At 37.5% G+C, this 72,089-nt stretch overlaps 3 protein-coding genes across 3 annotated transcripts; 1 reads left to right on the top strand and 2 right to left on the bottom strand.

Annotated features, from left to right (window-relative positions):
• Window positions 1-4,146: 4,146 nt before the first annotated feature.
• Window positions 4,147-10,042, bottom strand: PRSS37 (serine protease 37). The gene is made up of 5 exons (XM_049783905.1): window positions 10,009-10,042; window positions 8,088-8,229; window positions 5,865-6,118; window positions 5,180-5,316; window positions 4,147-4,296 (listed from the first exon to the last, which is right to left on the bottom strand). Exons 1-5 carry the CDS (start codon window positions 10,040-10,042, stop codon window positions 4,147-4,149), a joined length of 717 nt encoding a protein of 238 aa, XP_049639862.1.
• A 25,766-nt stretch (window positions 10,043-35,808) lies between these two features.
• Window positions 35,809-36,753, top strand: LOC126011503 (olfactory receptor 9A1). Its single transcript, XM_049775288.1, has one exon. It carries the CDS (start codon window positions 35,809-35,811, stop codon window positions 36,751-36,753), a length of 945 nt encoding a protein of 314 aa, XP_049631245.1.
• A 9,830-nt stretch (window positions 36,754-46,583) lies between these two features.
• Window positions 46,584-57,210, bottom strand: CLEC5A (C-type lectin domain containing 5A). Its single transcript, XM_049784002.1, has 6 exons — window positions 57,132-57,210; window positions 56,331-56,390; window positions 54,492-54,551; window positions 54,066-54,202; window positions 47,396-47,502; window positions 46,584-46,752 (listed from the first exon to the last, which is right to left on the bottom strand). Exons 1-6 carry the CDS (start codon window positions 57,208-57,210, stop codon window positions 46,584-46,586), a joined length of 612 nt encoding a protein of 203 aa, XP_049639959.1.
• Between the last annotated feature and the right edge of the window lie 14,879 nt (window positions 57,211-72,089).

The following is a 72,089-nucleotide window of genomic DNA, read 5'->3' on the forward strand; positions in this document are numbered from 1 at the left end:
GAGCAGCTTCTGAGCGCATAGCCAGGAGTAACCCCTGAGCGTCACAGGGTGTGGCCCAAAAACCAAAAAAAAAAAAACGCAAGAAAAGATAGTTCAGAAATAATACCCAGATAATAAAAAGGCCTAGGAAGACTGGTCTATGGTAATTGCCACAAAGGGCAAGGGAGTGCAGTTAGGGCAGAGAAGGACCACTATGACAATGATAGTTATAAATGATCACTCTGGACAAGAACTGGGTGCTAAAAGTTGGTAAAGTGATATGCATGATATCCCTTCTTAACAATATTGTAAACCAAGCATCTAAAAGGGAAAAAAGGAAGGTGGAGAATATTAAACACAGAGACATCCAGGGGGAGGGCAGGGGCAAGGACAGGAGGGCAATTGGGGACATTGGTGATAGGAAATGTGCACTGGTGAAGGATTGAGTGTTGGATATTTAGGACTGAAACTAAATTATGAACAACTTTGTAAAAGTGTATCTCCTGGTGATTAAATTAAATGTTTATTAAAAATCATATTGAAAACATTAATAGTGTCAAAGTAGAATTCTCTGACGAGATAGAGATTTGACTTCTTTTTGTAGGAGTGACAAGATCATAATGAGCTTGAGCTTGTGGTATGGGAGATACTATCATTGAAAAATGTCTTCTGGGGCCGGGAAGGTGGCGCTAGAGGTAAGGTGTCTGCATTGCAAGTGCTAGCGTAGGATGGACTTCGGTTCGATCCCCCGGCGTCCCATATGGTCCCCCCAAGCCAGGGGCGATTTCTGAGCACGTAGCCAGGAGTAACCCCTGAGCGTCAAATGGGTGTGGCCTAAAAACCAAAAAAAGAAAAATGTCTTCTACATTTATTCTTTCCTTCTATTATTTTCTTTCCTTAATGTTTGTCTTATTTATTTTGTGCTCATTTAAGGTCTTAGATTCTATTATGAGCTTTTGCTCACTGATGATGGTAATTTTCAGATACTGGACATGTTTATTTGATGTAGATTGTTCTTTTTGACAGCCTTTCTTTTTGAAGAAGATATTCTAATAAAATTCACAGCCTACCTAGTCTATCAGCTTGGGAGTCTATGCAGAGACACAATTTTAATTGTGTACAGTTAGCTTTTGATTTTTTTCCTCTCTCCTTGTTATTACTTTCTAACAGCCACTCACTCCTGTTCTTTCCCTTAATACATCTTAATACATTCCTTAGTTTTTGAGACCTTCTTTTTTTTTTTTTTTTTGTTTTTGGGTCACACCCAGCAGCACTCAGGGGTTACTCCAGGCTCTATGCTCAGAAATTGCTCCTGGCAGGCTCAGAGGTCCCTGTGGGATGCCGGGATTCGAACCACCAACCTTCTGCATGCAAGGCAAACCCCTACCTCTATGCTATCTCTCCGGCCCCCTTCTGTTTTTTTTTTTTCTATTTGTTTCTTGACCTTGTTAACTAATGATATGTGGCTGAGTGCAATTTCTACCATCAGTTCTCAGCCTTCATGACCTCTTTAGTTTTGTGAAAACTTTGAGATTACAAGATTATATTATTATTGGAACTGGGCTTTTTAATCACCCCCCTCCCCCGGAATTGCCAGTTATCTTTTTTTTTTTTTTTTTTTTTTTTTGGTTTTTGGGCCACACCCGGTGACACTCAGGGGTTACTCCTGGCTATGCGCTCAGAAGTCACTCCTGGCTTGGGGGACCATATGGGATGCCGGGGGATCGAACCGTGGTCCGTCCTAGGCTAGCACTCTCAAGGCAGACACTTTACCTCTAGCGCCACCACGCCGGCCCCGCCAGTTATCTTTTTGACTTAATTTCTGATTAATGAATTTGTTTTAAAGTTCTCTTTTTTTGCTTTCTACCTAATAGCCCTCTCCTACCGTATTTATTCTAGTATAACACGCAAAATTTTCTATCAAAAAAAAAAAAAAAGAAATTGAAGTTTGGGTGCGCGTTATAAACGAGGGCTGGCGTGGAGTGGCAGTGGTGGCCGGTCCAATGAGGGCACAGGCGAATTGTGAGTTCGCACTGTGCCTTTTCCAGGTTGCACCACTCACTGTACTCAAGGGTGAATAAAAAAAAAACACTCAAGAAACCTGGCCTATCTCTCGTGACATCCTGGGTTCAAACATCATGGGAAGACATACCAAAAGAAATGATCATCAAGAGTTTTTTGAAGGCAGGTATCAGCAATCAAATGGACGGCACAGAAGACGACTGCTGTGGAATTCTGACTCAGAGGAAAGCGAAGAAACTGGAGAAACAGATGTTCCTGCCAACTGGGACACTGATGAAAAATTAACTTGAGCAGAATGCAAACAACTCTTTAGTGTATCTGATGATGAATCTGACTTTGAAGCATTTTAAAGAAATATTGTTATTGGTAATTTTATTTTGGTAGTGTTTATACCAGTTTACGGTGTCAATAAATGATTTTTATCATGGCTGTATGTGTTCAACAACTTTTTTGTCAATTACAATGTTTGGTGTGAAACAAAATTTTATACTGATTTTTAATAGAAAATTAGGGGTGCGCCACATCACAAAGAATGAGAACAATCAGTGCTGGCGGGGATGTGAAGAGAAAGGAACTCTTATCCACTGCTGGTGGGAATGCCATCTAGTCTAACCTCTATGGAAAGCGATATGGAGATTCCTCCAAAAACTGGAAATTGAGCTTCCATTCGACCCAGCTATTCCACTCCTAGGAATATACCCTAGGAACACAAGAATACAATACAAAAATCCCTTCCTCACACCTATATTTATTGCAGTACTATTCACAATAGCCAGGCTCTGGAAACAACCAAGATGCCCTTCAACAGGTGAATGGCTAAAGAAATTCTGGTACATATACACAATGGAATATTATGCAGTTGTCAGGAGAGATGAAGTCATGAAATTTTCCTATACATGGATGTACATGGACTCTATCATGCTGTCTGAAATAAATCAGAGGGAGAGAGATAGGTGCAGAAGAGTTTCACTCATCTATGGGTTTTAAGAAAAATAAAAGTCATTTTTGCAACAATCCTCAGAGACAATGAGTGGAGAGCTGTAACTTCCAGCTCACTTCATGAAGCTCACCACAAAGAGTGGTGAATGCAGCTATAGAAATAACTACACAGAGAACTACCATAATCATGTGAATGAATGAGGGAACTGGAAAGCCTGTCTGGAGTACAGGTGGGGTGGGGTGGGATGGAGGGATATTTGGGACATTGGTGCTGGGAATGTTGCACTGGTGAAGGGGGTGTTCTTTACACGACTGAAACCTAATCACAATCATATTTGTAATCAAAATGTTTAGAAAATTAGGGGTGCGCATTATACATGGGTGCATGTTATACTCGAATAAATATGGTAATAGCAGACTGGAACTAAATACAATAGTGAATTGAAGCATAGTCATTCTTAATAGATCTAATTTCAGTACCCACATTTTAGTTTTAAATGAAAATTTCAAGTCTCTTCAAATGTTAAAAAGAACTATTAAAGGGTCTAGAGAGATAGATGGATAAATAGATAAAGATAATGTACAAATGCAAGACACTTGACCTAGTTCAAAACATCTGTCCCCCAAGCACTACCAGGAATGATGCTTTAGCACAGAAATAGCAGTAAGCATGTAGCACCATCAGGTATGGTTCAAAACCAACAAGAATTTAGATAAAAAATAGGCAATGTTCTGTGATGACATGATCATGATATTCCCTAACAACATTGCTGCTGAGACATGGAATTAAGACTCATAGTAATACTTGACTCTTTTAATTCTAGGCTCTAATATCTATCTACCATTTATGGATTATGTATAAAGCAAGCTCTTTTAGTCTGTTTTGTCATATATGAAGTGGGCATAAGACATAATCTCAAAGGCCTGTTACAAGCATTAACAGATATGTGGGATGAGGATATTGCTCAGTGTGGGACACTTGCTTCACATAATAGGTGTGAACTCTACTTCTTTAAAAAATAAAAATAAATAAAATGGAAATAATGAATATATTTTTTACATCAGCATGAGAACAAATGGTAGATATGATGCATTCAAATATTTTTATTTGATTTTTATACATGGGATGCAGGCAAAGTAGCAATCAAGATGGTCAATGGTAGAGCAGACTGTTAGTCCAGTAGACTGCCTAAGGCCTTTTGTAGCTCAATTTGTTTTTCTCTCTCTAGTTACTTGGTCGATCCAGGACAAGTATTTGTAAACATTGGTATAGATGCCGACATCCCCTCCCATGAAGTGTCCAACCTCAATTCCCTGGAGTTTGTCTTTGCAGATGACAGTACCAACTGCCACCTCCTATTATACAGAGAGAAAAGAGAAAAAGGGTCAGATTTTGCAGGCAGCTTCTCTTTTTGAACCTAGCCCAACGATTGCATGTTGGACTGTGAATGAATTGGGACACAGAAAGTTTAGTTCCCTTTTCTAGCTTGCTATGACCTGTGTGATACTGACAAAGAAATGAGTCCTCTAAGAATTCACAGTATAAAATGTTGAAACCCCATTTATTTGTCCTAATTTTAAGTCAGCTCCAAATTGCTAAACTTTGAATACTTTTTAAAAAATACTTATTTTCACTTGGAACTATGAGAAATGAGGGCCAAGAGAGCTGACTCATAGTAGAAAGACTGCCACTAAGGAGCATGAAGAAATGTGGTTATGACAGAGAGGGACCATTCTAGCATTGGTAGTGGGAAATGATCACTCTGTAAGAACTAGGAGCTAAACATAGGTAAGTAATATGCATGATACCCTTTTGTATTGCAAACCACAGTGCCTAAAAAAAGGAAAGAAAAATTACTTGTCACAGAGGAGATTTTGGTGAAGGGAAGGAAACTGGGACACTGGTGGCAGGAAGTAGACATTGATGAATGACATTGAGTGACATTCAATAATGAACAACTTTGTATCTATGCATCTCATGGTATTCAATTAAAAATAAAGAAAATATCTTAGGAGAGAGAAAAATACCCAGTAGTAGTGTTATTATTTATAGGATACACTTTAATAAATTAAATCCCTAAGGAGAACTCATTTCTGGAGAAGCAAGGGCTTTGAAGGAGCCTTATCAACTTATCAACTATCAGAAAATAGGGATTTCCAATGAATTTTAAAATATAATAATTAAGGATTTAATTAGGTCATAAAAATAGATAAAATAGGAATGTAGATAAAATATTACCCCAAAAATTCGGTTAAACACTTTCGCAAATTTGACACATAATGAGTTCCTGTGAGTCCTTCCTTGTTCTGTGTCCTGGCATGCCTTTTCGGTCATCACGGGGCCTTCCAGGTTCTGCCTTAAATCAGGGTGTCTACCTGAGGAATGAAATAATTAAAGAACTTTCACCCACATTTGGTATTTAGTTTTTACAACCTCCACCCTCTATTTCAACATGCCTTTTTTTCCAATGAGAAAAAGAGAAGACATGATCTTATTCATGATCATGACAGTAAAGTCAAATCCAGAGGATTTTAAAAGAACCTCTATGAGTCCTTAAAGAGCCTGGTTTTCTTTTATCTCTGTGCTTAGTCTTGAAGAATAAGAAATGGCCAAAATGAAATATCAGAGGTGTCATTTTTGAATAAAATGGGCCTAAATGGGAAGAGGAAGAGAATCTATTTCTTATGAAGTGGGCTACTGATAATCAGAGAAGTTGATAGTCTGCTTGTTTCAGTTGTCAGAGTTCTGAAGACACAGTGGGACATCAGACTTGACAAGAAAATAAAAATAAAAAGGAACTTTATCTTCTGAGTGGAAATTCTTTCATCAGACCACTGAAATAGTATCTCCCTTTGGCCATAGACATGGGTACATGCTTCAGGGATAACGGCTGAATCATGTTGGCCATGGAAAATGTACTCACCATTGTTGCTTTGGCTCCAGTCCAAACCTGAGAGCACACATATAGTGCCTGGCTTAGGGTTGGTGTCGGCTATGGAAATGGGCTGAACTTTGGCATTGAGTTGAGCAGGATAAGCCAACTTAATGAGCATGATATCATCCTGGGGGTTGCTATCACTATAATTCCAGTAGCGGATAATATTGATGGGGCTGATGGTCTGCTCTGTTCCATCTCTGACTCTCACCTTGAAATTTCCCAACATTACTTTTAGATTTCTGGAAAGAGAAAGGGTTGGGAGTAATCTCTTATCACCATTATCTCATCTTCATTAAAGGTGATGTTGAGTATTACAATGTGTCAGGTACTATTGTCAGTGTGTTTAATTATAAATTACCTTACTGCCAACTCTTAGAAGAGATATTTTATAGTTGGTTATACAATAGGTTATGTAATGGGTGAATTCTAATTCTTAATCCTCAGTTAACAAGTAAAATAACGAATCCCATAAGAATATTTCACTTGGGCCCGGAGAGATAGCACAGTGGCGTTTGCCTTGCAAGCAGCCGATCCGGGACCAAAGGTGGTTGGTTCGAATCCCGGTGTCCCATATGGTCCCCTGTGCCTGCCAGGAGCTATTTCTGAGCAGACAGCCAGGAGTAACCCCTGAGCACCGCCGGGTGTGATCCAAAAACCAAAAAAAAAAAAAAAAAAAAAAGAATATTTCACTTGTGGTTATTGAGTAAGTGGTGGGGCTTTAACTAGTTTGTTTTTATTTCACTTTATAATTGTAATATAGAGGAAGATTAGATAGAAATGAACATATTCTCTCTTCTCCATGTGCTTTTATATTTTTGTGAGAGTGACCTGAGTCTTATATATTTCTTGTTTGCTTACTTAGAACTACTTTCAGCTCACTTCATCTTGTTCCGTTCCTTTACACTGTGATATATAGTGAAATGTTGTTTGGTACAACCCAAAGGCAAATCAGATTATCAAAATTTAGATCAAAGTCAATTTGTGATCATTTGGATTATCTATCATTTGTGTTATTCAAATAATTGAGGATTTTTGGGCCGATTGGTGCTAGTTGAGCCTTCTGTCCTATTGTTTAGACTCATTGAGCTTGGTGATCTTCAGTGAAACTTTTCTTCAGATTTACTGTGATCTTATTGGATCCCACTGACACCACTAAAATTTGAAGGTTTCCAGGAGCTACGGAGTTGGAACAATTTGATGAGTTTGCAGTGAGATGAGGTTTAGTTTAGTGTTGAGCCATTTCTATATTGAAGGGTGTTGGGTGTGGGTGTGGGCTGCTGTATCATCAGGAAGAAAGAGAAATTTGCTTATATTCATTCTGAGAAGCCCCAGAATTTTCTGCCTGGGCTATTCCACTTGGAAAGATTCAGCAACATTGTGTTCTTCCCATGATTAATTGTGGTGCTGGGCTCTCAAATCCTATGTTTTCAGTCACAAAACACAACCTGTGTTTCTATTCTTCTGGAGTTCAATATTTTCAACTCCCAGTTTCTCAAAACAAACAAAAAATCTGAGTGGTCACATATTTTAAAAATATGTAGTTTACCTAAATATTTTTCTAAATCAGTCTGAAGTAGAATCACAAATTTTTCTACTTAGTTACTTTCCATTGCTAATCAACTATTTGTATACCATATAAGCCACATCACTGCATGTCATTGTTTATTTAAAAATTCAATTTATTAAAGTTAATTACAGCATCAGTTATTATTCATGTTTAAATAAAAATATTTTTTTCTTTTTGATTTTTGGACCATACCGTGCAGCGCTCAGGGGTTATCTGAGTCTGGGACACTTGGCTCTGTGCTCAGATATTGCTCATGGCAGGCTCAGGGGACCATATGGGATGCCTGGAATTGAACCTAGATCTGTCGTGGGTCGGCCTCGTGTAAGGCAAATGCCCTACCACTGTGCTATCTCTTTGGCTCTAGTAAAAAAGAATCTTGAGAGATTTGATGGGAGATTAAGGAAGAATAAAATGTAAACCAAATTTTCTTAACTTTCACATTGGATTGGATAAATCTTTGCTGTGGGGGGCTTATCCTGCATATCACATGTTATTTTCAGACATCCTGTTCTGTCCTCTATTTACTATGCCAATAGTATATATTGTCCCTCCTCCCAACTTCATGGCAATCAAAACTTCTCCAGACTTTGCTAAAAGTGCTTTGAAGGTAAAGTCTCTGAGTACCACTGACCAATACTCACGGTAAGTAGCAGTGAGATGGGGCTAGTACCCAGTTAACTTTGATAAGGACACCCACACAAGGGGTGAAGTGAGATCTGAGGTATGCCAAATAGGGAGCATGGTCTTCTTTCTGTGCAACTGAGTCAGCGAAGTGTAATACCCCTGAGAAAATAATGAATACTCGGTATGTAAGACATTATTAAAAGAAGACAACTAAAAACTTCCTAGTTTCTTTTTTAAAGAGGCACTCAAAAATACAGTAAGTGTGAAATGACTTTTTTAAAGAAAAATATAAATTAAAATAAAATACCATTTAAAATACTTATGATTAGTTTAAATATAATACTGAAGACATTCACCCCTAATGAGATAAACCCTGATTAACTGCATATGGTGATATTAAGTAATTGATTCTATCTTCTTGAAAAACAATTTAGAAACAGAACAATGATTATGATTTATGACTTTTGATCCCAAGAAGTTATTCTAAAGAAATAATCAGTATAGATAAAGATTATGAATAAATGTGCTTCTTGATACTGTTGATAACAGTTAACCACCAAGAATATAAATGTATAATAGAGTAACAATGTTTGATATTGAAAATAAAAAGAATGTAACAAATCACCATGTATAAAATTACATTTATTAAGAGTATTTATTTTGAGAAGGAAACCTTGATGTTCTTACTTTCTGTTAAGATAACAAAAATTTAAGTTTAATCTATAATGTACACCTGCATAAAAACCACGTAACAAAACTATAAATGTAAATATAAATAATTTTAAAATTTTAATTTTTTAAATTAATTCAGTGAATTCAGTGAGTGAATTCAGAGGATTGACATGTGTCAAGTGAGAGGTAAAATTAATAATGTTCATTTCTTTCAACATTTCCAATGTGAACATGTCATTTTTATAAATAATTTTTTTAAACCAGGGACGGAAGGGCAGCGAGACAGATTCTAAGGATGAGCAACAAAATATTACTTTTGTCTTTGTTGCCCTCAGAACTTTTACTTCTCAAGCCTATGCCTATACTTTATTATACATTTTATGTATCAAAATTTATACTATCAAAATTCCCAAGTGGGGAAAAGGGTGTTGAGCATAGACAGGAAGAAACCATGACCACAATTTTTGATGTTGGCCTATAAAACTGATTAGCAGGCACTGAAAGGAGTGGGGGAGAATGGAAGTAGATTATAAGTAATAATGAGATTGGAGGACAGTATTTGGCATTTTGGTCATAGTGCTTAATTGTATACCAAGATCATAAACTTTATTATTATTATAACCTTGTTACCTTAAATACAGCAATAAACATGGGCATAACATTAATAAGGACAAAATTTTGAGCTCTTGTTTGAGAGTGCTTTACATGGGTTTTAGCTCACAATATCTCTTTTATGCAGTTAGTAATATCTCTATTTGGACTAAAAAAATTGAAGCATGAACACACTAGCTTGTCCAAACTAACAGTCTGATATTTGATAAAACTTGGGCCAGTGAGTGTGTTGGACTCTACCATAGCAGCAAATTTTGCTATCAGAAGAATTGAGGGAACCTAGACTCTGGAGGAGGCAAACCCTTGCATTCAAGCCTTTGTTCCCACTGATTCAGTTCCTTAAATTCTGTTTGTATAAACCTTATAAAAAAAAGCTTTTATACCAAAATAAGTTCTTGGGCTTTATAACTACATTAGACCTTGCCCAGAGAACAATAAGACTATTGTTTCAGAATTATCAACTAGAACATTTGTTTTGTTGACTCCTTGGGACAGGAGTGTACCATCAGTCAACCCAGAACTAAGCCCTGAAAGGGAGAGCTTACACACTCACAAGAGACTGCCTGTTTATCCTTTTGAACCCTTCAAATACTGTCGTTTGTCTTCAATCCTATATTGATCTGAGAGCCTTAGAGAACTGATGATGATACATACCAGCAAGGATACCCAAATAGAAGATAAGTTTCATAGCAGTTCAGACTCTGTGAGGTCTCTGAAGAGAAAGATCAGCAGAGTACATGAAACTCTGATGGAATCTTCTTCTTCGGAACACCTGGTAGAATCAGTGGGCTTTGTTAGATATATGGACAACCAATGGTACTGGAAGCAGTTCTGATAGTAAATAGTAAATGGGGTGGGAGGGTGAATATGGGAGATATTTCCTGATAGACTCCTGGAGGCTCTTTTGTTCTATAGTCTATGGACTAGGATAATACCTGCCTATCTGAGTCTTCTAGTAAAGGAATTTTAGTTTCATTTCTGGATCCAGTTTGTCTTATCTACTGTCCGCCAAAATCCATCTAAATCCATCTACCGATTAAAGTAGTTTGCTTCTCTGTGGACAGGAAGCTCCAGGCTCTGGGTTTACCTTTACAATGGAGTTTCTACAGCCAGGATGTGGGGTGTTGGGTTCTCCACATTAGCTTATGAAGACTCATATAAGTTTTGCTCTTAAGCCTCCCCAATACTTACTTTACACCCCTTGGCCCCTCCTGTCTTTGTTACACTACTTTCATCTTCACCTTAGTCACTATTTCATTATTCTGTCATCATCACTACATAGGTCTGGTTGTCACCAGATTTGTGTTGATCATGAAATGTGGAAATAAAAGTTTACATAGAACAAATATTTTGACAGTTACAGAATATATTCTAGAGTTCTTTAGATCCTGGAACTACTGTTTGTTGGTGACCATTCAAAAGATTGTATTGCTAAGATCCATTTTTTTTTTAAATCTTGTAAGGTTTCTGAACCAATGCAAAATTTTAATGTTAACCCTTGCATAACAAGAGCACACTCAAAAAGATAAGAAACAGCAATATGATATCTAACTTACTGAATCCAAGACACAGAGCTTTGTAGTGCTATTTATAGAAAGTTTCTATGTTATTAATTTTTATTTTAATTAATTATAAGAAATATTATCACCAAAACCAAGTTGTAATTATGTGGCATGCTAGAGGTTTTAGCTTAAACTAGAAGGATAATCATATTGCAATACAATATGTAAGTGTCCTAAGTCAAAATATAGTTTCCCTTAAACTTGGTGGGACCAAAAGTGGTGCTGTGGGCCAAATTTCTGTTCATTGTATGCAAATCAAGTTCCTTACATGCTGTACTATTGCAATGGCCTTGTGAATTTCTTTTTAAAGCTAAGTTGATTATTATCATTTTGGTTTTTGGGACACACCTAGTAATGCTCGGGGTTACTTCTAGTTATGCACTCAGAAATTGCTCCTGGCTTACGGGCCCATATGGGACACCGGGGATCAAACTCAGGTCTGTTCTGGGTCAGCCATGTGCAAGGCAAATGACCTACCGCTGTGCTATTGCTCCTATTCATAAAGCTAAGTTTATTATTGAGGTTTCTTAACAATTTCTCTTGGAAAAATATAACTTATGGATATAGGGATGTGTGTGATATTAAATATTTTCTTATATGTCTGTAAATTTTTGTTGAGTTCTTTATTTGTTAGTGTTGATATTTCATACATATCTAGAGATACATGAGTCCTCACATGCATGTGAGTACTACCTTGTTCTACAGAATATATCAAACTGATAGGACTAACCTTTCTAGTGTTTCATTCTTCTATATAACAGATTTTCTATTTAATATTTTATGTATATTTGATATCCAAAACAAAAGTCAATAAAGCCTCTTTAGGATTCAGCAATTCCATTTTGTTTATATATGTTTATATATATAAGCAATCCCATTTTTATATATATATACAAAGAAATAAAAATGGGATCTAAAATAATTATTTGCACTACCTTGTTTGCAGAATTATTTACAGTAGCCAAGATATGGTAGCAACCAAATGCCCATCAACAAATAAAGGATGAGAATGAAGTGATATATAATACATAGTAAGCACATAATATAAAAACAGATTATTATTTGGCTATGAGAATAGCTTATCATTTGCAAAATATACATACAACTCATGGAAATTTTGCTAAGTGAAATCAGATAGAAAAGACAAATACTGTATAAACTAACTTTATGTGTTACTTATAAAAGCAAAACATGAGTTTTGCTAGAATGAGGCTTACTAAAATGGCAATGTTAGGACTAGGAGGCAGAAGAATGGGGTTGGGGTTTGGAGATGGTTTATTAAAAGTTTTTAATTTCTAAAACAATCCTTGGGAAAAAGAAGGTGGGAGACATCACTTTCCCTAACTTTAAACTATACTGTAAAGCAGTGGTCATTAAGATAGCATGATATTGGGATAAAGGCAGACCCTCAGGTCAATGGAATAGAATTGAATATTCTGAGACTGACCTTCAGATATATGATCAATTAATATTTGGTAAAGGGGCAAGAAATACAAAGTGGAGCAAGGAAAGTTTCTTCAAATAAACGATGTTGGGAAAACTGGTCAACATTATGCAAAAAAGTTAAATCAGACTTCTCTTTAACGCTATGCAAGAGTCAAACAAAAATGGATAATGACTTTGATATCAGATCTGAAATCGTAAAGCACATAGAGGAAAATCTAGGAAGAACACTTCATGACATTGAATCTTAAAGCATCTTTTTGTTTGTTTTTGGACCATACCCACCTGAGCTCAGGGGTTACTCCTGGCTCTGCACTCATAAATTGCTTCTGACAGGCTCAGGGACTATATGTGATGCCGGGGATCGAACCCAGGTTTGTCCTGAGTTGGTTGCATGCAAGGCAAATGCCCTACTGCTGTTTTATCACTTCAGCCTAAGAAGCTAAAAGCATCTTTAAAGATGAAACAATGTTGATCAACCAAGTGGAAGCAAAGATAAACAAATGGGACTAATTAAATTGAGAAGCTTCTGCATCTTGAAGGAAACAGTGACTAGGACACAAAGACCATCAATGGAATCAAGAAACTAATCACCCAATACCCATCAGATAAGAGGTTAATATCTAAGATATAAAAGTCATTGATATAACTTAGAAAAAAATCTAACCCCATCCAAAATTGGGGAGAATAAGTGAACAAACATTTTTCAAAGAATACTGAAGAAATACAAAGAAAAACAATAATAAATGCTCTACATCACTAATCATCAGAGAGATGCAGATAAAAACAGCAATGAGGGCCAGAGAGATAGCACAGTGGTAAGGCATTTGCCTTGCAAGCAGCCAATACAGGACAAATGGTGGCTCCCCATGCCTTCCAGGAGTGATTTCTGAATGCAAAATCAGGAGTAACCCCTGAGCGCCACTCAGTGATCCAAAAACCAACCAACCAAATAAACCAAAAAACAAAACAAAACAAAACAAAGAAACCAACAATGAGATACCATCTCATACCACAAAAACTAGCAAATATTGCAAAGAATAAGAACAACCTGTGCTGGCATGGATGCAGAAAGAAAGGGATTTTCATTCATGGCTGGTAGAAATGTAGATTGGTCCAGCCTTTTTGGAAATCAATTTGATTATTTTTTTTAAACTTTATTTATTTATTGGTTCTTGTGCCACACCCATCTATGCTCAGGGGTTATTCCTGATTCTGCACTCAGAAATCACCTCTGGCAAGCTGGGGACCATATGGGATGCCAGGAATTGAACTGGGTCCCTCCCAGGTCAGCCTCATGCAAAGCAAATGCCCTACCACTGTGCTATCTCTCCGGCTCCAATATGATTATTAAAAAGAACAAACTCAAAATTGGGGCTGGAGAGATAGCACAGGAATAGGGCATTTGCCTTGCATGCAGCCTAGTTTGATTCCCAGCATCCCATATCGTCCCCTGAGCCTGCCAGGAGCGAAGAGCAGAGTCAGGAGTAACCCCTGAGTACTGCTGGATGTAGCCCCCAAACAAAACATAATATCACTAGAATCAAACTAGAATCACATAATTTGAACCATTCTGTTCGGCCTCACGAATTGGAGGAGAAATATGGAAGGTACCAAGACCAAACAGTCGTATGAACATAAAGTAAAAATACAAAATAATCAGACTTAAACACCAAATCCAAAGCTAACAACAACAGAATCAATACCCAATCTACAACAATCTAGACACTGAGGGGATCACTTATACTAGCAGTCTGGGGGATGGATATGGGATGCATGCTGGAAACAGGGGTGGAGGGAGGACCACATTGGTGGTGGAAATGGCCCTGATTCAATGTCACTATGTACCAAAATATTACTGTGAATAATTTTTTGGCCACACCTATTTGATGCTCAGGGGTTACTCCTGGCTAAGCACTCAGAAATCGCCCCTGGCTTGGGAGGACCATATGGGACGCCAGGGGATTGAACAGCGGTCCTTCCTTGGCTAGTGCTTGCAAGGCAGACACCTTACCTCTAGTGCCACCTCACCGGCCCCACTGTGAAAGATTTGTAATCCACTGTGGTTAACATAAAAATTATTTTAAAAATAAAACAAAACAAAAAAAACAACTAGAAATTGAGATTCCATGTAATCCAGAAAATACCACTCTTAGGAACATACTTTAGGAACCCCAAAACACCATGCAGGAAAGCCTTTTGCATTCCTATGTCTGTCACAACATTGTTTGAAATAGCCAGAATCTGGAATCAACCTAAGTGCCCAAGAACTGAGAAATGACTAAAGAAAATGTGGCATATCTACACAATGGGAAACTAGTAAGGTGTTAGGAAAAATGAAATCATGAAATTTGCTTATACATAAATGGATATAGAGATTATCATGCTGAGTGAAATGAGCCAGAGGGAGAGAGATAGACATAGAATAATCTCACTCATTGTGGGATATAAGAAAAATTAAAGATAGTTTACTAATGGTATTCAGAGATAATAGAGACGAAGGCCAGGAGGACCAGTCCCTGTCAGGAAGCTTATGACAAAGAGTCGGGATTGCAGGTAGGGTAGAGAAGGATCCACTTGATGATGATAATTGAAACTGATCACTCGACAAAATTGGGGTGCTGAAAGGGGATAAAATGATATGCATGATACACCTTTATTAACAATAGTGCAAACCACAGTGTCAAAAAGGTAACAGGAGAGAGAGAGAGAGAGAGAGAGAGAGAGAGAGAGAGAGAGAGAGAGAGAGAGAGAGAGAGAGAGAGAGAGAGAGAGAGAGAGAGAGAGAGAGAGAGAGAGAGAGATGAAATGTCAACCCAGACACAGACAGGGGAGGTGGGGAGGAAAACTGGGGACATTGGTGGCAAAAATTGTGCACTGGTGAAGGATGGTATGCATTGTTTGATGGAGTTCAATCATGAAACAAGGGCTGGAGCACTGGTGCAATCAAGTAGTCTGCCTTGCCTGTAGCTAGCCTAGGATTGACTGTAGTTTGATCCCCAGGGCGTCCCATATGGTCTCCCAAGCCAGGAGCGATTTCTGAGTGCATAGCCAGGAGTAACCCCTTGACTGTCACTGGGTGTGGCTCAAAATCCAAAAAAGAAATCATGAAACAATTTCTAAGCACTATTATTAAATAAAGTAATTAGCTTTGTAGTACTATTCATTGAAAGTTTCTAGGCCATTAATTATTTATTTTAATTATAAGAAATATCAAATATCACTAAAACCAAGTTGTGTAGTTATGTGGAATGCTAGAGGTTTTAGCTAAAACTAGAAAGGTAATAATATTGCAATATGTAAGATTCTTAAGTAAACTGTAGTTTCCCTTAAACTTTTACTTTTTTTAATGTGTTCTAATTTTGGGCCACACCTGGCTGTGCTCAGGCCTTACTCCTGATTCTGTTCTCAGGGATAACACCTGGCTGATTTTGGGGACCCTATAGGATGCCTGGGATCAAAATGGGTAGATTGCATGAAATGTAAGCACTTGACCAGCTATGTTATCTCTCTAGTCACTAAATGTACACAATGTTAAATATTAATTACATATAAGTAAAGTTGGGGTGAGAAATAAAAATTTAAACTAGGAAAATAGTTTATTCTGCATCTAAGAAAGTAAAAAATGACCATAAAAAGATAATATTCTTTTTATATTTTGCCATAAAATCATTTGCAAATGGAAATCATAAAGTATGTCTGGATAATGTAGTAAGAATTTAGAGATTTAGAGATCCAACAGGAACCAGTAATGTTGTAATTCGAATTTGATTTGTAATTGACAACTTTAATACAGATTTGGTCTTTGTGAGCTCTAGCCTGTACGAGTAAAGCACTCTTAAGGAAGGATGGACTGTGTGTGACATGCAGCTTACATCACAGAGGCCTGGTGACATCAGAGCATCAACAAAGGTCTCCAGAAAGGAGCATAACCATAAAAAAAATGAAAAGGGAGGGTTGCTGATCACATATTCTGAGTATGAAATTGGTGAAAAGAACTCAGTGGCTATAAAATTTGGGATGAATTTTAATTCTAAAGAAGGTTCACTTGGTACTTAATTTGAAAATTTTCCCCTTATATGGGATGCTTTAAATTTAGTTCCCTGAGCATCATCATCTTGGAGAAAATGTTTTAGTTGTGTGGGATTACATCTGCATTTACCCTAAACAAAGAATTTCCTTGGCCCTCAGAGTCAATTCCCTTTCATCCACCCCTTTTTACATGTAAAAGACTAGACTAGACAAGTTCAAGATAGGTCTTTTGTCTGTCACCTGCCTGGTTGTGAATTCAGTGCTTAATAAAGAGAGAGGTCAGTTTGGCAGACAGAAGACCACCAGGCAGAAGCCACTTTGTCTCTGTGTTTTCTATCATGAGTGCTTTGATTTATTATTCTCTGTGGCAACCCTGTTCTAGACCCATTCATTCTCTTGGGGTTGGATTACTGTGAGTGGACCTTTACAGTTTTGTTTTGGGGCTTCAACCCCCCTTGGCTCTGTGCTCAGAAATTACTGCTAGCAGGTTCAAAAAACCATATGGGATGCTGGGATTGAACCAGGATCAACTAGGTGCAAATAAACGCCCCACCCATTGTGCTTTTACTTCAACTCCAGAACTACTTTCTTAGCGATAGTTTTACAGAGTTTACACTTATTTATACTGAGAACAGGATTCAAATACCAGCATGAAGTATTCTATTAAACTTGTTGATGGGTCTTGGCAAATGACAGAGGCTATTGCTTTGTCAAATTTGTTAGGATTATTGGGATAAATAAGGATTCTTGAGGGTGAGTGGAACTGTATTGGAGAAGCAGATCAGAAACATAAAAGTTTGGGATAAAAGGAAAATCCAGTGATTTTTCTGTATAGGTGTTAGCTATTTATTAGATCTAACCTTTTATTTGCTTTAAACCTCCCAAAAATGTCTTATAAAAGTTCTCAAGCTGAAACATGAAGGCAGTCATAAGAGAGGATGGAGATAGAGGCATGGAAGGGGTTATAAATTTTATAAAGGACCCAAAAATATAGAGGCATTTTGATGTAAAGTTCAAAAAGATTACTCTTTGGGCTTTAAAGCATAATGTTTTCTGTGATGGAAACCTCTGGCTCCCAAACTAAAAACCTGGAAAGACATTGGTCTGGAAGCAAACTTTGATGCAGGAAATAATCCACATAGTAAAAAGAGAAAAAAATGGGTTCAGAAATTTCAACACTCAAGTCAGGAATCTCAACACACAAACTTTCAATTCTAAGAAGGAAAGTAGGTTGGTGAAGGAAGACCAAAGAATGAATCTACTGTCTTCCTGAAATCTGGGCTTTTATTAGCAAGAACCAGACCACACTCTCTAGGGTGAAGAAGAAATACTAATTAGGGAGGGGCCCAGTAATCCAACAGTTTACCAATAATAACCACAATCACTAGAAAAGCACACACTTTATTATATTTATATAAAGATACTGCTCTGTTCTTTACATTCTTAGTTAATTTTTTTAGAAACTTTGTGAAATGAGTATTAATATAGTTTTCATTTAATTGAAAAAGGATAAGTACTAAGTAATGTAGTAATGTCACCATTACAAAATTAGTATGATTCTGCAATTAGGTAGCTATGCTCTTAAATGATTGAGTATGTGTTCTGGAATAACCTCTATGAGCTTCTTGTGGGCAGTTTAAAAAAATAATACTTATCTTCTAAGAACCTAAGAATGTGCAGTCTAACTTGCCCTCTCTAGTCTGTATTTTCATTTGAACCCACACTTTCCTTGCTTGTCTGTCTCTTGTTTGCTTTTCAAGCTCCTGGTCTCTAGAATGCATTTCTTTTAATTCTTCCTCTTTATATCTTTTAAGTTTCATTCAATATAAACTATTTCTTTTACTAAAATAAAAGAAAACAAAGAATGTGAAATTCTTTATAAATGTCTATTAGAAATTTGAGCTAACCAAATAAAGTGGGGGCAAGGATTGAGTAAGTTGTTTGTGTTAGAGGAATCAGGAAGTGTGAAAGATCTTAAAGTGTGACTTGTTAGGACCAAATATAAACTGGCAGCTATAGTAGAGAGGAAGGAAACAGATTAAAAGTCACAGTATGGAGGGTATTTAACCTTGATTTTAGAATTGGTCTTGGATTTTATACTGTCAAAGAGTGCTAAATATAGAAGTTACATGACCGCACTTATGTTTTTAAAAATACTCTGTGATAACAGCATGGAGAATAGATTTGAGTTGAGATATATAGGTTGTGGGTGAGAAAGATCTGGAAGAGAAACTGTTTAAGATCTTCAAGAACAGAATAAGCTAGGGTTCTTCTTTCAGGGGAGATCCTGAAATTAAGGAAATCCTAGCACTGCAATCATTAGTCAAATGTGAAGAATGAAGACTAAGGAAAAGTAAGTGATGAACTGAGGTTTTGTTAGTGAGTATAAAATATAGAAATTAAGACAGAGGCTAGGAGCAGAGTCCTGACTCCTGGAGCAGCTGCCCGACACACAGAAGAGCCAAATTAAAAGTGTAAAGAGCCGGGGTGCCCTGTTTGGGACATCAGGTGGGGAAAAGCCACGAATCTACGCCCGCCCAGCGGGGCCCAAATGTGAGTGCTACCTGTAAATGTCTGTCTACTGTCCTCTTGTGTGAAACTCTTGGGAGTGGGGCAAAAGAGCTCCAGAAACTTGCTCTCCCAGAGGCCAATTCCAGGGCGGGACTCCAGAACATAAAAACCGGCAGACTGCCGCAGAAGCCGGGTGCCCTGTTTGGGACATCAGGCAGGGAAAAGCCACGAATCTACGCCCGCCCCGGCGGGGCCCAACTGTGAGTGCTACCTGTAAATGTCTGTCTATTGTCCTCTTGCGTGAAACTCTTGGGAGTGGGGCAAAAGAGGCTCCAGCAGAGCACGGCCACTCCTCTTCGCTACGCGGCCGTGCGCTCTTTCTAAGAAAAGAACACTATCGCAACAAGAAGGAAAAATCACACTAAGAACTGTGCTATATCACAGAAGCAAGCATTTCTCTCCGGACTGTCTTCTCTGTTGCATGCTCGGGCCTAAGATTTGATCCAGTGTGAGGCTTCATCCACGGAGGACTTCCCTCCCTCAGAGGCAAGTCAGCCCATCCAGAAAGGGCGGAGCCAGAGGAGTGTGCTGCCTACATCATATAGCCAATGAATACCACCACAACATGTAGAAAAACCCACAATACAAGTGTGACAATGGGGAAACAACGCAGGCCAGCATCAGACATAGAGAATGAAGATGACAATTCTGATGACCAGATAATGCCGAACCAACTAATCAACCTCACAGATAAGGACTTTAGACTAGCAATATGGAAGATGCTCAAAGAACTCAAAGAAACCATGGATAGAGTTGAACAGAACACTAATAAGAACCAAGAAAATATGAAGACAGAAATCACAAAACTCCAAACTGAAATAACATGTCAACTAACGGGCCTGAAAAAGTCAGTAAACGAAGTGAATGACAAAATGGATAAGCTCTGGGACAGGGTATCAGAAGCTGAGAATAGACTTGGTGCTGTGGAAGATGAGATACATAACAATTCCATACAGCAGGAGATATTGGAAAAAAAACTTAAAGCAAATGAACAGACAATGGAAAAATTAGTCAAAGAATGGGAACAGATGAAAATAGAAGTCGGGCCGGGCGGTGGCGCTCGAGGTAAGGTGCCTGCCTTACCTGCGCTAGCCTAGGAGACGGACCGCGGTTCGATCCCCCGGCGTCCCATATGGTCCCCCAAGCCAGGAGCGACTTCTGAGCGCATAGCCAGGAGTAACCCCTGAGCGTCACCGGGTGTGGCCCAAAAACCAAAAAAAAAAAAAAAAAAAAAAAAAAAAAAAAAAGAAAATAGAAGTCTATGATAAGATAAACAGAAACAGCTTAAGAATCATTGGAGTCCCAGAGACCCAGGAAGAAAATTCCCAGGAAGAATAAATGGTCAAGAACATCATTAAAGAGAAACTTCCAGAGCTAAAGAATATAGGTGATCAAATCCTGCATGCTCGAAGAGTACCAACCAAAAGAGAACCCAGAAAAACCACCCCAAGACACATCCTAGTCACAATGACAAATCCCACAGATAGAGACAGAATTCTGAAAACTGCAAGATCAAAAGGGGAAATTACGTTCAAGCAAGCATCATTGAGATTTACAGCAGACCTGTCACCAGAAACACTCAATGCCAGAAAGCAGTGGTGGGATATTGTGACAAGACTGAATGAAATGAATGCTTCACCCAGAATACTATACCCAGCAAAACTCACTTTCCGGTTTGATGGAAGAATACATGGTTTCACAGACAAAAAGCAGCTCAGAAACTTTAGAGACACAAAACCAGTTTAAGAGAAAAACTGAAAGACCTAATTTAAGACGAGACCAACCAAAAGACACACCAAATTTCGAAATAAAGATGGCGTTAAATCCCAGGACAATTCTTTCTCTCAACGTCAATGGACTAAATGCACCAGTTAAGAGACACAGAGTGGCTAAATAGATCAAAAAACTCAATCCAACCTTCTGCTGCCTACAAGAAATGCACCTGAATAGTCAGAACAAACATAGACTCAAAATAAAAGGCTGGAGAAAAATTATCCAAGCAAACAACACCCATAAAAAAGATGGAGTGGCCATACTAATATCAGATAATGCAAACTTTATACTCAGGAAGGTTGTAAGGGACAAAGATGGACATTTTATATTAATCAAGGGGTATGTAGAGCAGGAAGAAATCACTCTCCTAAACATATATGCACCGAATGAGGGGCCAGCAAAATATTTAATACAACTGTTGACAAATCTGAAAAATAATATCAATAACACAATAATTGTGGGGGACCTTAACACGGCTTTGTCAACACTGGATAGGTCAACCAGGCTGAAACCCAGCAAGAATATACTAGATCTGAGGAGAGAAATGGAAGAAAGGGGCCTAGTGGATATATACAGGACACTCCATCCCCAGAAACCTGGATACACATTCTTCTCCAATGTACATGGGACATTCTCCAGGATAGACTACATGCTGGCACATAAAACATACCTCCATAATATCAAGAGGATAGAAATTTTGCAGACTATCTTTGCTGACCACAAGGCTCTGAAATTATTTGTGAATTCCAAAGGGACTCAGAAGAAAAACCTTAACACCTGGAAGTTAAACAGCCTCATACTCAATAACCAGTGGGTCCGAGATGAAATCAAGGAGGAAATCAAAAGTTTCCTGGAGACAAATGACAATAAAGACACAAACTATCAGAACTTATGGGACACAGCAAAAGCAGTACTGAGAGGAAAATATTTTTTTTTTTTTTGGTTTTTGGGCCACACCCGTTTGATGCTCAGGGGTTACTCCTGGCTATGTGCTCAGAAATCGCCCCTGGCTTGGGGGAACCATATGGGACGCCGGGGGATCGAACCGCGGTCCTTCCTTGGCTAGCGCTTGCAAGGCAGACACCTTACCTCCAGCGCCACCTACCCGGCCCCCTGAGAGGAAAATTTATAGCTTTGCAAGCACACATCAGGAAGGAAGAAGGAGCTTACCTGAGTAGCTTAATGACACAGCTAATAGAACTAGAAAGTGCTCAACAAAAGGACCCAAAAATAGGAAGACAGAAGGAAATAACAAAGCTGAGAGCAGAAATCAATGAAGTGGAAACCCAAAAAACAATCCGAAAGATCAACGAAAGCAGAAGTTGGTTCTTTGAAAAAATAAACAAGATTGATAGACCACTGGCAAACCTAACAAAGAAAGAGAGAGAGAGAAACTTGATAACTTGTATTAGGAATGAAAAAGGAGAGATCACTACTGATATGACAGAGATTCAAAGGGTAATCAGAAACTACTTTGAGAAACTCTATGCCACTAAAAATGAGAACCTGGAAGAAATGGATAAATTCTTGGACTCTTATAATCTTCCACGGTTGAAAGAAGAGGATGTAGCATATCTAAACACCCCTATCACCAGTGATGAAATTAAAACGGTAATCAAAGGTCTGCCGAAAAACAAAAGCCCAGGCCCAGATGGATTCACTAATGAATTCTTTCAAACTTTCCAAGAGAAACTACTACCAATCCTGGCAAGACTCTTTCATGAAATTGAACAAACGGAAACACTTCCAAATAGCTTTTATGAAGCCAACATCACCTTGATACCTAAACCAGACAGAGATTCTACAAAAAAAGAAAATTACAGACCAATATTGCTGATGAATGCAGATGCAAAGATCCTCAACAAAATCCTGGCAAATAGGATTCAATGCCTCATTAAGAAGATCATCCACTACGATCAAGTAGGTTTCATCCCAGGAATGCAAGGCTGGTTTAACATCCGTAAATCTATCAACATCATACACAACATCAATAACAAGAAAAATAAAAATCACATGATCATATCAATAGATGCAGAGAAAGCATTTGATAAGGTCCAACACCCATTCTTGATCAAAAGTCTCAGCAAGATGGGAATGGAAGGAACCTTTCTCAATCTAGTTGAAGCCATCTACCACAAGCCAATGGCAAATATTATCATCAACGGAGAAAAACTAAAAGCCTTCCCTCTAAATTCTGGTACAAGACAAGGCTGTCCTCTCTCACCACTCCTATTCAACATAGCACTGGAAGTACTTGCTATAGCGATTAGGCAAGAAAAAGATATCAAGGGAATCCAGCTAGGAAAGGAAGAAGTCAAGCTCTCACTGTTTGCAGATGACATGATACTCTACTTAGAAAACCCTAAAGACTCTACCAAAAAGCTTCTAGAAACAATAGACTCATATAGCAAGGTGGCAGGCTACAAAATTAGCACACAAAAATCAATGGCCTTTCTATACACCAATAGTAATAAGGAAGAAATGGACATTAAGAAATCAACCCCATTCACAATAGTGCCACACAAACTCAAATATCTTAGAATCAACTTGACTAAAAATGTGAAGGACCTATACAAAGAAAACTATAAAACTCTGCTCCAAGAAATAAGAGAGGACACGCGGAAATGGAAACGCATACCCTGCTCGTGGATTGGCAGGATTAACATCATCAAAATGGCAATACTCCCCAAGGCATTATACAGATTTAATGCTATCCCTCTAAAGATACCTGTAACATTCCTCAAAGAAGTGGATCAGGGACTTTTGAAATTCATTTGGAACAATAAACACCCTAGAATAGCTAAAGCAATCATTGGGAAAAAGAATATGGGAGGAATTACTTTCCCCAACTTTAAACTGTACTACAAAGCAATAGTTATCAAAACAGCATGGTATTGGAATAAGGACAGGCCCTCAGATCAGTGGAATAGGCTTGAATACTCAGAAAATGTTCCCCAGATATACAATCAACTAATTTTTGATAAAGGAGCAGGAAACCCTAAATGGAGCAGGGAAAGCCTCTTCAACAAGTGGTGTTGGCACAATTGGATAGCTGCTTGCAAAAAATTGAACTTAGACCCCCAGCTATCATCATGTACAAAGGTAAAATCCAAATGGATTAAAGACCTCGATATCAGCCCCAAAACCATAAGATATATAGAACAGCACATAGGCAAGACACTCCAGGACATTACAGGCATCTTCAAGGAGGAAACTGCACTCTCCAAGCAAGTGAAAGCAGAGATTAACAGATGGGAATATATTAAGCTGAGAAGCTTCTGCACCTCAAAGGAAATAGTGCCCAGGATACAAGAGCCACCCACTGAGTGGGAGAAACTATTCACCCAATACCCATCAGATAAGGGGCTAATCTCCAAAATATACAAGGCACTGACAGAACTTTACAATAAAAAAACATCTAATCCCATCAAAAAATGGGGATAAGAAATGAACAGACACTTTGACAAAGAAGAAATACAAATGGCCAAAAGACACATGAAAAAGTGCTCCTCATCACTAATCATCAGGGAGATGCAAATCAAAACAACGATGAGATACCACCTCACACCCCAGAGAATGGCACACATCACAAAGAATGAGAATAAACAGTGTTGGCGGGGATGTGGAGAGAAAGGAACTCTTATCCACTGCTGGTGGGAATGCTGTCTAGTTCAACCTTTATGGAAAGCGATATGGAGATTCCTTCAAAAACTTGAAATCGAGCTCCCATATGATCCAGCTATACCACTCCTAGGAATATACCATAGGAACACAAAAATACTGTACAAAAACCCCTTCCTTACACCTATATTCATTGCAGCACTATTTACCATAGCAAGACTCTGGAAACAACCAAGATGCCCTTCAACAGATGAATGGCTAAAGAAACTATGGTACATATACACAATGGAATATTATGCAGCCGTCAGGAGAGATGAAGTCATGAAAATTTCCTATACATGGATGTACATGGAATCTATTATGCTGAGTGAAATAAGTCAGAGAGAGAGAGAAAAACGCAGAATGGTCTCACTCATCTATGGGTTTTAAGAAAAATGAAAGACATTCTTGCAATAATAATTTTCAGACACAAAAGAGAAAAGAGCTGGAAGTTCCAGCTCACCACACGAAGCTCACCACAAAGAGTGATGAGTTTAGTTAGAGAAATAACTACATTTTGAACTTTCCTAATACGGAAAATATATGAGGGAAATGGAGAGCCTGTTTAGAGTACAGGCGGGGGTCGGGTGGGGAGGAGGGAGACTTGGGACATTGGTGATGGGAATGTTGCACTGGTGATGGGTGGTGTTCTTTACATGACTAAAACCCAAACACAATCATGTATGTAATCAATGTGTTTAAATAAAAAAATATAGAAATTATCAAACTTAAAGAATGAAGGGCGAAAACAGGAAATTATTCTATCCAAGTTTCTGAATGAGTAAGTGGTGATACATTTTAGCAAAATTGGAAACAATGGAAAAGGAGTTATTTCTGGAAGAAAACAATTTTGCTTTTTTTTTTGTTTGTTTGTTTTATTGTTTTGGTCCACACGTGGTGACGCTCAGGGGTTACTCCTGGCTATATGCTCAGAAATCGCTCCTGGCCTGGGGGACCAGAGGGGACATTGGGGGATCAAACCAAAGTCTGTCCGAGGCTAGCACCTGCAAGACAGACTCCTTACCGCTTTGTGCCACTGCTCCAGTCCCCACAATTTACATTTTTGACTTATTGAATTTGAGATATTAGATGGAGATGTTACTTGAGTATAAGGTTTGAAATAGTCCAATTTATATAAACTAAAGAATTTGTGTAAATTGACATAATTTTGATTCATAGAAATGAGTGGAAAATATTAGTTGTGAGGAGTTTGCAGAAATGTGTCAGACATAAGTTAAAAATCTTAACTATATTTTTTGTCTTAACTATTTTTATATAAAACTTTTAATTTGAAATTATTATGTTTTTTGATAGAACTGGCAAAAAATGTATGGAACAATCCCATATGTGTTTCATCTGGTTTTCTCCAATGCAACTTCTTATATAATGCCCATAAACTACTAAACACAAATTAAATTTTGGTATAGCCAGATAAGTTACTCAGCATTACCATTTTATTTTTATGTATATATGCCAATTTTTAACATGTATGTGGGTTTATCTGTCACTCTCAAAAGAGAACAGCTCTATCACCACCATCACCTCCATCAAATTGCCTTCTCAGGACACCATTTTACTCTCCTCCTTGTAATCACCTCTTCCATAATCCTTGGGAACTACTAATTTGTCCTTTGTTTCTATTATTTTGTTATTCTGAGAATGTTATACACTTGAAGTCATACATGTTATATTTTAGAATTTATTTACTTATTATCATTATTATTTTGGTTTATTTTTAGAGGGGTCACATCAGGCAGTGCTCAGAGGTTACTCCTGGCCCTATGCTCAGAAATTGCTCCTGACAGGCTCAGGGGACTATATGGGATGCTAGGATTTAAACCACTGTCCTTCTGCATGCAAGACAAATGCCTTACCTCCATCCTCTCTCTCCGGCCCCAGGATTGACTTTTTTAAAACTCAGTATAATTTCCTTGAGATCTGAAGTTGTGTATATATCAATAGTTTGTTTTATTTAAATTAATGAGTATTACTATATGGTCTGGATGTATATAATTAAACCATTAATCATCCTTAAAGTACATGTAGGTTGTTTCCAGCATTGACACTTCCAGCTGTGTTTTTTATTTATTTATTTTCATTTTGGAGTATCAATATTCAGTGGTTCTTGCTGACTACTCTCTAGCTTAATGCTTAGGAATTTCTTATGGCTCAGTGCTCAGGGGATTATGCAGTGCAAGGGATTGAACCTGGAATTCCTGCCTTCAAAGTTTGTACTCTAGGTCTTTGAGTTATCTCCCTAACCTGAAAGTTAATACATTTCTATATGATAATGTTAAACTGAAAGGGATGAGGAAGGAACAAGATATTCAAGATCTCATTATATCCCACATTTATGTATGTTTTCTTATTGGTTGATCACACAAACCATAATTACATAGATACACATGATCTAATTGGTCCATCCCACAAATCCTCATTTATTTAGGTCCTATGTCATCCAATTGATTGGCCCTACAAATGTTTATTTACATAGTTTGTAACCAATTCGATAGCAGAAATAGCTAAGGGTTGGAGATAGAGTAATACATATAAGTTCAAGTCTCTGTGTAAGACCGTGCACCATAGAATTGCACCATAGCTTGATTGCTACTTTGGGATCCTTGTTGAATCCCTTTATGCTACTTTTGTACAGTGGCTCGACTTTGGGTTCTTGTAAATAGTATGCAAGACAAGATTTCTTCAATGTTTCACTTTTTAACATTTTATATAGCTACACCTTTGCTGATTGAATCTTGAATGGAATTTTTTTAAAATAAATTTTATTGAGACCAACGTGAATTACAAGTCTTTCACAGTTGTATTTCAGGTACATAGTGACAGTGAATTAGGGCCATCCCCCCAACCAGAGTTGACCCCCCTCCACTATAATTCCCAGCATGCATCCCATATCTCCACCGAAGCCCCTTGGACTACTAACTACTAATGTAACAGGTATCTTTTGTGTATAGCTTGCTGTAGTTTGGGTCTCTTGATTCTGTTGTTGTTGACTTGTGTTTGCATATTTGGGTTTGATCATTTTTTATTTCCACTCGATGGTCCTGAGACCGCTTGTCCCCTGGGACCCATTGGATGGAATCTTGAGCAACTAACTGTATTATTAGCTACTTCTGTTTCGGAGATAGAAACCCTGATCATTCTCTCACTCTCATTTCTTCCTCTTTTGCTTCTTCTCCTTATTGTTCCCTATACAGTGAGCTGTGTTTATATAAATTTAATATTCCTTCATTACTAAAATAGATTGGAACAAATGATTTTTATAAAATAAGAGACAAAAACAACCAAATACAGTATATGAATATCAATAGAAAATTTAATTAAAAAACTAAAAAACATTTGCTAAACACCCTAGAAATATTGTTGGGCACTATATATTTGAGATTACTCAGTTAATGTTAATGTTGTCATGTATTATAAATATATTATTGTTATATAGAAAATAGTACTTGTTCACCATAAAGAATTTTCTCAGTACCAGAAACATGTAGATTACTAATTATGATGCAGCTGAGTTAGAATATGTAAAACATTGTTATTCACTAGAGCTAAATATTTGAAAGTCATTTCAAAGTCAATTCAGAAATCAATAAGCAGTCTTGATATGATCACTTATGTGTTATATAAGAAACCAAAGTCCACTCTGATCTTTGGGATTGAAGAGAGTTTCTAAAAAACTAATTCAAAGATTTTATCTAATAAGGTGCTTTATCCTACCAACAACATATAGAATCACATAAAGTCACCACCATTCAAGTGTTTCTCACACACATACCCCTAGGTCTCTGACAAATCTAGAGAAAATGAAAAAGGGTTGAAGAATCTAAGGATCAATTTTACCAAGACATTTTTTCCTACCAACTTTCAATACACTCATTTCTCCCAAATCTAATGAGGTTTTAGAAGTTGAATCATTTAATACAGAGCTCAGGTTAAAATTTCCAAGGTAAATCTCTGACTCTAACCTTAAGTAGGCTCTGAAAGAGAAGTCACCAAGGATATATTTAAAAATATAATACTGACAAATACTTTACAAGAAATTCTGTTAGCATCTTCTTCAAGCACTGGGTTAGAAAAAATGTCTAACAGGGCTGGAGCAATAGCACAGCTGTAGAGTGTTTGCTTTGCATGCGACCAACCCAGGATGGACTCTGGTTCAATTCTCGGCATCCCATATAGTCCCCTGAGTCTGCCATAAGCGACTTCTGAGTACAAAGCCAGAAGTAACCCCTGAGCGCCACTAGGTGTGGACCCAAAACAAAATAAAGTGTCTGACAATGGGGTCAGAGTGATAGGACAGTGGGAAGGGCATTTGCCTTGTACGTAGTCACCCAGGTTTGATTCCTGTCATTTTATAGGGTTACCCAAGTGACGGGAGCTCTTAGAACAGGCAGAAAACATAGATAAAAAGCAGGGCCTTGTGACAAGCACATAGCTAAAAAGCAGGGCCTGTGACAAACACAGAACTATGATAAAAGCAGGCAGCCTTGAGAATTGAATGAAAACATTTAAGATTTAAGGTTTAAAGGGCAACAAACACAGAGCTATAATAAAAGCAGGCAGCCTTGAGAATTTCCCCCACCTAAACCTGCCAAGAATAATTTCTGAATGTAGAGCCAGGACTAAACCCTGAGTACCACCAGGTGGACCCTAAAACCAGACTGAAAGAGAAAGTGTCTGATGACTAATAGTGACCTAATAAATTTATATATTGAATAAAATAAATTGAACCACTTAATTGATTTATCACGAGATACACAGTTGCAAAGTTTTTTATGATTGATATGTAGACATACAGTGTCCACACCTATCCCTTTACCAATGCTCATTTTTCTTTGGCAATGTCCCCATTTTTCTCCTGTCCTCTCTTCTGTCCTCTCCTCTACCCACCTCTACAACAAACATTTTTCTTCTTTCACTCTTTCCATTTTTTTCTTTTAGGATGACATCATATGTAAAATTATTACTGATCTCACCTTACCTCCTTTCAACACCCAGTTCTTATCCAGAGCAATCATTTCCTAATATATTTTCATTTGATATAAATATGAGTGTAAATCCGAGTTATTATTCCTGTGTAATGTTGACAACTAATGCTGATAGGATAATAACTATGTCCTAAACCAAGTTTCCAAATCCAGAACTCAAGAACAGCATCACATCAGAAGGAGACAATAGGAACAGAAAGAAGTTTCTGTACTTGTTTGTTATGGGGAAAGTGGGGAGATAAATTGGGATAGTTGCAGTAGATAGTCTCTCAAGAGAATATTATGAATGATGTTGAGCCCTGATATGTTATTAGAAGCTGAGTGAAGTTATATTCAATCAAAGAATGAGATAATTGCTCTAATATCTTATTAACTTTTAAAAGTTTGGAAATAATTGGTCCCTTGTGAGTTAGTGAAAACTTTTCAGGTAGAGAAAAATATTTTCTTCCTAATTTAGAGATGCTTTTCAATATTTACAAATGTTAAAGATGGAAACATCTCTGCCTACCCTTCAGCAACATTTGAAAAAGACCCCTTTTTTGGGGGGGTGTCACACCCGGCAGCACTAAGGCATTATTCCTGACTCTATGCTCAGAAATCGCTCCTGGCAGGTTCAGAGGACATATGGGATTTGAACCACCGTCCTTTTGCACACAGGCAAATGCCCTACCTCCATGCTATCTTTCCACCCCCTGAAAAAGACCCTTAATTAAAGTTTAAACAACCATATGCTAACTAGACATCAACTTTCTTTAAATTGTTTACCAAATAATGTTCTTATTTGGTCAATTTTGATCAAGATCATACATATACTGATATCTGATTGGAACCCAACTCTTTACCTCCAAGCATAGCAGTTACTTTGGGTCAGAAGTTTACAGTGTTTTTTTTTTTTTTTTGGTTTTTGGGCCACACCCGGTGACGCTCAGGGGTTACTCCTGGCTATGTGCTCAGAAGTCGCTCCTGGCTTGGGGGACCATATGGGATGCCGGGGGATCGAACCGCGGTCCGTCCAAGGCTAGCGCAGGTAAGGCAGGCACCTTACCTCTAGCGCCACCGCCCGGCCCCAAAACAGTGTGTTTTGTTATCCTTTTGTTATAAATTGTTAGGATGCTACTTCTATAATTATAGCATCAATGGCAATGGCTTTGAAAATGACCCAATATTGTTACTTAGGTTGTTTTGGACCAATTTATAATCATTAATTTTCTACTTTACCTACCCTTGACCTTGACTGACATGATTAGATCAAGAAAGCAGGACAGTATCCAAAGCACTGTGATATTAGCTATTCATAAATCTGTTCTCTTTCCATGTACCTCATATACCAGGGAGATCTCAGAGTAAGTATCTCACTAAACTCTGACTTTTATCCTTATTTTTTAATTCCTCTACACCAAAACACAAACATTTTTCTTCTTTCACTCTTTCCATTTTTTTCTTTTAGGATGACATCAAAACACAATGATGGATGACCAAAACACAATTCCATGACAGGACCATGTTTATCCCCATGACTGCCCTAAAACATCAGGGTCATAAGAGATAGTGTATAAAACATCAAGGAACATCAAAAAGAACCCTCCAAAGGCAGTTGACCCTTGCTTTCCTAAGGAAGCCAAGGTTTATGTTTCAATAAATAAAAAATAATAAAGTTTTATATTAAATAATGAATTGACCATTCATTTCTATCTGTTCCCATCCCTTGTAAAAACACATATCAATAAAAGAAAATTCTTTATAAGGACAAAACAATGGGAAAAATTACAATAATGATATTGTTGCAATAAAATATGTGATAAGAGAAAGGAGATGCAAGTTTTCTGAAGATAATAAGACTATAAAAGACAGAGTTCTGCAACTAAGAAAATCTAGATGAGGCAAATCCAAATAATCCAACAGAACCAATGAAAGTCTTGGCATGTGGAGATACCATCTCCCAAGGAAGCTGCTGTTGAGAAGCAGGGGAGAAAGTTTGTATGCAGACAGTTAGGAATTTTCTACCTACCCAGGGAGATACCTATTTTACCATTAAGGTGAGCATTCACCGCATAGCCAAGGATTGCTTCAGTTTTAACATAAAAATCCAACATGCAAGAAACTCTCATAGGAGGAGGAGGAAATTGAAAAATGTAAAGGATTAATTTAGGAGCTCCATTTATTAGGAGCTCATATATTAGAGTTTCATGGGGATACATAAGAAGAGAGGAAGGTAAACATAAATAAGAAAACTTTAGAGAAAATCAGAAGAAAACCTTTGAGAAGTGAAAAATTTGGTTTTGTAAATGTTTGAAGGCTCTAAATGCTAAGCACTATACCTGCCCAAAATAAAATCCATGAGGACGTCTTGCATTAAAAAGTGGGCAGTTTGGAGATGTCACGGGAGCAGAAAATGGACAATGGACTACAGTTGTTTTAAAGATTTGACACAAGGGGCCGGAGAGATAACATGGAGGTAGGGTATTTGCCTTGCATGCAGAAGGACGGTGGTTCAAATCTCAGCATCCCATATGGTCCCCAGAGCCTGCCAGGAGCAATTTCTGAGCATAGAGCCAGGAGTAACCCCTGAGCACTGCAGAATGTGACTCCATAACAAACAAACAAACAAAAAGATTTGACACAAAGCTGAATGGCTTATTAATAAGAATTTCCTTCCAAATATGTACTTTTACCAGATTCTTAAATGGAAAACTAAATGTCCACTGATCTGATATTGTTACAGCTTAGCTTCCCGTGAAAAACTAATCTCCCCTGTGCTGACTAATCTCAGTATTTGACACAAACTCCTGCTTCTGAGATCTTTTGAATTATGCCTCAAGACAACAGGACAAAAGTAAAAACCAGATACTCAAACATAAAGAACATATATGGGCATTTCCTGTGTATGCTTTTATTTTATAATTTTTTTTACAAAACATTAATCTTATTTTTATTATTTTTTGTTTTATGGGTCACACCTGGCAGTGCTCAGGGGCCACTCCTGGCTCTGCCCTCAGAAATTGATCCTGGCAGGCTCAGGGAACCATATGGGTTGCCAGAAATCAAACCAGGGTCCATCCAGGGTTTGCTGCATGCAAGGCAAATGCCCTACAGCTGTGCTATCACTCTGACCCCCAAAACATTAATCTTTAATTTAAGAATAAAATATTATAATCCATGTGGCAAGCCCTAAAATAATCCAAAAAATGGTTTAAGTAAAATGCCACAGAGAAACTATAATGAAAACTTTAAATCTTAATTTATCAAGAGGAAGGCTAAGAATAGAATGATATAACAATGCATAAAATAAAAAGCAGCTGCTTTCTCTAAATAAAAAGTATCAATAATAAATTTCTTAATAAATGAATTAAATACTCCAAATAAAAATGTAATATTCTTTCTATGATGTCTCTATGTCATGAACTTTCAATATACGTGTTGAAATTAGGATGATAAAAAATGATACTGTTAAAACATTAATTTAAGAAGCCTAGAAGTATACTGTTAGGGGCCGGGCAGTGGCGCTAAAGGTAAGGTGCCTGCCTTGCCTGTGCTAGCCTTGGACGGACCGTGGTTCGATCCCCTGGTGTCCCATATGGTCCCCCAAGCCAGGAGCAACTTCTGAGCACATAGCCAGGAGTAACCCCTGAGTGTTACCGGGTGTGGCCCAAAAACAAAAAAAAACAAAACAAAAACAAAACAAAAAAAAGAAGTATACTGTTAGTATATCTACATTATAATATACCTTGACATTTCTGCTTTTTAAAAAATGTCTTATTATTTTTATTATTATTTTTGTTTTATTTGTGCTCTGGGCTTATTCCTGGCTCTGCATTAAGGAATCACTTTGATGGGGCTTGGGAAATCACATGAGGTGCTATGAATAGATAGAACCTGGTTTAGCTATATACAGGGAAAACTCCCTAACTATACTATTGCTTTGGTTCCTCTTGATGCTATTTGTGATGTTTTCTACTTGCAGTATTGGTTTGGCTTTGCAGTGATAAACTACAATGTAAGACAATCTAGAAGGGGTGGGTGGTGGTGGAGAATGACTGTTTACAGCTTAATTTTGGGGGGCATACCCAGGAGTAGGGTCTGAGAGGAAAATGTCTTGAATGTAGAGAAACTCCTAAGTAGGGGATTTCAAGTTTCCCGTTGTGCAAAATTTTCTTGTGTTCCTAAATTTGATTAACCTCAGGAGGGAAAGGTAAGAGTTTTTCTGGTTTTCTTTTATCTGAATCCCTAGGGTTTCCATGAACTTGAAAATGTAGTTCCTTAGTGAATATCTCTCCTGGGGGACAAAGAGGAGAAGGCAAGGTCTTAGAGAAACAGAGACAATTGTATTCCCTATAACACTGCTGCTCCTAAGCTTTTTCCCCTACATGCTGGGGTGAGGATCAGAGACAGCAAAAGTCTGCCTTTGCACACAAAGTATGTTTAGCACTGGTGAGGTAGGAAGTTACCTGAGTCAGAGTCCTGGCAAATCATAAGAATTTCCTGTTCATCTTCTTTCTCTGTAGGTGAGTATCTAACAGAGGTCCCTGCTGGTAGAATTGAGAAGTAGACCATGGCATAATGTAGTTCTAGACTTCTCTGCTTCTCTGCCTTCTAGAATAGGAATATCTAGAGCCTAAAGAGTGGGTAAGGAAGCTACAGAGGAGTTGAACTACATACCAAATCCCCCTCTGCAAGGAGAGTAGATTAGATACTGAGTGCTGGCTACAGACAAGGGCCTACTCTCAAAATTTTCTTTCTTTCTTCCATATATATACTTGCCATTTCTCTCCAGGGAGAGGGACTCCAGACTGACCAGTTGACCATTTAGGGAAGAAAGAAAGGGAAGTACTACTTTATTCCTGAAGAAATAGCAGGCCAGAAGAAATGCTCTGCTCATTTGCTGCTGGTGTATGATTGATTTCATAATTTATTTATATAATGAACATTAAAATTACATGCTTATTCTGTGTTCAAAGATGCTTTTGGCAAATGTGATGGTATACAAGAAAATGTAGAGAAAATACCTCAGAGAACTTCACTTTCAGCTCTGCCTGAGACTCAACAAGAAACAAGTTAAATGAGAAGCTGTCATATGAAGAGGTTCTGTTATAGGATGATTGTGGATGGTCTCATGAACTAGAGACATTTCTAGTGACTTATATGTTGTGGGGATGGAGCACAAATATCTCAAGTAGATCTTGTGATGTGTTTTGAGTTTTTTATGACCTTTTAGTGTAGAATTCTGGAGAAAATGGAAGGCCATAGAAAAGTAGATATATTCTTTGAGGACTTTTTCAAGCTTCTATGGGTCTTGGACTATGGGTTGATTAGTAATAATGACAGACTGCCTACTGGAGATCATTTCTCATTTTGGAAACTAAAAGGCTGTGATCCAGGGAAGGGGAATATACTACTTCTAAATTGAGGCTGGTTTTTGGCAATGATGGGAATTATGCAGAGCCTATATGGGTTGGGAGAAAAACTATACTTTTTTCATACTTTTTCCCCACTGCTTCTAATGATAAGAAGCTCATAATATCAATAAAACATTGCTCAACTGGGAGCTGGCAAAGCTCTTCTTAGTTGGGAAAGATGTTTATGGACGTAAGAGCTGAGGAATGGCTTTCATCATAAGATTACAGAGGCAGTAAGAGATGCCCAATTCAAAGAGTCACGTCTCAGAAAACAGAACTCAGTCTCAAAATAGCTCTTGTTTTATGACAAGTTCCTTGAGACATTTGATCTCCCTGCTAACTATCTCTTGTATTACACATGCCCAACCCATGTTCTGTCCCTGGCTTTTCATATGATCTCCTAAGTACTTTAGGAGTAATTCCTTTGTTTAGAGACCATAATAATCCCTCTGAATATGGGCCCCAAACACAACAAAACAAAATCTCTAGTAATAACGATAAAGGATACCAAAATTAAAAAATTCAGTTGACCATGAAGTTAATGAAACCTACAGAGAAAACAAAGGAAAGAAGAAACCATATCAATGTGGGGTTGGTCAAAATTATTTTTGTGTAACTGTTGTTTATTTTTCAGAATATGGATACCAACAGACTGGTTTAGAGCATTTGAATGGAATAGGTGGTGATTAGAAAAATAGATATTATGGTAGATCAGAGGAGAGATGGAGGCTGGTGGGTAGGTTGTTATGGCTTAAGTGTGGGATGGCTGGTTGACTATTGTTCATGTCCTTGAACATATCTATCTTTTTATTTTATAGAAAAGATACACTTCCATCATAAAATATTAAACATTAGCTATGCATAGTTCATAGTGAAAGATAAATCAATTGGTCTGTAATGTGTAGCCACCTACAGAGATTATTTTCTTAACTTGGAAATGGAATTCCCTTGAAATTGGAATCATTCTATCTTTCCTTTGTACTCTAGATTTCATTAAGAGCAAGACCAAAGGACTAAATGTTGAAGAATTACTCTAGTGCCATTGAATTTTATCTCCTCGGCTTCCCTGGCTCCAAGGAGCTACATGATATTCTTTTTTCTACTTTCTTCTTTCTCTACTTAGTGACACTGATGGGAAACATGCTCATTGTCCTGATGGTTTGTGTGGACAAACGTCTGCAGTCTCCCATGTATTTCTTCCTTGGCCACCTCTCTGTGCTAGAGATCCTAATAACATCTGTTGTTGTCCCCTTGATGCTCTGGGGCTTGCTGAGTTCAGGGATTCAGGCAATTTCTCTAAGTGCTTGTGCTGTACAGCTCTATTTGTACCTTTCTTTAGGTACATCAGAGATTATACTCATGGGTGCCATGGCTGTGGACCGTTATGTGGCTGTCTGTAATCCTTTAAGGTACAACATCATTATGAACAGCAGTACCTGCATCTGGGTAGTAATTGCGTCTTGGGTGTTTGGGTTTCTATTTCAAATCTGGCCAGTGTATGCTACATTTCAACTTACCTTTTGCAAATCAAATGTGTTAGACCATTTTTACTGTGACCGAGGACAGCTACTGAAACTTGCCTGTGACAACACTCTTTTTACAGAGTTTATTCTTTTCTTAATGGCTGTCTTTGTGATCAATGGTTCCATGATCCCTACAGTTGTATCCTACACCTACATCATCTGCACCATCCTCAAGATCCCCTCAGTTTCAGGTCGGAGAAAAGCCTTCTCTACCTGTGCCTCACACTTTACCTTTGTTGTGATTGGCTATGGCACCTGTTTGTTTCTCTATGTGAAGCCCAAGCAGACACAGGCTGCGGAGTACAACAGAGTGGCCTCTGTGATGGTTTTAGTGGTAACCCCTTTCCTGAATCCTTTTATCTTTACTCTCCGAAATGACAAATTCATAGAGGCTTTTCGACATAACTTAAGACGCTGCTATCAATTTCTTAAAGATTAGTTTTGTTCTAGAGACATCATCCTCATGGTGCAGAGAAATGATTCTAAAGTTCAAGATTTGCATGAGGGAGCCGAGGGCTCAATCTTTAGCTACCATTTTGTCCCCTGAGCACTGAGAGGTCTGAGTCACCTTCTAGAAGAACTCATTCTCCTGGATGTTTGTTACCTGAAAAAATTAATTTGAATGTGAAGTGACCATTTTCATCTGTAAAAAGCTGGAGGTCTACAAGCAAATTTTAAGGTACTGATTGTGCTCCACTTTGTAACGAGGTGGTTCTTACATGGGAGCTTGCTCTACTAAATTTAAGTTGCTCAGAGTTGTGCACACTTCTAAAGTTATGTCTTAACAATATGAATTTGGCATATGTAAACGTACATAATGTATGTATGTGATCTTTTTTATGATAACTAATGATATTCTAATGGGAAAGAAAAGCAAAGTATAATTCATTCTCTGATAGCATACTTATACTATGGTCAAGGTTAAACTCCCATATATTGTCCTGTGTTGTTACGGTATTTTTCATAGCTGATAGGTCTCTCTATTATTTCCCTCAGTGGCTCAAATTTCCCCCTCAGTCTTCAACCTCTTAAAGTTTCTTCCTAAGACCCAAGAGTAATAACACCACATCTCTTTGGTGGTTTGTTTATTTATTAATTGATTTATTGGCAAAATTGAGTGTGAACTCACTCTTCTACAGCCTCAGTACTTGATAGTGTTAGTGCAGACACACCACTAATTGTTGGAGATTCTTATGAGTAGGAATATCTTAGATTTAAGAAAGAGATGATTTCTCAGCTGATGAAATTCACAATAATTAGGCCAATCCAATAGAGCATGCAATGGAACAGTGTTCTTGGCATAAAATAACAAAGGAAAGCTGCGTTTGCTGTCTGTCCAAACTAAGGGGGAGGCACAAAGGATACAAAGATGAAACTTTGGCCCTTTCTCCTGACACTTTTCATGCTGTTTAGCATAGACATGAGGCATCCTCTTTCTTTCTTTCTTTCTTTCTTTCTTTCTTTCTTTCTTTCTTTCTTTCTTTCTTTCTTTCTTTCTTTCTTTCTTTCTTTCTTTCTTTCTTTCTTTCTTTCTTTCTTTCTTTCTTTCTTTCTTTCTTTCTTTCTTTCTTTCTTTCTTTCTTTCTTTCTTTCTTTCTTTCTTTCTTTCTTTCTTTCTTTCTTTCTTTCTTTCTTTCTTCCTTTTCTTTCTTTCTTTCTTTCTTCTTTCTTTCTTTCTTTCTTTCTTTCTTTCTTTCTTTCTTTCTTTCTTTCTTTCTTTCTTTCTTTCTTTCTTTCTTTCTTTCTTTCTTTCTTTCTTTCTTTCTTTCTTTCTTTCTTTCTTTCTTTCTTTCTTTCTTTCTTTCTTTCTTTCTTTCTTTCTTTCTTTCTTTCTTTCTTTCTTTCTTTTCCACTATTTTTCTGTTTCTACTCCCCATCACCTCTCTCAGGATGACTCAAGTTACCAAGTTGTCTGCCAGTTCTCATGGAGTTTTCTGGTTTATATCTCATATGTGGTCCTTACTCCATCACTACTATAAATAAATATTTCACTTACATATGTCCAAATGGGGGCCAAAAAATTGCATCTGAGACTATCTCCATATGTTAAATGTGTGACATAACTACAAGGATAGGGGTGTGGAGAATAAAGCTGATCTATGTAATTTTGAAAAATAGTGTTATGTTTGGACTCTGTGGGTCCAGTTAAAAAAAGGAACTATGCAGAATCCTAGTAAAATAACACCTCATGGGTGGTGGGTGGTCGTGGATGGGTCTGCTTTAGGAGCTATGAAATTGCTATGCATGTAAGTGGCCAAAGGTGAGAGCCAATTCCTCATTGCTGAGGAACAATTTTATAGGTTTGCAAGGAGAGAAGGATTAAAACAGGATGTTAGAAAGCATAGGCAAGCAGAGCAGAGCACTTTACAGTATGAGTTTCAGTGGGGTTTTCAGTGTTCTACTCCCATTGGCAATGAAAACAGAAGCAAAATTAAACAAACAGAATTGCACACAACTAAAGAGCCTCTGTATTTTTATTCCCAAATCATTCCTTATTATTTGGTCAGATGAAAATGCCTGCACACAAACTGCAGGAGATACATTGTCTGAAGTTCTCCCAAATGCTCCATATTTACCCAGCATTTAGTGTTCTTCACTAATGAAGTGAGTTTAAGTAGAAGCCTGTTTCAGAAAGTCTGTAGGCAAAAGAAGACCACACATTTGATCAGTAGGCATGTCCTTGGGAAGAAAGGGAGACTCAGCTTCAGTGTGCAAAATGAAAAGGATGTGCAAATTCATCAATCTTGCCACAAGAGGGTGTAAGAAGAGTAGAACAATTGTACCCACAGTAGGTCTGAGAATGCATCATCAACAGAATTTTATTCTAAAGGAAGCCAGTAATTCATCTTATCAAGAGCTCCCAAACTTAGTTGGTTTACCACCTCCATCTCAGAAAATTTTTCTCAGTACCCCCTTTTCTGGAAATCTACCATTAAAAAAAACTAACAAAAGAATGCAGTGATACATTTGAATTTTTTTTATGAATCTATAACTCTATTTTTGTCCTCCAATATGATGCTGTACAATAAATCTGACACCTTGAAGTTCAAAATATTAATTTATTAAAAGCAACCACAGTCATATTCTCATGACACAGAAGTTAACACATTGAAGGACAATGAACTAAATGTTTATAGTATTAAAATAATCCTAATAAAAATAAAACTGGTGCACTACTATTAATTAATGTTTAATTATATCTAAGTAGAGTTGTTAACAAGATGTTTATGGTAAAAATAAATTTTGTGAATAAAGGAAAAGTAGAAATGAAATAATAAAGACAACCTGTTTTGGAGTTTTGACATTTAAAATAAGCTTATTGGGAGAGCTTGAAGAAAACCAAAGACTGAGCCATACAGATCTTAAAGGGCATTTTGGGTGCTGCAAACAATAGTGAACAATAAATAAAAAGAAGGCAGAAGAAAAGATGATGAAATGAAGTGAACAAGGAGGAAATAAAAGGAAAAAATTAGAGACCACAGAAATTAGATAATATAAAAGCTCTGTGAGCCTTTTAAAGATTAATTTCTTTGTAGAGTTGAATTGAAAAACCATGACTAGAAGTTGAGCAATAGGGAGAGAATATATCTAGAATTTTTAAAAATGTTATTTAGGCACTGTGATTTACAATATTAATAGTGGCAGGGTTTTATGCACATATGTTCCAACACTTTAAGCTCCAACTTAGTGTCGGCTTCATGTCACCATTGTTCTATGTAATAAAATAAAATTCTTTATATTAATTTTATTTATACACTGTGGTCACAAAGTTTTTCATGATTGAGTTTCAGTCTTATAATATGCATTACTCTTTTTTTGTTTTGTTTTGTTTTGGTTATTGGGCCACACCCGGTGTTGCTCAGGGACTACTCCTGGCTATCTGCTCAGAAATAGCTCCTGGCAGGCACGGGGGACCATATGGGAGACCGGGATTCGAACCAACCACCTTAGGTTCTGGATCGGCTGCTTGCAAGGCAAATGCCACTGTGCTATCTCTCAGGCCCCGAACATTACTCTTCATCCATGAATATTTCCCACCACCAATATTCCAAGTTTCCCTCTTCCTCCACCCTCTGCCTGCCTGTAAAATGGGGCAGATAGTTGTATCATGCATATCACTTTATTTCTGTTCAGCACCCAGTTCTTGTCCAGAATGATCATAGTTGTCATAGTTGCCCTTTCTCTAACTCTCACTGCATTACACCACTCTGTGGCAAGCTTCCTATCATGGACTGTCCCTCCTAGCTCTTCATCTCTATTGTTTCTGGACATTATTACCATACCATCTTTTTATTCTTATACCTCAGAAATGAGTGAGATTATTCCATGTCTTTCTTGCTCTGACTCATTTCACTCAATGTAATATCCTCCATATCCATTTACGTATAAGCAAATTTCATGACTTCATTTTTCCCAACGACTGCATAGTATTTCATTGTATAGATGTACCTCAGATTCTTTAGCCACTTATTTGTTATTGGGCACCTGGGTTGTTTCCATAGTTAGGCTATTGTATATAGTGCTGTGCTGAACAAAGGAGTGCCGAGGGCTTTTCTGTATTGTGTTATTGTGTTCCTAGGGTATACCACAGGAGTGGTATTGCTAGATAATATAAAAAATCAATTTCTAGTTTTTAATTAAATATAAATAAAAGAAAATAGACATTTTAATAGACATTTTCTTTTTTTTTTTGGGGGGGTGTCACACCCAGCTGTGCTCAGGGGTTACTCCTAGCTCTATGCTCAGAAATCACTCCTGGCAAGCTCGGGGGACCATATGGGATGCTGTGATTTGAACCATCGTCCTTCTGCATGCAAGGCAAATGCCTTACCTCCATGCTATCTCTCGGCCCATAATAGACATTTTCTAATTGTTATATAGACAATTGTTGTAAGAACATCAAGAGATAATAGGGAGATTATATTAATTGGCCTTTACTCTTAGGATATAATTGTAATGCTTTGTGACATATAATTAATAACATATTTTCATATTTTCAAAGTTTATTCTGGAATAATAGAATCACTGTAGAATACACAAATAATTAGTAAAAGCAGAGTAAGATAATCTGTTAATCAATGCAGTCTCCTGTATATATATATATATTTTTATATATATATATATAAAATATATATATATATTTTTTGGGGGGGCCACACCCGGCAGTGCTCAGGGGTTACTCCTGGCTGTCTGCTCAGAAATAGCTCCTGGCAGGCACGGGGACCATATGGGACACTGGGATTCGAACCAACCACCTTAGGTCCTGGATCGGCTGCTTGCAAGGCAAACGCCGCTGTGCTATCTCTCCGGGCCCAGTCTCCTGTATATTTTATGATTTTATTAAAATTAATATAACATTTTGAAAACTATTTTGAATATCTTACAAAGTTAAGAATTTATATGCTCTAGCATCCTTTAGAGAGCCCTTTAGAGGGCTTTATGATATACTCAACATATGACCACCAGTGAAAGTTCATAAGAGAAATCATGAGAGCTCCTTGTAATATTACTCAGCTGTTTAGAGAGGCACAGAAAATGAAGTCAGACTTATGTCTGACAAGTAGGATTCTGGAGGTGGGCATGGAAAAAGAAACTTCCTGATGAATCAGTAGTGACATCCATATCAGAGGACAGGAGCCTACACAAAGTCTCATGATGGTTTTTGGTCATGAGACTAGAAGAAGCTCATACCTAGGAGCAAAAATTAAATGTAATCTACAGACTAGGAAGATATACATTTGAGATGTATGTGACTTACTTGGTCCTGATTCAGGCTTACTCTTTTCCCCTTCTGAGAATAATCAGGTTGTGAGAGTCTAAGTAACTTTCTAACTTTCAGATTCTATCAAATAAAAAGATCTAATTTTGAATAAGGATTTTTTTTTTTGGTTTTTGGGCCACACCCGTTTGACGCTCAGGGGTTACTCCTGGCTATGCGCTCAGAAATCGCCCCTGGCTTGGGGGGACCATATGGGATGCCGGGGGATCGAACCGCGGTCCTTCCTTGGCTAGTGCTTGCAAGGCAGACACCTTACCACCTCCAGCGCCACCCTACCCGGGCCCTTGAATAAGGATTTTAATGTCATATCACCAAGTCTTTTTCTGTTACCTACTGCTATAAATGCATAGCAAAAATCTTATTTAATACATACAAAAATTCTATGAAATGAGTAGTACTATTCTATAGGTTGGGTGATACAGATATAGAAAAAGAATGTGTATAGGTTCTCATAGAATATAGGAAGCAAAGGCAAAACTCTAATCCAAATGTTTACTAAATTTTTAAAAATCATAATATCTTTATTTAAGCACCATGGTTACAAACATGTTTATAGTTGGGTTTCAGTCAGAACTGACTCCATTCGGAAATTGCTACTGGAAGGCTTGGGGTAACTTGTGGGATACCACGGATTGAACTTAGTTCAGCCACATACAAGGCAAATGCCCTACCAGCTGTGCTATTGCTCTGGCCCCTAAATTATATTTTATTTGGGAGGCATAACAGGGTTTAACTAAGGGTTTCACATTTGCAAGACATGTGCTCTAGTACTGAGCTACACACCCAATCCCTTCCATAACTTTAAAAATCACACATATCGGGGCCGGGCGGTGGCGCTGGAGGTAAGGTACCTGCCTTGCCTGCGCTAGCCTAGGATGGACCTCGGTTCGATCCCCCGGCGTCCCATATGGTCCCCCAAGAAGCCAGGAGCAACTTCTGAGCGCATAGCCAGGAGTAACCCCTGAGCGTCACAGGGTGTGGCCCAAAAACCAAAAAAAAAAAAAAAACAAAAACAAAAAACAAAAACAAAAAAAAATCACACATATCAAAAAAAAATAAAAAAAATCACACATATCATCGTCAACCAATAGACTGCACTTATCTATCTTTCCAAGAACCCAGAAATTGTTTTGCCCCACCTGTAAGAAATTAAATCGAAGTGAGCATAGTCCCTACATGCTCCTTGAACCCACTTCATCACAGCCCTCCAACCATCATCCTATATAACCAACTCAGAAGAACTTCCTCATCTCAACTATCTTACTAAGGAAATTGCTAGATGTCTCCATTTCCTGACTATAAAATTCTGCAATTTATTTTGTCATGGAAAGGAAGTGTGGTAATCTCAGTTCTCCCTTCTCTAAAAACGAAGGCTGTGGTTTTCTTTCTCTTGTCTGAATTCCAGGACTTATTTTCAGAGTAGAATTCTATTTTCATTTAGATACACTTCCTCTACCCATCCCAACTTCTTGACTATATTAACAATTTGGAACTTGTATCTACACAGATTTCAAATATAATTCAATCCATTCCATACACTATTGATCTCTGATCACCTTCTTCAAGTAAGTTTTAACAATACATTATCTCATATATTATCTCAGTCTAGCTTCAAATTAAACACACATATACAAGAATAACATCTAGTACAATAACAAAAATGAAAGACAATTTTCTTTGGCATATCTTTAATAGTCATGGAGTACATTGTTTTATGTGTAAATGGTCCAAGCTTTATTTATATCGTTATATTTTCTTTTAAATACTTATTTAAGCACCATGGTTTACAAATTTATTCATAATACAGTTGTTTGGGAATTTAATATGCTAACACAAATTCCACTATCAGTGTGACCTTCTCTCTATCATTCTCCCCAATTTCCTACCAAGCCTCCAAGCCTGCCTCCTTAGCAGGCACAAAATAATTTATTTCGTATTGCTTGGTGCAACCAAATGGCTAATAGAATTTTTGAAAAAATACTTCAGAAAAATAAAATTAATGAAAATTGTTATATCTCACCATGGGGTCTGAGGGTTTACTAAGTTGTTTGTTGCTAGTTGAGCTTTCAGTATTATTGTTTTTGTTTATTGAATTTAATTGCTTCTAATCTACTTCCCATCTAATTTAGTTTGCTCTTACTTGACTGTCAGTATTGTGGAATTTGGAGGTGCTGTATGGACATATGCAACTAACTATGTGCTTTAGGAATTCCATGATTTGTGGAACTAAGCTAATGAGTTAATATGTCTTTGTCTCTGGGATATGGGATGAGGGCATGGATGCTAGGTCTGACAGTATGGAGTGTGAATGTGGGGAGACTTCTGCTCCCACTCTGAGTAGAACCTAGATTTCAGCCCCAAATCTGAATACCTTGAATTTTCTTCAGTTTGGCATTTCTGCAGAGATTATTCATGAAACAATAAAAGTGAGGTTTTGGCATTGTGGCAGCTGTGGGGGATGGCTGCAGCTACCAAGATTTTAGCGGGGCAGGAACTTGGATCGACCCCCACTAAAGAAACCCCATAGTACTTTTCAGCCAGAAGATTGTGTGATTGTCTTGGAATTTTTGTGGTTTGACTTCCACCTCTTCTGAGATTAGTTGTGAATTTGTGAAGCCAAGCCGATGTCTTTACAAAGTGGTTGGTGTGAGATGTAGGTGTGATGACTAGGCTTGGGTGAAGGGTGTCAGTTTACCTTCTCCCACTCTCTGAGAAGACCCTAGAGTTTTCAGCCCTAAAATTGGTGTAGGTAGGGCTGGTGTGATAGTACAGCATAGGATGTTTGTCTTGCATGCCGTGGACTTGGGATGGAGCCGGGTTTGATCCCCAACATCCATATGGTCCTCCAAGCCTTCCAGGAGTGATTTCTGAGTTTAGAGCCAGGAGTAACCCCTGAGCACTGCTGGTGTGGTTCCAAAACCAAAAACCCAAACAAACAAAACCAACCCCCCCTCAAAAAAACGAACTGAGGTAGCTGGAATTTTCATCTGTTTGGAAGATGACTATAATTTCTATTGATTCTTTACAGGCTTCCACTATACCTCTTTTCTCTTTCCCATGAGCGGAAGATGGTTGGTTTCTGACTATCTTTAAGTGCAGCATTCCTCAAGGTTTGCCTACTTTTATCTTGTCTTTCTTCAAGTATCTTTAAATAAACATTTTCTTTCTGCACAAGACTTTTGTTTATCTCTGGAATTTCCTTTCTACATTTGTAAATTCCTTTTTATTCTTTGGTTAAATGAATAAGGCCGGGGGAAGTATAATGTCAACCAGTGCAAGGTTGTGGTTTCTCTGAGTCTTAAGGCCATACAAGGTAGCAAAGTCTCCCTAGACTAGGGGTCTCAAACTCGCTGCCTGCGGGCCATTTGCAGCCCTCCGTACAACATTTTGTGGCCCTGCCCTAGAGGAATCTTTTTCTGTTTTGTTTTGTGTTAGTTGTTTGGGTCGCACCCCCCCAATGTTCAAAGCTTACTACTGACTTTGCACTCAAGGATCACCCTGACTATGCCTCCTGCGGCCCCCAGGTAAATTGAGTTTGAGACCCCTGACCTATCTTCAGGAATATGTTATGACAACTGAGGCATAAAAGATGGTTCAAATTCTTCAAACAGACCAAACCAAAATAGCCAGGTAACCAAAATCTGACAAAATGGTGATTTAGACAACAGGAAAACTAACAAACCAAAATGTCTCTTTCTGGGACATTGTTGAGCACCAGGCATTCAATGTTTGGTCATCTTGGGTTTCTGGATTGTCTGAGTAAGTTCTTGCTCTATCCAGAATTTTCCCCATTTCCAGGAATAACTCAGTTCTAGGAATTCTTCCCCTCTGCATTGCCTCAATTTAGACTGAAAAGTCTCTGCTGTCCTTCCTGGGGTGGGACAATGTGAGCAGGGATTTTTTGGAGAAGAGTTGAGGTCACTATGCAGAACTCATTCCTTCTGCTACCTCATGCTATTTACTGAATAAAGGTCTCACTTGTTCAGTCTGAGACTTTTCTCTAGGTAACATTATGCTCCCTGAGGAGAAAATTGTCACTGGGCTAGAAGTGAAATCCACACATTGATCAGGAATATTCAGTTTTATAGAAGCAACATGGCACAATATCAATTGCATTGTTTCTCTAAGACTTGATCATCTCTCCTGGAGATGGCTGTTCTCAGTTACTACCCAAAAGAATACAGGTCTCCTTCCCATTAAACACAAGGAATTTTCCTGTATTGTAAATGATAAAGGGATCATTAACTAGATGGACATGTAGAGGCCCTTTTGCAGGAAATGGGGTCGTTGGGGGGAAACAACTAGTACAGAATGGGATTTTAGCGGTTTCCCTCTAATGTTTTGTAAGTCTGCTTGGAAAGGGGGGCCTGCATGATGACCTGAGGATTCTTTAGGGAGCCCTAATCAGTGGACCCGTGGAATATTGACAGTGAATAGGAGGCTCCTGATTGTCCCCAGTCACGTAGACGCTCTTTAGCTGTCTTCATATATTATATATATATATTTTCATAAGTGCGTCTATTCAGAGGCCACAGAACTTCACTCATTTTGGCCTTCTTCTCACAGATCCATAGGTGATTGATGTCACAGGAGGCTGCATCATATGTATCTGATAAACCTATGCTCACACAGTTGAAACTCGGATCTATAATGGTGACACTAAATGGAAAAAGAGAGTGTGTATGGGTAAGGTCCAATTTCTGCCTGTCTTTAATTGGCGCCCATCTATTTTTCCTCTGTCTCTCAATCCAGTTCTCTTTTCCTTCCCTTCTAGCTTTCCTATCCCCTCCTTCTGTCCCCGTAAACAAACCTCTGCTCTCTACTTAGAATTATTTTGATCTTTTTCAGAACAAAAAAATCTACAAAAATTGTATCTCTGGGATTAGGTGGATTAGAAGGAAAAGAGAGAAATATAAATATAAAACCAGGTCTCAGCCTTTGGGCTATTTCAGGAAAAATTCCCCTGATCCTCAGGTTGTTCTTTGTAAATAAATCAAGATTGTCCCACATGGGGGCTGGAGGAATTAGCACAGCAGGAAGGCTTTTGCCTGCTAGACCAGAAGGATGGTGGTTCAAATCCCGGCATCCCATATGGTCCCCCGAGCCTGCCTGGGAGCGATTTCTGAGCATAGAGCCAGGAGTAACCCCAGTGCTGCTGGGTGTGACCCAAAAACCAAAACAAAAAAAACCAAAAAAAAAAAAAAACCCAAAAAAAAACCAAAAACAAAAAACAAAAAACAAACCCAAAACCAAAACCAAAAAAACAAACAGATTGTCCCACATATGCAGAATGTTAACATACTTGCCATTGAATATGGAATTGTTGATCCAACGCCACCGATTCTGTGCACGCTGGTATTGTAAGCCAATAAAATACCTCTCATCAGCAGCAATGTTCTGGAGAAACCTCTAGAAATGAAACAAACAAACAAGCAAACCCATTGGGAAGGGGGGGGTGAAGAGTTTTTGTGTTGCTGCTTACCTTGTACCAGTGATGGTATTATCGTTTAGTTCCCTTGGCTGGATATGACTGTGAAAAAGACTGGGAAGGGGTTATAAGATGGTATGCTGGAGACTCACCACAAACCCAGTTATTATTAGTATATAAAAACCATCAGCTAGGATACAGAGGGAGGACCACATATTCTAGCAACCCTGGGGATGAGGGAAAGAGGATATGGGAGGTAGGACAAAAACAGAGGTTGTAGGGAGGACAAGTTTTGTGATGGGAAATCCCCCTGATTTATGTAATATGTACTAAAATATTATTGTCAACAATATGTAAGCCACTATGATCAAAATAAAAATTTTATTATTAAAAAAAAAAACAAAAAACCTTCAGGGTCACCTAAAGGTTTGTAATTGTATCAATTGCTTGGATTCTGGTTTGGGATAAGCTGGTTAAAGTGTCTGAAAATTTGCATTTCTAAAAAATTATTCCAGGTAGTTTTGGTATGGCTCTGCAAATGAAGAGGATTACACTGAAAATGAACAGGAGGTATAATATATACACTATATAATATTCCTATTTTCCCTAGTTGTGTTCTATTTCTCACAAATCAAGAAAATTACTTGAGGGGCCGGGCGGTGGCGCTAGAGGTAAAGGTGCCTGCCTTGCCTGCGCTAGCCTTGGACGGACCACGGTTCCATCCCCCGGTTTCTCCATATGGTCCCCACCAAGCCAGGAGCGACTTCTGAGCGCTTAGCCCATGGAGTAATCCCCTGAGCATCACTGGGTGTGGCCCAAAAACCAAAAAAAAAAAAAAAAAAAGAAAAACTACTTGAGTTGTTGACAATGGAAAAACAGAAAATTTAGAAGTATGTTTACTAGGGATCTGGGGGGACATTGTACAGGGGTTTAGTCTTTTTCCTTGCATGTGATCAACCCTGGTTTTATTACCATCACCACATATGATTTCCTGAATATCTCCAGAATGATCTTTTAGCACAAGAGCAAGGAATAAGTCCTATACACTTTATTTAGAGGCTAGGAGGGACTCTAAAGGAAACAAAGAACACGTTTCTAAATCAATATGGAAAATATTGGTGATGACTAAGCTTTAAGACAGATACTAATTGAAGACATTTATTTATATATGAAACAAACAAATCACAGAGTATTATAGAGTTAAAGGGTCCTTACATTTATTTTTTGGATTCCTTATGTATCAAGGATTTTCACATGCTTGAACTTTCTCTCAAGTCCATAGCATTATTTTTCCCCTTCCTTTCTGAATATTCCAAAGCTCTGAAAAACTGCATTTCATTTCTGAATTAATCACCAATTGTACTCAACTGTTTTAGTTTATTGTATGACAAATTAGTCTATCTCAAGGAAATTATGCCTAAATGATTGAAAAAGCTACAGCTATAAACCAAATTAAATAGTGTACTACTTTTAAAAAAGTTTTAAGGAGCATAACTCAAGTTAACTTATTTATATACCACCTATTATGGCTTTTTAGTTTTAGTGGCAGAGCTAAGCAGATATGATAAGTATCTTATGGATTGAAAAGCATACACTTTATATGATCTCACCCATGGTTCTTGCATTTTTTTTAAACATTATCTTATTTAAACACCTTAGTTTATAAGGTTGTTTGTAATACAGTTTTCCTTTCCCACAGTTATAAAGTTATTCATGATTGAGTTTCAGTCATACAGAGTAAAACACACATCACCAGTGCATATTTTCCACCACCAATTACACTGTAGTTTGCAAAATTGTTACTGAAATGGTATGAATATCATGTGATCGCCTTTTAGCCCTTAGTTCTTGTCCAGATTAGTTCACTAATCTCTCATCGTTCCAGTGGCCCCTTCTTTACCCTAACTGCTCTCCTTACTCTTTGTAGCAAGCTTCTTACCATGAATTGGTACTCCTGGCCCTCTTTTTATTGTCTTAGATATGATTACTGTTAGATTACATGTTATTTTACCCAAAGCAAAGATCATCCCTAGTTCCTTTGTATCTGTTTGTTTACAACTTGGTTTTAACATAAAACAGAGATTGTCTTACATGTAAATCTGGGTTGGACTAGCTCAGGATAGCCTGAGCTACCTGTCCTTACTCCCCAACCTGGGTTTGTCTCAGTATTTAATAAAAATGACAGTTCTTGAAGGCAGATAGCACTCTCTACAAGGTAGAAGATTGCCAGACTAGTAGTGTTTCATACTTAGCATGGTTTGAATTATTTCATACATTGGACTCTTCTTCAGACCCACTCACACCAGGATTGGAAATATGGTGGGCTAATTACACAGACAACATCTTTATTGTCTTGTATATGATTACTGTAATGTCTTTTATAAAATATTCCACAAATGAGTTCAATCATTCTAATATCTATTCCCTCTTCCTCTGACTCATTCCATTCAGCATGACATTTTCCTTATACATCCATGTATAAGCAAATTTCATGACTTCATTTTTCCCTAACAGCTGCTTAATATTACCACTGTAATATCACCCATGTTGTGAAATCACTCCATGTTCTATATTTCCAACCCCAGGTGGACGGGTCAAAGAAGGGTAACCACAAAGGAATCAATAAACCAACCTTAGTCAGGAGAGAATCATGGAGTCCTGTTGACTTCTCACCTTGTGATCTCTCTGCACATACCAAAATTGAAACCCCTTTATTTCTCAAGTAGGAAGGGGAGGATTGAATGAGTGACAAAGGTGCCTATATTAAACTCCTCCAGTCTAGGGCAGACATTTACACATCAAAGAGATAGGTAAAAAGGAAAGAGGAAGATAGAGGAAAACCTTTGTTTGGGGGTAAATGCAGGGTGTGAGCTAACATACCAGTTTCTTTATTCACTATTGTTCTTTTTTGTTTGTTTGTTTGTTTTTGTTTTTGGGTCAGACCCTGCAGTGCTCAGGGGTTACTCCTGGCTCTACTCAGAAATCACTCCTGGCAGGCTCAGGGTGGGATGCCAGGATTTGAACCACTGACTTTCTGCATGCAAGGCAAATGCCTTACCTCCATTTAATCTCTCCAGCCCCCACTATTCTTCAGCACTTGTGTTCTTCAGCACTTGGGTTGTTTCCAGATTCTGGCTAGTGTGAATAGTGTTGTGATGAACATAGGAATGTAGAGAGCTTTTCTGCATTTCTTTTTTCTTTTCTCTTTTCTTTTCTTTCTCTTTTCTTTTCTTTCTTTTCTTTCTTTTTCTTTCTTTCTTCTTTCTCTTTCTTTCTTTCTTTCTTTCTTTCTTTTCTTTCTTTCTTTCTTTTTCTTTCTTTCTTCTTTCTTTCTTTCTTTCTTTCTTTCTTTCTTTCTTTTCTTTCTTTCTTTCTTTCTTTCTTTTCTTCTTCTTTCTTCTTTCTTTCTTTCTTTCTTTCTTTTCTTTCTTTCTTTCTTTTCTTTCTTTCTTCTTTCTTTCTTCTTTCTTTCTTTCTTTCTTTTTCTTTCTTCTTCTTTCTTTTTCTTTCTTTCTTTCTTTCTTTCTCTTTTTCTTTCTTTCTTCTTTCTTTCTTTTTCTTTCTTTCTTTCTTTCTTTCTTCTTCTTTCTTTCTTTCTTCTTTTTCTTCTTTCTTTTCTTTCTCTTTTTCTTTCTTTCTTCTTTCTTTCTTTCTTTCTTCTTTTTCTTTCTTCTTTCTTTCCTTTTTTCTTTTCTTTCTTTCTTTCTTTCTTTCTTTCTTTCTTTCTTTCTTTTCTTTCTTTCTTCTTTCTTTCTTTCTTTCTTCTTCTTTCTTTCTTTCTTTCTTTCTTTCTTCTTTTTCTTTCTTTCTCTTTCTCCTTCTTTCTTCCTTTCTTTCTCTTTCTTCTTCTTTCCTTTCTCTTTCTTCCTTTCTTTCCTTCTTTCTTTCTTTCTTTCTTTCTTTCTTTTTCTTTTTCTTTTCTTTTCTTTCTTTCTTTCTTTCTTTCTTTCTTTCTTTCTTTCTTTTCTTTTCTCTTTTCTCTTCTTTCTTTCTTTCCTTTCTTCTTTTCTTTCTTTCTTTCTTTCTTTCTTTCTTTCTTTCTTTTTTGCTTTTTAAGCCACACCTGGTGACACTCAGGGGTTCTTCCTGGCTATGCCCTCAGAAATCGCTCCTGGCTTGGGGGACTATATGAGATGCTGGGGGATCAAACCATGGTCTGTCCTAGGTTAGCATATGCAAGGCAAATGCCTTACCACTTGTGCCACTGCTCCTGCCCTTCTTTTCTGCATTTTTAACTTTTATATCTGTGCTTAAAACTTGATGGTTTTGGAGGGGACCTATGAAGTCACTGGACTTTTCATTAAAATAATTTTATGTGCCATAAAAACATAGGTTTCTTCACCTCTCCTTAAATATCCCAGCATGTTGAAGATCCGTAAGTCTAATGAGAGAAGATATAAGTGAACCCCCATAGTGAGCAATCCTAGAACATGTACTTTATGTGGTACAAGTAAAAAGTGACTAATTTGCATACATTGAAATGATCAGTAAAGTGGTAATATGAAATGACTGTTTGTCAGAGTAAAGTTGGGGAAGGCATGAAGCAGGATTGAACTTTTAGGAAGAGGGAACATTAGGCCCTAGGTAGACTGCAGAGACACCTGGGAGATTGAATGAGCCTCAGATGTTTGGTCTTGGTACAAAGGGAGAGGGCAGATATGTTGGAATAGAAGCTTGAAGAGAAGGCAGAGCTCATATAACATAAACATCATGTATCAGATGAGGCAATCTAAACTTTCACTCATTTTTGGCTTGTTGGTTTTTGGGCCATAGACACTAATCCTATGTGGCTACTCTGTGGTCAGAAATTACTCTAAAATAATTGTTGAGGGACCATATGAGAAATAAGGGATTGAAACTGGGTTAGTGTCCTATTGGCTGTTCTATCTCTCCAGCCCCTTCACACACTTATATACAGAAATGTCACAGTTCAGAGGTCTCAAGATAATATGTCAGTTTTAGGGTGGGTAAGAAAGGGGAAAATTATGGCAAAGAAATAAATTAGAAAAATTCAGAAGAAATGCAGTTGAGGTATGAATGGTAGGAGTAGAAAGGAAAGAGCTTAGTTAGAAAGTAATTGAGGAAAGAAGAGCAAAGTTAAAATTCCCAAACCCACCAGTTTTTAATCTTGGGTAACACAATTAACATTTGGAATATAAAACTAGGCATTACTGAGAGAGTATTAGGGATTCAGTTTTGAACATGGGAAGTTTGTGGTACTTTTGAAACTCCAGAGGAGATTTGATAAACTTTTCTAGAGGAGAAAATTAAGCTGGAAATATAGATTCAAGATCCAGAACAAATGCATTAAAGTGATAAGCTTATGTTTTTGATGGAGGTATGTGATTAAATTAAGTATTAGGTTGAAAATGTCAAGGCTGACTTGAGATGTTAGAAAACATATGAGTAGAATCTGGTATAAGGTTAAGTTATAAACTTCTTTTTCTACCTTTTCTCCCATGGACTTATTTTTAGTTTCTTGTTAAGGTATTTTTTCATCCTTCCAGAGGCCTTAGCCCAAGAATCTTTTTAACATCTTAATTCTGCTCTTTGTTGGGCATTCATGACCAAGATTCAGAGAAGATTCCCTTATAGAAGGACTATATTTTAGAGAAAGTTTAAGAGCTAGAGGAAAGATTAAAAACAAGAGTTCTATATATAACAAACATAATGCCTCAAAAAATATAGCAAAGGAATAGGATTTAAAGGATGGGCAGTTATGAACTGATGTCGATGATCTAAAATTGATTACAGTGTATGTTTTAGTTATAGAAATCTCAATTTTACTCCAGGTTCTTTCATATAGAAGTAGTCTGACTTTGGTCAAATTGTTTTACTTGATAACATATGATAAAAGTTTCTTTCTTGATAAAATATAAATCTTAATGCCCACTCAATTGTCTAGGATAAAATGAGATTATAAAGTTTATTGAGTTATTGTAAAATTATTTTTATTATAATTATTGCCTATTAAAAGATTATAACAGTTTCTTTTTTATGCTATCAATTTATTAATTTGCTTCTTTCTTAATTAGTAGTCAGAGTGGGATGACTATTAACAGCTATACCAATGGACTACACCAGTTTTTGCTTATTTTTTATTTTGGGGCCACATTCAGTGATACTCAGGGCTTATTGCTGGCTCTATGCTTAGGGATCACTCCTGAACGTACTTTGGGGACCAAATACGGTGCTAGGAATGGACCAGTGATTGGCCACACATAAAGGCAAGTACCTTAACTGCTTTACTATCTCTGGATCTTCCATAATTTTTCAAAACACATTAACTCATTTGACCATTCCCAATACCAACCAGTTTGTTTATGCATGAGAGCTTGTAGTATGATTTCTTTCAAATGCATAACCCTATGATGCTGTGAAGAGCTTTCTATTAAGCTTGAACACTCAGACAATTTCTCTTTATTTTCCACTCTACCTGACCCTGCTCATTATACTTTAACAAATACAGTTTCCTACAATCCCCTTACTCCCAGTAGGCTGGTATATGATACATGGTGTTACTATCCCATCCCAGCTCTCTTACCAGTTTGTTTGGCGTGTTGACAATGGCCAGAGTGGATTCTTGTGCTTCGCAAAATTCCCTGCTTTTGTTCCAAGGTAACTCATAGGATGAGAAGTAAAAACATGATCCTTGAAAAAAATCCCAGCCTCTGGGACAGACTTAAGACATTCAAGAGAAAAGATAGAAAGACATTAGTGGCTTGGTGGCGTGGATCTTGGATTTCCTTATGACAGTACTATTGATATGTCATTCTTTTTCTGGGAAGAAGTTTTATCCAGACTCCTCTCAGTTTCTCTCATCATGAAGAGAAACAGTTACAAAGACTCCAGGCCTTTTTAAGCAAAAAAATGTTCTAGAAGAAAAGAGCAATGGGGGAAACAAAACCCCAAAGAAGTCATTGTAATAGATGCACGGACAGTGGGAAGAGGTTATAACAGTTTGCTTTACCTGTTCCAGAGCTCTCTGTAGGCATGACACTGGTGTCACTGGTCCCAAAGATCTCTGTGACTGAAAGAAAAAGAAACCCCAGTATTAGTTATATGTAAATATGATGGAAGCTGTATATATTACCCTGACACAAGACCTGCCCTTTGGAGCACATGAATCCCAGTATCTAAGCAGTAACATGACAAGGATTCTAAGCCAGTTTGTGGTAGAATTTTCCAGATATTTTCTTTCCCCAAACCTCTCATCAAATTATTATCAATTTTTGGGTCTAGCAGCATTTTTAGTGTTTCACACCTTAAATCTTGTTTCCTGTTTTGTATTTTCCTTTGGTGTGGCAATATGGATGATGTGACTAGGAATAGAATAGGAAAAATATTTGTGTTCAGGGGCAGTGTGATTCCCCAATGATATCAGCTTAGGCTTGGTACCCTTTCATCCATACAGCTTCACCATTTCTATTGCCCAAACTCTGTATGCCAATTGGCAGGCGATCTTTGGGCTCTTTTCAGCACATGATCAAAGGTAACTGAAGCAAGTTCTAGCATCAAAGATTATTGGAAGACAATGTAGGAGAACTTTCTAGAGGGTCCTCTTTGTAAATAAGAGTTTTTTTTATATATTTTTAATAGATGGAGACATGAAAGACCTCCAAAAGGTCATATATCTTGTGAGAACCCTTACTTATCAAAGAAGAAAGCTGTAGTGGCTTCAGAGACAGTTTGCATTGCTCTATATGTCCAATTATTTGTCCAGTGTGGTTGAGTACTGCTTTAACTTACACAGACCTAAGTTAGCTACTAACAAACAGATATATTACTAAAACATATCAAACATCTCATATAAGGTATCTTTCACTCTTCATTTTAGTTCAACAACTACTTCTAATATATAAAATGCTTTTGTTATTATGGAACAGAATTCCAAGATATTCCATAATCATTTTTTTCCAGGTAGCTCACTGTAGACTGGGTACCACTGACAGACACATAGATGAGAAAGACATTTCCTTTCTCCTGAAGAAGTATATAGATAGTGACAGGAGTCTTAAGAGAAAGGAGAGTGAAGTCTTAGGAAAGGCTTCAAGAGGTGCTGAGTTTGATAGGGAGAACTAGATCTCGCTCATCTCTTTATTCTCTTACCTTCTTGTATCATGGTGCTGTTTTTTGTTTTGTTTTGTTTTTGTTTTATTTTAATCAAAGGTGATTGACCCCTACTTTTGTTGCTATTCTTCTATGGCTGGCCAGAAAGTGATCGTTATTTTTTGTGGGAAGGACACAGATTTCTTTCTAATAATTCCTTTAGATATATAACACATTAGTTTATAAAATACTTTCACATTCCATGTCAATTAGCAAACCACATCCCCAGAACAACAAATGAAAAATCAGAAAATGTATCCAGACTATTCATCTTAGCTTCTGATTTATAAAATGGAAGGGAATTGATTTAAATATCTCTCTATCCTGGGTGTATGGATCATTTTTCCATTTTGCAATGTGTAAATTCAAGGTGTACAACATGGTAATTTTATATACTCCTATATATTATCAAGTGAATAACATAGCAGAGTTAGTTAACACCTCCTTAACCTCAAAATTATGATTTTCTGTGTATGCTAATAGCATTGAAGATTCAATCTCACTACAACTTTCAAGACTCAAGTGTTGAAAATCAGAATCAAATGCTGCATGTTCAGATATTATAACCTATTAATCTACCACAGAAATGAGAAAGCTGGCATGGATTCTTTATGCCAAAGAAATTCATAATAAAGGCCTGTCAGAATTGAACACATCAGAACCTGAAGGGTGGAGAGGAAACATTTGCCGTGCCTGTTACCTGTTCCAGAGCTTCCTGTGGGGGTGAAGTTGACATCACCTTCACCAAAAATCTGTGGAACTGTAAAGAAAATTAACTGTTGGCTCACTCCCACATTGGCAGCAGGATGAATTTAATCATCTTCACAGGAGGTTCCTGAGGACATTCATGTAGAATATCCAGCCCTCATCAGCAAAACTGTTTTTAGGTTTTCTGTGATGAATGAAATAACTCTTTGAATTTTCTTATTTTCTTACGTGCACTGTCAAACTGGGTCAAAATGAAAACTCCTTTCACTCATAGGCTCTCCCCTCAAGACATTTCCTTCCTCATTTACTTTCCAGTCTGGTTTCTGAGGATGGGGAAGATTCCATATGATGCATTCCATTTTATTATAATTTCAGTATGTCCTTTGCTAGGCAGTCTCTCTCTCCTTTAGATAGATTTCTATGTGCACATAAGGAAACTTCTAACTTATAAAAACCATGTAATCTTAAAAAATAGTTTAGACAGCCTATCACTGGGAGTAATCTAAGTTCTATATTCAAATGCTAGCAAAAATAATAGGCAATCCTGCTGAGCACTTCGGTTAGGATTACATAACTAACACTCAACTAGCCCAAACCTTGTTTTGAATTTTCACCATCAGACTCTATTCAGTTTGCATTCTACAAGGTAAACTAAGGAACTTGGCCCATTATGTGTATCAAAGAATGAGAAACACAGTCAGTTTTCAGGTGAAAAGACATGGGCTCTTAACCTTTGCAGTCTCAATGAACAAGTCAATATGGAATTGGGAAAAGAGGTTTTACAGATACTCACAATAAAGCAGGAAAAAGGTTGTCCCGATTACCTTTATCACCACTACAATAAGTGCTGAAACTATCAGGTGCCAGTTCATAATGAAGGAGGTGAAGGCTGCAGAGTTTAGAGAACAGATCCATAATCAGAATGTAAAACATTCCTTCTAGCAAGACCTAAGCCAGTATCTTTCTCAGAGCATTTGTGGGGTTGCTTGTAGGACGTGTATGCTTTGGAGGAGTGTATGACAATCAGGTATATAGCTATGCTTAAAAAAGAAGTTGTGCTTGTTGGTTGGGGGTCTTGAGACTTGAAACTCTTTCTTCACTGATTCCATATCTTTAATGTTCCGTTCTCTCCCTATTAGTGGCCTTCCTAAAACTCCATTTCCTGAAATATGAAATAATACCTCTTTTAGGAAAAATAAAATTATGTGATTCATGAAATAACTTTGATTTATGAAATTATTTGATTCATGAAATAAACATGAAATAACTCCTCTTCTGAATTTTATGAACCCTAAATCTTGAAATTACCCTTACTCCTTAAGATTTGGATGTACATACTCAGCTCTCAGATGCCTTATTCTACATAAGACCATGTCAGGAGTCTTTCTAATGAGTCTTTCTTTTTTTTGTTTTTGTTTGTTTGTTTGTTTGTTTTTTGGGCCACACCCATTTGATGCTCAGGGGTTACTCCTGGCTATGCGCTCAGAAATCACCCCTGGCTTGGGGGGACCATATGGGACACCGGAGATCGAACCACAGTCCGTCCTAGGCTAGCGCTTGCAGGGCAGACATCTTACCACTAGTGCCACCTCTCCGGCCTCTCTAATGAGTCTTTCTAACTTAGGTGCCCCTAAGTTATTTCCATGAAAAATGTTCAACAATATGTTCAAAATAAAGAAACTCACCTGCCCTCTCCTTGACGTGTTTGTAGGTAAGAATCTTCTATTAGGTCTGTTGTGGTGGACAGAAGTCTCTTCTGAAGATATGTTTCTAAGACAAAGTCCTTCTGTCTTCACATGCTTTTTTTTTTGTCTTGGTAACATCTCCAAGCCAACACTTCTTCCTGTTCAGGGCTCTTGGCAAACAGAGTGAGTGGGGCAAGAAGCTGGCCAGCTGTGCAAGAGGAAGGTTCTTGGGGCTCTCTATTACAGGAGAACATTTGAAGAAGTTGGGAAACAAAACACTTTCTGAAGTCTGATTCACCCTTTTGCTGGGTCTGAATCACTTTGAAATATGCTCAGTGGAAAAAATTAATAAACTCTTAAAAAAGGGGCGGGGAGGAGAATCTGGGGGAAGTGCATTTAGAAAGTATTTCTATACTTTTTTTGCAATATTTTTTAAATCTAAAAATAAGTTAAAAGTAAAATAAACCCATCTAAAGTTTCTGGTGTTTATGAACCAATTTTTATGAGTCTCATAAAAATGGTACCCTTCACTGTCACCCAGATCTGCCCTTTACAATGGACTCCTCTTTAGTTCTCACTGTTCACCTTCCAGACCAGGTATCATGTGAAGGTGGCAACTATTCCTTGATTGTTTCTGGAATGTGGCACTCCACTGGATACAAGGGTTGAAGTGAACAATGTCCAACTCATTATTAAAAATTTTTTATTGTATATCAAAAGTGAGTTATTTGTTATAACCATGTTATAATATTGTTTATGGTTTTTTCTATTGTGACTCCTATACGTACTCATTGCATGGCTAGAAAAAATTGGCAAGGACAATTGAGGAAGTTAAAGAAAACACATTACAAATTTAGCTATCATCAGTGTTAGTACCTCTGTGTATATTTTTTTATGGATTAGTAGGTAGGTAAGTAAAACAGCAGATTGGTAGATAAATAACTAGATTATAGATCAGATTCAATAAAGAACATTTACAAACTGGGATTATTATTATTGTATATATGCATTAAAATTAGACTATACACTATTGTTTTTATGTCAAAATATAACATTTAAAAATATAAAATTTGAAAATAAGTGGTTTTCAGGCATATATGTGTATGATTTATCATTGGACAACAATGGTTTGACTAGTAAAATGTAGTGGGTAAGAATAAAACTTTTAAGTTAGTCCTGTTTGATTCCTTGATCTGCCATTTACCATAGGATGCCCTTGACTAAGGTAGTTAATTTTGGTAAACTTCCCTTTCTTCATTTATTAATAGAAAACATTAGAAATAATGACAAGCAGGTTTATGAAAATTATTGAGACAGTATTTATTATTTTGTTAGCATGACACCTGGCCCACAGTGGCCTTTTAGGCTGTTTAATCTATAGATAATATCCCATTTTAATCACCATATCACATATTCTAAATAACTTTCTTAGGTTAAGTGTTCCTAAATTTAATGGCTAAATTCAATTAATATTTTGAGAGTTGTGAAACATTAAAACTGCCTTTTATTTTACTTGAGCAATTTCATGAAATTCTTTAAACATTTGATTGATCCTGACTTCTGTGGCTTCAGTTCAATTATTTGCAAACCCTGGCTTGCTGTCCAGAAGGACTCCACATCATATTGGGCACTAAATATTTTCAGTTAAGTAGTTGCTCTAAGGTCAGAGATCTGATTACTATTATTTAGGAACTTTCTAAATAATGGAGGAAAGACTTTCTGATGCAGCTTTTCAATAAAATTAATACACTTGGATAGCAGGGGAATCTTCTACAAAAAATAGAAAATGGGGGCTGGAGAGGTGGCTCAGTGATAGGGCATTTGCCTTGCACGTGGATAACTTAGGATGGAAGTGGTTTGATATCTCTGCATCCCATATTGTTCTCCAAGTCAAGAGCGATTTCTGAGTGCATAGCCAGGAATAACTGGAGAGTCACTGGGTGTGGCTCACATACTAAAAAAAAAAAAAGGAATATAAATCTAGCTTTCAAATACTATCAAGAGGAGAGAAAATATTATAGAATAATAAGGAGATGCCTGCTAAGGATTTGGGGGGTAAACATTGAGACTAACGTGGGCAAATTTTGCTTCTTCTATGGAACTCAAAAGAGACACCCAACTTTTCCTGTCCTCTGTGCCCTCACTAGAAAAATGACACCAAAGTAATTATTATAGATCTTTTCAATTTGGGTTGTTTTGCCCAAAGAGGTACCTCTTAAACGTTTATCTCATTGATCTCTCTGTCTCTGTCTCTCTCTCATTCCCCTGCCCCCCCATCCCCCTGCTTTCTTTTCTGCTCCAACAGAGAAACTCTCATTCTCATACTCCATTAGAGAGTTGTGGATTGGTGGACCATGGACCATAGATTGCAAATAAAATTTATTTGATCGTGGGGCTGGAGTGGTGGCGCAAGCAATAAAGAGTGTGCCTGCCCGTGCTAGCCTAGGATGGACCATAATTCTATCCCCCGGTGTCCCATATGGTTCCTCAAATCAGGAGCGATTTCTGAGCACATAGCCAGGAGTGACCCTTGAGCGTCACCTGGTGTGGCCCAAACCACCCCCCCCCCAAATTATTCTTTTGATCTTTATGGTGTTTTAGGAAAATTTGACTCAACATGTTGAAGTCTTTGAGATTTGAACAGGTATTCAGGGATTTAAAACTCTGTCAAGCATTGAAGGCACATTCTAATCAGGGCAACGATTAATAGGAGCAGGGCTCAGAGCTCACTGTCTTTTATCTTAGTACTCAAAGGGAAGAATACAGTTGCCACATTTACAAAACAGTTTAATTTCCTTGGAGTAGAATTGTTTAAAGTAATACCTTAAAAAACAAAAGATAGTATAAAGAGTTTACATGCTTCCAGAAAAATAGGGCTTTGTGAAAAGTAAATTATATTTTGTATATTGAAAATGCAAATTGTGTCATTCAAAAAATAAAACCTAAGGTTTCATTGTGAAATAAAGAACAACGTTTTTTCTATAGAAAGGAAACATGACATAAACTCAATTAACTGAAAGAAACTAGAATTTTCACAGTTTTAATGTCTGAATGTAAATAAGATATATTTTACAAATAGTTCTAATGAAAAAAGTTCTTATAAAAAGTTTTATGGAAATTGGGGGCTGGAGCAGTGGAGCAGTGGTAGGGCGTTTGCCTTGCATGCGGCTGACCTAGGACTGATTGCTGTTCTATTCCCCTGCGTCCCATATAGTCCCCCAAGCCAGGAGTGATTTCTGAGCTCAGAACCAGGAGTAACCCCTGAGCATCATCGACTGTGGTCCAAAAATCAAAAAAAACAAACAAAACTTTTTTATGGAAGATGAATTTCTAAAATATTTTATGTGTGGTGAAAAATATTCTATATGTGTTCAATAGAAAAAGCAAATTACAACGAAACACTATGATTACAAAGTTGTTCATGCTACAGGGTTTCCCCCCCTCCACAGATAAAGTTGTTCATTATAGAATTACAGTCATACAATGTCCAAGACCCTTTACCAGTGGGCATTTCCCATCACCAATGTCAACAGTTTCCCTCTCACTTGCCCTGTTTCTCTCTTCCTTCCTACCTACCTTCTCCCTGTCTCTCCCCCTCCTCTTTCTCAGGCATTTTACTTTTTTCTCTCTTTTCTTTTTTGACACTGTGATTTGTACTATTGGTAATGAAAGCATGCAAGTTATGTCCCATTCATAATAGATCCCTATACAAGAAATGCTATTGCTTAGAATGTTGAAAGTTGAGAAATAACTGGAGAGGAATGAACTAGTATAGTGTTTTATAGCAGATGAAATCACCCAAAGAAGATTAAAGTAAGTATAGAATAACAATTCCAAGCGACTAACAAAGCTCATTATTGGGATTGAAGGGAAACCTTAAAATGATGTCTATGAAAATGCAAGCAACAAGAAATTATTTGTGTCTGAGAAAATATTAATACTTTTTATAGAAAGTCAGATTTGTAAGAGTCACTGAAAATTTCTCTGAGTTAAAGTTGTCTTGTTAGTGAACTTAGAACTACTAGGCAAACATTTTGCAATGGCAAGGACCGTGGTCTCTTCTTTGATCATTCCTCATGAAGCACATTGTGCTAAAATATTTATGAATGTGGTAATTAAAACTGTATATCAGACATGATTGAAAAGTCTGAAAACACAAGCCAAAGCTTTACATGATAAATTGGATTCACAGTATGACTGGCTGTTATATTCTGTGCATGCACTAACCAATATTACCAGGTGTAAATGAATTAAAACACAGATTTGAAATATCGTATTTCACTGAGGCTGAGAAGAAACAATGTTTAACATTGACCTATGCAGCTTTATATTTCATGGTCAACAATAACATTGTGCTATAATCTGGCAGACTTTTATTCTTCTTCAGTGTGTATAATATAAAGATGTACCTTACAATTGATGCTATCCCAGACTCTGTGAAATATGACAAGCATATCATAAATGAATCTAAGTCATAAAGTTTTAGTTTTATAAAAATGAAAAACTTTAATATAGAAATATAACTTAGCAAAACTGACTCAAGAAATGGGAGCTGAGATGTGACTGTTCACAGATTTTTTTGTTTGTTTTTTCGGGCCACACCTGTTTGATGCTCAGGGATTACTCCTGGCTAAGCACTCAGAAATTGCCCCTGGCTTGGGGGGACCATATGGGACGCCAGGGCATTAAACCGCAGTCTTTCCTTGGCTAGCGCTTGCAAGGCAGACACCTTACCTCTAGCGCCACCTCGCCAGCCCCATTCACAGATGGTTTTAATCTTTTGGTAAATTGTAAAGCAAGAAAAAGGAAATACTTTAAGAAGAGGTCATTTCTTTCTTAAGATGAAATTTTAAATAATTTTTGAGGAACAGCATTCTTTAATTTTAGAAGACCTTTTGAATAGGTCTTATACATTAAAGGCCACCACACTTAGAGTGGAGAAGGCTGAAACTGAATTAACTGCTATGAAGATACATACTTCCCATATGTCATCAATTAATTTAATAATGTAATTTTCCAAGCAAAATCCCAAGACTTTCCCCAACAGTTTTTGAGTAAAGAAACTTGTTTTCCTTTATATGCTCTTACATGACTATGGAATTTATAACAGTGTTTTACAAACTCAAGTACTTCATAGTTCATTCTGAGTGAAGTTAAGGAAAGTATCTTTTAGAACTACAAGGATTTTTTACTTACTTGAACAAAAGTATCACTGGAGGAAATTATTTTGGAAAGGTCCTCCTAAATAGTACTCAGAAGCCTAGGGATACTCCTGGCAACACTCAGACAACCAGGCCAGATGGTCAATGCCAGAATCTCAGAATTTGGAATTGTTCAATCTTGAAGTGTAAGAGACCAATAAGATCATCCTGGTGATGTTCAGAGGCCATATTTGATGTGTTTTGGGGGCATGTGTTGCTGTGGGGTCAAGTGAAGCTTTGAGGTAATATGGTGTGGTATGAAACTAATGTCCTTTATGTGCAAAGTATGGTACCCTGAGCCCCAAACCAAAGAGGTAATATTTTAAATCCATTTAAGAAACTCAAAATCAAAAAGTTTGAATAACATGAAGTCATGAAATTTTCCTATACATGGCTGGACATGGAAACTATTATATTGAGTGAAATAAGTCAGAGGGAGAGAGATATACACAGAATATCTCACTCATTTGTGGTATTTAAGAAAAATAAAAGACAGTATGGTAATAATACCCAGAGATAATAGAGATGAGGGCTGGAAGGACCAGCCCACTATATGAAGCTTGCCACAAAGTGCAGTAAGTGCAATAGAGAAATAACTACACTAATAACTATCATGACAATGATAGTGAGTGATATAATTTATATATAATATATAAGTATATATTAAATTTTAATTTAATATATAATTAATTGGCTTGTAAGTGTGTAAATGCTTCCCAACATTACTACCTAAACCTTAGTAGAAATAAATATCAGTCAATAAATAAACATTTGAATTGCAAGCAAAACAAAGTCAAATTGAAACTTCACATGAAAAAAAGTCATTTCACTCTCCAAAACAAAGAATTAAATATATAAGTATTTGTATGTCTTAGGAGTATAATGTATACATACCCCCTACTAAAGTGCCAAGCCAACATTCTTCCACCGCTGTTTATAGGTCACTTTCTTTCCATGCTCCTCCCCTAGAACCCTAGCCCCACTTGATAACTTTAATTTTGTCATCAGAGTGTAAAGGCTCTCTCTCTCTCTCTCTCTCTCTCTCTCTCTCTCTCTCTCTCTCTCTCTCTCTCTTTCTATCTCTCTCTCTCTCTGGTTTTGGGGATACACCCAGTGACTAGTTACTCTTGGCTATAGGCTCAAAAAATCGCTCCTGGCTTGGGGGACCATATGGGACACCAGGGAGTCGAACTGTGGTTCGTCCTAGGTCAGCCGTGTGCAAGGCAAATACCCTACTGCTGCGCCACCACTCCAGCCCCAAAGGTTTTCTCTCTCTCTCTTTTTAAATTTAATGCTGTCACTTGCTTTGCTTCTTATGGATAATCTTAAAATATTTTCTTTTGCTTAGCACAGCACACTCCAGTTAAGTTCACAGTGTATTAAAATGCAAGAGTTGTCTTTTCTTATAACTGAAGAGTATTCCATTGTGTCAACTTCAATCTACTCACTGTTGTTGGATACTTATATTACTTTCAGAACTTGGCTGTTGTAAGTAGTGCTGTGCTGAACATATATTTTTGAATTAGTGTTTTGTGTTCTTGGGATAAATGCCAAAAAGTGGAATTGTTTGATCATATGGTAGTTCTATTTTAAACATTTTGCAAAGTCTCCGTACTGTTTTTCATAGAGGTTGAGCCAGTTTACATTACTACAGAATGAAAATGATTGTAACTTTTCCTTCTTATCTGTACTGCCACTCTGTCTAGTTCTTTTAATATTGATTATTTTCACTAGTGTGACTTGATATATAATAGTTTGTTTTGACTTGAATTTCCCTGATGATCAATGATGCTGAGTCTTTTCCATGTACTCATCTATCCCTGATAGGCTTTTGTTGGTTTCTGTTGACCTTGAGTTTAGTGAGCACTTGATATATATTTTGATTTTAGCCCTTTTGCCAGATATATAGAGAATTTTGTTATAGTAATCATTTCTCTAAATAATTAAAACTTCTCAGTGCAAAAGTTTTAATTTTGCTCTCATCTCCTTTACTTTTGCTTTTGTTTTTCTTGTCAGTGGAGTAAGCCACTCATGACACAACTGAAGAGACTCAATGGCATGATTAATAATTGTTTCCATATATAAACCATGTAGATTTAACATTTTTGTTTGATTTTTTTGGCTATACCAATTGGAGTTCAGGGTTTATTCTGGGCTCTGTGCTGAGGCTTTACTTTTGGCAGACTCAGGGGATCCTGGGATCAATCATAAGTCAGTCTCATGCAAGGCCTTACCCATATGCTATCTCTTTGATGTCTGTAAATTTTTTATATTTTTGAACACACCCAGTGATGGTCAGTTTCCTCCTGGCTCTGAACTCAGAAATTACTCCTGTTAAACTCCGGGGGCCATATGGGATGCTGAGGATTGAAACTAGGTTGGTCATGTACAAGGCGAACTCCCTACCCACTGTGCTATTTCTCTGGCCCTAATACATTTAATCTTAAATATTGTAAATTAAGCATTTCTTGAAAATAAAGTAGGTCAAATAGAATGATATTATATTATGAAAACACTTTAACAACAATTCACTCTGCATACTGTGTGGCTATTTACTTTTATAGAAGATTTGGGAAGTTAATCCTTCATTATTTCAGAATAGATTCTGACTTATATCATTATAGCAATAATGTTTTCATTTCATGATCCATAGAAAACTAAACTTGTACTTTTTCTTTGTATCTTTTCACAGACATCATGGTTCCATGTATGAGTTCGTATACTCATGATATTGTAATTCTTTTGGTTGAAAATATAAGAAAGGCAAACAAATCTAGGCAAATATAGTATATGTTGGCTCATGTAAGAGCTAAAATATGGTACTATAAAACTAAAATCAGGGCTAGAGAGCTAGTACAGTTGGTAGGGCGTTTGCCTTTCTTGGGGCCAGCTTACGTCCAATTTCCAGCATTTCATATTATCCCCTGAGAATCACCAGGAGTAATTCCTGAGTGCAGAAATAGGAGTAACTTCTGAGCATTGCTGAGTATAGCCCAAAAACAAATAATGAAAAATCGAATAAAAGCCAGACAAGGGTCTATGGCATGAAGCGCTGGATTTTATGGATTGGACAACCTTCATGGAACAAATTAGAAAATATGAAGGGTAGAATTGGAATAGAGGGACCTGGAATGGACTATTACTGGAGCAAGGCTGTGCTAAACATTTCAGTTGAAGAAACAGGAATCATCTCTCTGGAGATGATTATTCTCAGAAGAAATGAGGGTTTTAGATGTAAAATATAAAACAAAGCATAACTGAGTCCATTCTAACCATATCATTACCTCTTGTCCACTTTTTCTCCTAAAAATTTACACCTCCAATCTTAACAACTTTACTTTTATAAACCAATGTCTCTTTCGATATCCACAACATCTAGCTTTGTTTTCTGATGTGAATTTTCATTTACTAGAATTTTCTGGTGGTTTCCAACTTCATGATATGCTATCAGCTTGTAATATGTGTAAACCACATTTACCATTTCCCCCAATCTCAGTCTGACTTCCGTTATTAACTTCTTTATTTTTGTTAGCAATTACTGTACATCACACACATGTAAGCACTCTCTGATTCACTCCTCTATGATAAGTCTTATATACTGATTGATGTATTTTTCAAAAAATATTATTTCTATATCACCTTCACTAGTCAATTCCACTCACTCAATTCTAGACTAATTATTTCAGTGGGGTTGGAATGAAAATGAATCAAATTTCTGATTCCTATTTAAAGCAATACTAGACCACATACTCAGTTAAATCATTTTCATGTCACTGCTCTTATCATGTAACTTCTCCAGTTAAGTTTCTATGATAACAATAAAAATCAACTTAAACTTGAGTTTCTAACCTTAACTTGACCTGTTCACCTAGAACTTTTAGTATTGATTTCTAATTCTAAACTTTGTCTATGTTGTTTCACTAAATATTTGACCTAAAATATAACTATAAATTCTATTTATAAGTAGGTTATTTTTTCATTTTTACACATATTTACTCCAGCAATTCAGACATTAATTGTATGTATCTTCTTAACACTACTAATTATTCCCAATGTGATGGCGCACTCCTCCAAGTAAAATGAAGCACTCTCAGCAAACAAACCATGTTTTAATGAGGTACCACCTTACACCAGTGAGGATGGCTCACATCAAAAATAATGGGAACAATCTGTGTTGGTGGGGATGCGGTATGAAAGGCACTCTCATACACTGCTGGTGGGAATGCCCCCTAGTTCAACACCTATGGAGAACAGTCTGGAGAGTGCTCAAGGAATTCAGAATTGAGCACCCATTTGACCCAGCAATCGCTCTCCTAGGTATCTGCCCCCAAGTCGGAAGGACCTTCATCCCAAAATATGTGTGCACCCCACTATTTATCGCAGCACTCAGTATAATAGCCAAGTCTTGGAACCAACCTCCATGTCCAACAACAGACGAGTGGATCATTAAGATGTGGTATCTATACACAATGGAATACTATATGGCAGTCAGAAATGATACAATCACAGACTTTGCAGCAATGTGGATGGACCTAGAACATATTATGTTAAATGAAGTAAGCCAGAAGACAAAAGATAAACACAGAATGATAGCACTATTCTGAAGTACCTAGAATATGCACCAGATATAAAACCAATCCCCTGTGATTAAGTAACAGGGTGAAACAGGATAGAAACCTCAAACACTGGGCCTGATAGCACAGCGGCGTTTGCCTTGCAAGCAGCCAATCCAGGACCAAAGGTGATTGGTTCGAATCCTGGTGTCCTATATGGTCCCCCGTGCCTGCCAGGAGCTATTTCTAAGCAGACAGCCAGGAGTAACCCCTGAGCACCGCGGGGTGTGGCCCCCAAAAAACAAACAAACAAAAAGAAACCTCAAACACTGTAATAATCACCATATACTGGGGAGTAGATCCTAAAACAAAGGGGAGAGAAACAACACAAAGCCCGACTACACATTATATCATAAAGAAACCAGCAACAACAGAAACAACAGCGTAGAGAGAACAGGTATGTAATTATTGTTTTTACTACAAAGGCCCATAATAATTTACTAGGGATCTTATACAGGATTACAGGTAAAGGTTATGACGGGAAATTACTGAGTCCAAAGGAAACACTTCAAAACATTATATTTGAATGCCTTAATCTTACCACATTTAAAATAACCTCTCAGTTTTTCTGTCCATAGGGGTTCCTGGATACAAAGTGTGAATATCCTATGGTGGTACCTCGGTGCTCAGTCACACGAGGCACCATACTCTGCTTGAATCATGAAAATGGCCGGATAAAATTCTTTAACATACCCTTTATCTCTAGATTATGCCTTCTTTTAGGACCTGAAGCACAGGACCAGCCAGATCACCAAAGCAACAACCGAGACCTACAGATTTTTACCACAGGGCCCAAGCATTGAACCCTTTCAACCAAACTAACATGCCCTTGCTCTTATACCCTCTCTTCTCATTACTTCGTATTTTTGTTTTTGGTGGTGTTTGATTTTTAGTTTGTTTTGTTTTGTCTTGTTTTTCTTATCCTCTCTTCTAGTCTCCCTCTTCTTCCACTTTCTCCTCCTCACTATCATCAATTCAATCTATGTCAAATAAAATCCACATGGTTACCTCCTCTATAGGAAAGGAAAGCTGACATATAGGGTGATGTGAACAAAACTGAAAAGGGTAAACACCTATATAGATAGACCGCACTAACACAATGGTCAGTACTTGAGACACGAAACCTATACATACTCAAAAGCTGACCTATTAATTTCCTTTTCTTACATGTAATATACTGAGTACTCAGTGCACCTCTTGCACTCCACACCACTCTACATTAATATACACCTAAGCTAACTTCTATATGTTTCTATGTGCGCAGGAGCACACAGAGATAGGAACCCTCCTTAAGGGACAAACCTAAACCACAAACAACCCATACCTATACCCTATATAACCCCTCCCATATACTATCCCCTCTCCCTCCTCCAGAAATCCGACTATTCCTTCACCCCTGAATCCCACCCCCGATATCCCCACCACACTATAACTCTTCACCCTCAGTTCTTTTTTTTTTGGGGGGGGGCGGAAATCAGAACACATATTTATTATTTTTCTGGAGGCAATAGCAAACTTTTTCTTAGGTATTTGCAATAATACAATGAATCACCAAAGTTTAATCAGGTATCTGTGATTTCTCATTTTGATTGGTTTATACTGATCTAAACAAATGCAAACAAGTCTCTAATACTCTCTATACTACTTCATGATGCTAACATGCAAAATATTCAAACCATAATTATTGTATATTTCATATTCTTTATTAAAAATTATATATTACATAAATAACTTTATGTTGTAATTTATATAATAATTGTATATACAAGACTAATTGTATATTTTTGTCGATCAATACTTGAAGATAAGTCACTTTGTATTTGAATTGTTTGATGTAAACTAACTTTAATAACTAGAGGTTAGTATCAATAAGTAAGTTTTACATGTACAACCCCCCACCTCATTTTTTTAAATTTTATTTTATTTTTATTTTTTTTTAATTTTTATTTTTAATTATGAGAACAAGGGTGCAAAGAAAGAGGACAAGGTAAAGTTACAGTGGAAGGACAATCACCCATAACATAATTCTCAGAAGTCCCCTTGCTGATATCTTAACTTTGAAATTTCAGCCAAAGAACATTAAGATAAATAAGACAGAATCCATGTACAATTACTTTGTCCCTCAAGTCCCCAGATTGTAACACATTATAATATTTCTTAACAGTACACAAGGCAATCTAAAGCCATAAAACTTACATAACTCCTTAAACATTACAGGCATAGTATTTTTTTACATTTTCATATACATGCATATTAGCTTAAGTTAACCTCAAATTTTAAGTGAGTTCTTTTTAAGGATTAGAGTCAATGGAGCACAGTAAAAATGGTGTTAGAGTGGCAATTGTTGTTTGCATAGGCCCACCAAAATATGAGGGACATGGAAAGAAATAACCTTGGCCTAAGTACAAAGAGACCAGACCCCTGAAGTTTCCTGGCACAAGACCAAGTCTAGGCTCCAGGCAAGCTAGATCGTCCAATCCAATACATTGTCTGTAGTGCCAACACACTTATTTTTCACACAGTCTCTGTTGTTGGTATCATGTTTCTGTATTAAAAATCCTGGAATCTGAGAGGGGACCGTGCGCCTGTACATCGCGCTGTGAGCGCCGGGGAGTGCCTTGGGGAAAGTGACCTGGGACAACCCGCCGCTGCCTCGATTTACCTCGTGGACCCTGGAGAAGACCCCCCCCCTTCTTCACAGGAGCCCCTTTTCCTGGGCGCCGCAGGATTGGCCGCAGCCGGTCGAGCTGCACCTGGTTTAAGATTGAAGGCATCTTGTCTTATTCAATATGAAGTTGTTCTGATAAAGGGAGAGACGTGGCAAAAGCTGGCTCCCTGTGTGTGACACCAGGCGGGGAAAATCCGCGAAAGTACATCGGCCCAGTGGGGCTCAGCTGTGAAAGACTGTGAGTGTGACCTGTCTATGTCTGTCTACTGTCCTCTTGCGTGAAACTCTTGCGAGTGGGGCAAAAAGAGCCTCCAGAAACCTCGCACGCCCAGATGCCATTTTCAGGGAGGGACTTCAGAGCATAAAAACCGGCTAACCTTTGCAAAAGCTGGCTCCCTGTGTGTGACACCAGGCAGGGAAAATCCGCGAAAGTACACCGGCCCAGTGGGGCTCAGCTGTGAAAGACTGTGAGTGTGACCTGTCTATGTCTGTCTACTGTCCTCTTGCGTGAAACTCTTGCGAGTGGGGCAAAAAGAGGCTCAGAGGAGCACGGCCGCTCCGCTTCCCTACGCGGCCGTGCACTCTTTCTAAGGAAAGAACACCATTGCAACAAGAAGGAAAAATCACACTAAGAACGGCGCTATATCACAGAAGCAAACATTTCTCTCTGGACTGTCTTCTCTGTTGCATGCTCGGGCCTAAGATTTGACCCAGTGTGAGGCTTCATCCACGGAGGACTCCCCTCCCTTAGAGGCAAGTCAGCCCATCCAGAAAGGGAGGAGCCAGAGGAGTGTGCTGCCTACATCATATAGACAATGAATACCACCACAACACGTAGAAAAACCCACAATACAAGTGTGACAATGGGGAAACAACGCAGGCCAGCATCAGACATAGAGAATGAAGATGACAATTCTGAGGACCAGATAATGACTGAACAACTAATCAACCTCTCAGATAAGGACTTTAGACTAGCAATATGGAAGGTGCTCAACAGACTCCAAGAAACCATGGATCGAGTTGAACAGAACACTAATAAGAACCAAGAAAATATGAAGGCAGAAATGACAAAACTCCAAACTGAAATAACATGTCAACTAACAGGACTGAAAAAGTCAGTAAACGAAGTGAATGACAAAATGGATAAGCTCTGGGACAGGGTATCAGAAGCTGAGAATAGACTTGGTGCTGTGGAAGATGAGATACATAACAATTCCATACAGCAGGAGAGATTGGACAAAAAACTTAAAGCAAATGAGCAGGCAATGGAAAAATTAGTCAAAGAATGGGAACAGACGAAAATAGAAGTCTATGATAAGATCAACAGAAACAACTTAAGAATCATTGGAGTCCCAGAGACCCAGGAAGAAAATTTCCAGGAAGAATCAATGGTCAAGAACATCATTAAAGAGAAACTTCCAGAGCTAAAGAATATATGTGATCAAATCCTGCATGCCCGAAGAGTACCAACCAAAAGAGACCCCAGAAAAACCACCCCAAGACACATCCTAGTCACAATGACAAATCCCACAGATAGAGACAGAATTCTGAAAACAGCAAGATCAAAAGGGGAAATCATGTTCA

Source organism: Suncus etruscus, chromosome 1, assembly GCF_024139225.1.
Source record: "Suncus etruscus isolate mSunEtr1 chromosome 1, mSunEtr1.pri.cur, whole genome shotgun sequence".
Classification (NCBI taxonomy): Eukaryota; Metazoa; Chordata; class Mammalia; order Eulipotyphla; family Soricidae; genus Suncus; species Suncus etruscus.

Coding starts and splice junctions, on each gene's coding strand:
- PRSS37 (XM_049783905.1), bottom strand. CDS start 10,042: ATGAAACTTATCTTCTATTTGGGTATCCTTGCTG. Junction 6,119..8,087: donor CCATCTCACTGCTACTTACC/GTGAGTATTGGT, acceptor TTCTCTTTCCAG/AAATCTAAAAGTAATGTTGG. Junction 4,297..5,179: donor TGTTTAACCGAATTTTTGGG/GTAATATTTTAT, acceptor TCTGTATAATAG/GAGGTGGCAGTTGGTACTGT.
- CLEC5A (XM_049784002.1), bottom strand. CDS start 57,210: ATGAACTGGCACCTGATAGTTTCAGCACTTATTGTAGTGGTGATAAAG. Junction 54,552..56,330: donor CACAGGAAGCTCTGGAACAG/GTAACAGGCACG, acceptor TTTTTCTTTCAG/TCACAGAGATCTTTGGGACC. Junction 54,203..54,491: donor TACAGAGAGCTCTGGAACAG/GTAAAGCAAACT, acceptor GAATGTCTTAAG/TCTGTCCCAGAGGCTGGGAT.
- LOC126011503 (XM_049775288.1), top strand. CDS start 35,809: ATGTTGAAGAATTACTCTAGTGCCATTGAATTTTATCTCCTCGGCTTC.